We start from the raw sequence: 72,089 nt of genomic DNA on the forward strand, positions 1-72,089 counted from the left end.
TACCTCCCGATATTCGGTATTTTGATGATTATTGCGACATTATTCAACGGAATTGTTTCAAATTTGGTATTTGAAGTTCGTAATGGATACTACAGCCTATACCAGAAAATTGTCTGTGCCTGTCCACGTCTTCGTATAGCTCCCATATAACGGTACCTCCCGATATTCGATGTTTTGATGATTTTAGCTACATTGTTACCGATTTTTTTTAAGTTTCGCATTTGAATATTGCAATGGCTTATGACAAACGCTACCTATGTAGGTCCATGTCGACGTATAGACCCTAATATAACAACTACATTCGGCATTTTTTAAATATTAAGAGAATTTTTAACGGACGATTTAGACTCCTCTTATGAACAAATATTCATTGACAATGGAAGAGATGTGTTCTACTAAGAAATTCCGAAATTATAAGTTACACATTTTCTGTAAGTTTTTCAAAATCAGTGGCGGGAAATGTGTGGCGTTCACTCATTTCTAGATGAGGGCATATTTTATAGTCGAAGAGAGCTGTTTTCTCCCATGCAGTAAAATGTTATTATTTCTCTGATTACAACAAACTTTCGATAGAACTTATGAAAGCTCTCTCTCTCGCTCAGTCTATCTTTATTTTTATCGTTGCAACAAATTTTAGTTTCCGCTGAACATTCATTAAATACGTTTGCTGCGTAGTTTCGCTATTTGCCTGGCACTATTTAATTGATCCAATGAGTAATCAAGAACAAAGTGATCATCAATCTCAAGCGCCAGTCGCCCCAACTCCGCCGCCGTTGCCATCGTGGATAGAACCGTCCGCCTTTGAAACAGTTTTTCGTGAAGTATGTCCGGAGTTTAAACAAATCAAAGATTTCAAGGCAATACCTGCCTTGGGAGCTGGAGAAAATTATGCCACTGTAATGTTGCGTTTGAACGCCGATGTGGAATTGAAGGGTGAGAATTAGGTCATTTGGAAAAATTCTAAATCTCTTATTACAAAATATTGGGTTGGGGTTCAATAAAAAATGATTAAAAATATTAGAAAAAAAACAAAGGAAGTGGGAAATTTTTGATATTCTTATATTCATGGTACACACATATTTTTCAAAAGAAAAAATAGACCAAATTAAAGATGTTTGAAAATAAAAGAAAATACGAAACGTGCGTGAATAGTTAAAATAAATGTTGCCATTACTTGGTAAAGACCTCTTTTGCTTTTTACTCGCTCTCGAAATTTTGCTGAGTAATGCCACATCTCTTTTTAAAAACATTTTTTTTTTTCGATACAACCTAATACCGCTAATTTCAAATTGTTATCACATCGCCATGACTATTGTTAATTATTATCGAAACATAGCCCAACGTTAGTAAATTTATTTCGATTTGTTTATCTCGTACATAGTGCAAGTTGGAGACAATTTGTTGGTGTTTATTGTAGATTAGGATTGGGAAAATTCAAAGAACACAAGTAAAAACCATTAAGTTCGGCCGGACCAAACTTTTAATACCCTTCACCTTTGGATAAAGAAAACATTCTTAAATTATCTGAATTCAAATGTATTTCACTATAAACTAATAATACCAGTAAGACCTTTTGGATAATACCAAATATTGGTGGGTATCGTTATATGTCTGCTATAGGTAAACGTGGACATAAATATTCAATGTTCTGCCACCGGAGCTAAAACCCATTTCGAACTACAAATACCAATTTTTAGACAAATCCGTAAAAAAATGTGGCAAAAATCATCAAAACACCGAATATCGGGAGATACCTTTATACGGGAGTCATACAAAAACGTGGACATACAAGGTGTGATAAAAAACTACAACAAAGTCAAACTCCAAAATTTGTAATTTTTTTTTAACTTTATTGAATGAAAGCAAAATATGTCGGAATAGCATCAAACTTTAGAATAAATTTAGATTGGTTCGAATTGGTCACCTTTGGCACGAATTATGGCCTTTAAACGGACAATGAAAGCGTCACACGCTGCCCATATGTTACTCTGTGGTATTTTGGCCCATTCCTGGCAAAGCGTTTGCTTGAGGTCTGTGACACTTTGATATTTTTTAGTGCCAATCTTGCTTTCCAAAATATGCCAGACACAATAGTCCAACGGATTGGTATCCGGAGCTTTTGGTGGCCATTGTGCGTTGGAAATGAAGAGAGGAACCTCATTTTGTAACCATCCTTGGGTGGCGCAAGGCTTTAATACACTTCCAGAATATTTTCGCGATAATATTCGGCACTTATTCTGATGCCACGGTCGATTAATACGAGCGGAGAGCGACCATTGGCTGTTATGGCGGCCCACTCCATCACCATGGCCGGCGCTTGAGTTCTTGTGGCCAACCGAAGGTTCACATTTTCAGCTGACCTCTTTGGCAAGTAAACACGATCATTTTGTTTGTTTACAAAATGCTGGACAACGAATGTTTTCTCATGGGAGAAAACCAAATTCGACCAAGCGAAGCAACTCTTTAGCTCTTTTGAGTGTATTTCCTTTCTGTTGTGGTGTAAGTTCTTGCACTTTTTGGAATTTCAATGGCTTTATCCCGAGCTCATTTTTCAATATTTGCCGAATGGAATATTGCGATATGTTCAGCTCATTAGCCATTTTTCGGCCACTGCGACGCGGGTTTCGATCAAGTGGCTTCTTTACTTTTCGAACCATTTCGGCTGATATTGCTGTTTTCTTCCGTCCACATCCTTGACGTCGGGCTACGCTACCAGTATCACGGTAACGAACGATGGCACGAGACACAAATGCTTTATTCACATTTAAATGCTGGAGTGCTCTAACGATAGCCACTTGTGGTTTTCCAGCCAAATATAAAGAAATAACACTATCACGCTTAAATTCCATCAGGAATAACTTTTTTTCTGGAAAATTCTCACCAAAATGCTATTGTACGCTTGTACGGGTCTACGACAAATATTTAGGAATGTTACAAAAGGAATGACGAAGTTAATATACCCTTCCTTTCAAGGTGGAGGGTATAAAAGTTCGACGATAACAAGAAACAATAAAACATAATCAACCAAAGCTTAAAAAATATGATTTCAAAACGACTTCTAGGTGATAGAATCCCACACAATGAGTGCAGGCCTTGATGTGGCAGCTAAATTAAAATGTGCCCTAAAATTTCAAAAATTATAATTTAATAAATAAATGATGCATTTACAAACTCGTCAGACAATCGATTTCTTATTTTTCTTACAAAGACATTTGGGCATTCATTTTCAACTGATGTGGGACTCAGAGCTCAGAATTGCTCATTTTTACTCGCTATTGAAACATACTCGCCATAGGGAGTTTAAGAAATAAGAGTGTGTGTCGAAATAGAGCAAACAGGGCTGGAGTTTAATCTAGGAATAAAATTGAGTAGAATAAATTATTTTGTTTGCGGATTTTATGTGTACGTGTGTTTAGTTGGAAACTGGGTTTGATGTAGCTATGGACTGTGATTTGTGAACAAAAGCAATAAATTGATAATATGCTTTGTTGTTATAGATCGGTTAAAATGGTCTTCAAGGATTTGATTGAGAAAATACTCATGCCAACAAATAAAATATAGGTTTGTCAAAAACGAGAGGAAACATCCTCAAGGTCGAGCCGGGGCCCTTTGGAAGAAATCCGTTTCAGGACATTTGGAGTCGATCTAGGGATGTCCGTCCGTCTGGCTGGCTGGTGTATATAACTATACAATAACTGTCGAAGAGTGTATCCGATTTGACCCAAACATGGTACACCTTAATATGCATTACTGTAGAACTGAGATCCAGTTCAGAAAAAACAATATCAGCCCACTTCACCACAAAATGTCAAAATTTTAACATTTCACATTTTTCTCAGTTCCAAGTCAAATACGAAAATGGACAACATCGGTTCACTCCTTGCAAAGGGTCAACATTTTGAAAAATTATATCTCTCGTAAAATGCGAAAAAGCATCCGATTGTCATCAAATTCCACATATCCCAATATTTCAACAAAAACAATATCTGGTGTGTTGATGGAATATATAGGACCACTCATTCTGGTACCTCACCCGCACCTGGCCAAAATTTGGAAGAACCCCAACTCCCATAAAATCCGAAATAAGCATCCGATTTATTCTTAGCTTCACACATTCCAATATTTCCACTAACACAAGATCTGGCGTTAAGATGGAATATATCGGTTCACCCTTTCTGGTACCTTACCCACAAAGGGTTCAACCTTAAAAAAGAGGGTATATTAACTTTGTCATTCCGTTTGTAACATTCCTAAATATTCGTCGTAGACCTCATAAAGTATATATATATATATATATATATATATATATATATATATATATATATATATATGATCAGCACAAAATTTTAAATTGATTTAACGATGTCCGTCTATCTGTCTGTCCGTCCGTCTGTCTGTTGAAATCACGATACAGCCCATATTGTTTGACGTAAACCAGAATTTGGCAGAACAACTTGTATTGTGTCTAGGATGGTTGGTATTGAAAAAGGGACACATCGGTTAACGTTTTGGTAAAGCTCCATATAACGGTACCTCCCGATATTCGGTATGTTGATAGTTTTAGCCACATATTTCCCCCAATTTGTCTAAAAATTGATATTTGTAGTTCGTTATGGGTTCTAGCTCTAGTGGAAGAACATTGTACATATAGGTCCACGTTTTCGTATATCTCCCATATAACGGTACCTCCCGATATTCGGATTCGGTTTTAACCACATTCTTCCACGGATTTGTCTAAAAATTGGTATTTGTAGTTAATTATGGGTTTAAGCTCTGGTGGAGGAACATTGTATATATGGGTCCACGTTTTCGTATAGTCCCCATATAACGGTACCTCCCGATATTTGGCATTTTGATGGTTTTAACAACATTGTTCGAGGTATTTGTAGTTCGTAATGGATTCTACCTCCGGCGGCAGAACATTGAATATCTAGGCCCACGTTTTTCTACAGCGCACATATTACGGTTCCATCGGAAATCTGTCTGATCTTTGTGCGGAAATCTGCCTGATCTATCTCTAATTTTAAGACCACGACCTGCCATATTTTTTTATTATTCCCGACTGCTATAACCACTTTTGTCAAAAGTTATTGAATTGGGAATTTTCAACCTAAACTTTATTAACCCTGTTTTTCAATTTGGTATGATTATTTTTAATATCTTTATTTCCTCTCTTTTCAGATGGTTCATCGAAAAACATATCCTTTATGATGAAAACCGCCCATGACAGTGAAATCTTCCGTCAAATGATGCAAATTCACGATGTGTTCGTAACCGAATCGGAAATCTATCGTGAAGTGATTCCCGAATTTGAGCAAATGTATCGCGAAGTTGGTCTCGAGGTGACATTTGGTGCCAAATCCTATAGTTTGGATGTTCAGAGTCCCTACATTCTATTGGAAGATTTAAGTCCGAGAGGATTTAAAAATGAAAATCGTCTGGAGGGCTTAGATATGGAACACACAAAGGCGGTGCTCAATAAATTGGCCCAATGGCATGCTGCCAGTGCGGTACGTGTTGCCAACAAGGGTCCGTATAAACCCGAACTGTGTATGGGTTTCCTCAAAGAATCTGCCCGCGAAATGATGCGCTCCATGTTCGAGGGTTTGTGGTCCATATTCATTGAGTGTGCCAAGTCATATGAGGGCATTGACGAATATCTCGGTGCAATGATTGCTGCCAAAGATAAGTTTATGGAAGAGTTCCTCCGTCTGGCCGAAGAAGAGAAACGTGATTTCTGTGTCCTAAATCACGGTGATTGTTGGGCAAATAATGTCATGTTCCAACACGATGCCTTTGGCAAAATCAAAGAAACTTATTTGGTAGATTTTCAAACACCCAGATATGGTACACCGGCTCAAGATTTATACTACTTTTTGATATCCTCCACGAAATATGAATTGAAGACAAAACAGTTTGATTATTTTGTGAAATACTATCACGATCGTCTGGTGGAATATTTGAAGCTATTGAATTATTCCAAGAAAATAATAAGTCTGAAGGATTTGCACATCCTGCTGTATAAATACGGAATGTGGGGTAAGTTGTGGAAAGTGAGGAGTATTGAAGTGAATCGAAGTATTTGTAAAATGTGATTTCATTTCATTTCCCTCATGAGGGAAAATATTTGTCCTTCATACGACAACATATTGGTCTCCTTTGAGAAGATCTTCTTCTTTGATGAGAAAATATATTATTCTTCTATGAAAAGGTCTATGAATTTATGAGCAGACCTTATTAATCAATGATAAGTCTTAAAAATTCTATTGGTCTGGAATTTGCCTAACGGAGATATTTAACAAGTAAAAAAACATTAAGTTCGGCCGGGCCAAACTTTTAATACCCTCCACCTTAGGGTAAAGGAAACATTAGAGCCCATTATGACCAACATATACCAACTTTTAGTCTTATTCATGGGAAAATGTGCCAAAAATCATCAAAATACCGAATATCGGGAAATACGGCTATATGGGGCTATACAAAAACGTGGACCTATATATACAGTGTTTCGCCAAAAGAGCTAGAATCCATTAAGACCAACAAATACCAATTTCTAGACAAATCCGCGAAGAAATATGGCAAAAACCGTTATATGGGGGCTACACCAAAACCTGGACCTATAATTACAATGATTCGCCACACGAACTGGGACCCATTATGACCTACAACTACCAATTTTCAGAAAAGTTCGTGAAAAAGTGTGTCAAAAATCATCAAAATACGGAATATCGGGAGGTACCGTTATATGGGGGCTATACCAAATCGTGGACCCGTACATGCAATGTTACGCCACCGGAGCTGGAACCCTTAATGACCAACAAATACCAATTTTTAGACAAATCCATGAAAAAATTTGGCAAAAATAATCAAAATATCGAATTATGGCAGGTACCTTTATATAGGGGCTATACCAAAACGTGGATCTATACATGGAATGCTTTGCCACACGAACTGGCACTCGTTATGACCTACAAATAACAATTTTCAGACAAATCCGAGAAAAAATGTGGCATAAATCATCAAAATACCGAATATCGGGAGGTACCATTATATAGGGACTAGGATCCCAAAACGTGAGCCGATATATTTTCAATACCAACCATCCTAGACACAATACAAATGGCTCTGCTAAATTTTGGCGCTCTACGTAAATTATTGTGGGCTATATCCTGATTTCAAAAGACAGACAGGCAGACGGAAAGACAGACGGACATCGTTAAATCTTTATGGGGTCTGCGACGAATATTTAAGATTGTTACAACGGAATGACAAAGTTAATATACCCTCCTTTCCAAGGTGGAGGGTATAAAAAGGACTTCTATCTTCCATAAGAGGAAATATTTGTACTCTATATGACAAAATACTGGCCTCCTATAAGGAGATCTTCTATAAGAGAGTATATTAGTCTTGTATGAAAAGACCTATCGGAGATGTATTAGAATAGCAAATGGTCTTCCACCGAAAGACCTATTGAGTCGACATCTATGAGAAGATTCATTGATTCCATAATTGACACATCGATTCTCCTATATGAGAAGACCTATTGTTCTCCTATGAGAAGACAAATAAGACTTCTGTGAGAAGAAGACTTATTGGTCTTCTTATTGGTGAGAATAATTATTGGTCTTCCAGAAGAAGGCCTATTGGTCTTATATTAGTCTTCTTTGAGAAATCTATTGGACCTTTTTCGAAAATGTCAATTGGTTTTCTATGAAAGGTTTTATTTGTGTTCTAGGAATGGTCTTCGATGAAAAGAAATGTTGGTCTATAGAAGATATTTGAAATATCCTCGTTCTATTAAAAACCTTGGATTTCTGCACCATACATTATCTCTCAGGTCCTTCTCAACCAAAAACCTCTCCGATGGTCTTCTCAGAACCACGATGGACACATTTTTCCACTTCATCCCTTTTAATCGTAATTAATTTGTTATTATCTTAATTTCCTTTCAGGCTATGCCACCATGTCCGGAGTCATGGCTGCTGTTCTCTTGGATCCCACTGAAGACATTCCGGCCGATAGCTTTTTCGCTGAATCCGATGCTGGCATAAAATTCAAAATGCAAATGTATTCTGGATCTCGGTATCGTAAACACTGTGAAATGTTATTGCCCTGGCTATATAATCGCGGTGCCTTTTAAGATTTTTTTGCGCAATGGCAGCGTGTCAGTATTGAGTGTTTCCATTATAAAGCAGATAATAAATATAAATTATTTTAATAATTTTTATTTTAGTTGTTATTTGTGTTCTTTTTTTGTAAGATGTGCATACATTCTAATCTAATGTTTTGCAGAAAATGAGTATCAATTGTTACCCCCTCCCAATTTTCTTGTACATACATACATGTATGCATATTTATATTAATTATTGTGAAGCATTCCAAAGCTATTGGATAATAAAAATATATGAATGTTTGATGTAATGAATATAAAATATGTGTTTATATTTCGCCTTTGTCGGATTGTTTGTTTGGCAGTTTTAAGTGGATTGTGAATATTTTGTTAAAGAATACAATTGTTTGGTCCATAATTTATTTAAATTGTTATTAGTTTACTAACAATTAATTTGAATTTCCTTTGGAATTGTTAATAATTTTTTAGAGATGCATATTTTTATTTAGAAATTAATGTTGAGCGAGAATGAATATGATAATTCTAGCTCACCACCACCATGCTATAAATGAATGAAATTAATAGACAAATGTTTTTTTTCAAAGATCAAGCATCAAATTGAATGGGTTCACAGGAAAACATTGGGAGGTGTATGGGATATTCCCATAAAAAGATAATATAGACAAACTGCTTTCATATTACTGATAGGTTTAAAATAAACAAGTAAGAAGGCAGTAAGTTCGGCCGGGCAGAACTTTGAATACCATCCACCATTTGGAGCGAATTTAAAAATTTTCAAAAAATTCGCCAAAAATTCTGTTAAAATCTTAGAAATACCCAATATATAGCCGTTATTCGTGAATAATGTAGCTAAAATCATGAAAATACCAAATATATGCAGGTACTGATATATGGGGCTTGTACGAAGGCCTGGACCTGCATAGAGAATCTTCTGTCATAGACTGTAGTTCCAAACTCTAAATACGAAATTTGAAACAACTCCGTTGAATAATGTCGCTAAAATTATCAAAATACCGAATATTGGGATGTACCATAGCTATAGGTATCCCATAATATGGCTATACGAAGACGTGGGCCTGCATGAGAAATGTTGCTAAAATCATCAAAATACTGAATATAGGGGGGTACCGTTGTAATGGTGAATAAACGATGTCATGGACCTATATAGACAATAAACTTCCAGGGAATGAAGTACTCAGAAGGAAATCCTTTTGTGGATTTTCAGACAACTTTATTGAAAAATGTGGCTACATTAATCGAAATACCGAACATCGGGGGTACTGTTGTAAGGGGTTATACGATATCGTGGACTTACATGGATAATTCTCTTCCGAGGTATAAAGTACCCACAAGGAACTCCTTGTGTGGATTTTCAGACAATTCCATTGAAAAAAGTGGGTAAAATCATCAAAATACTGAATATCGGGGGGTACCGTTATATGGGGGCTATACGATATCGTGGACTTATATAGAAAATTCTCTCTCAGGGGGTGAAGTACAAGGGACTCCTTGTGTATAATTTCAGACAATTCCATTGAAAAATGTGGCTAAAATAATAAAAATATCGAATATCGGGGGCGTACCGTTATATGGGGGCTATACGATATAGCTGACCGAACTTGACCTGCCTGCAGACAAAAGACAAATCTGTGCAAAATGTTAGCTTCATATCTTAATTCGTTTTGACTCTAGCGTGATTACAACAGACGGACGGACGGACGGAAGGACGGACATGACTAAATCATCTTAGAATTTTACGCTGATCATTATTATTTTGATGAGTTACAAATGGAATGATGCACTTAATATACCCTCCATACTATGTATGGTAGAGGGTATAAAAATTATCAAATTGTGCATTTTGAGTACTTAACAAGTAAAAAAGCAGTAAGTTCGGCCGGGCCGAACTTTGAATACCCTCCACCATTTGGAACGAATTAGAAAATTTTCAAAAAATAAAATCCATTAAAAACTCTGTTAAAATCTTTAAAATATCTAATATCGGAAGGATGGGATGTATGGGAGGATATACGATCTTGTGGACTTATATAGACAATTACCTTTCAGGAGTGCTCACAAAGAACTCCTTGTGTGGATTTTCGTACAATACCATAGGAAAATATGGCAAAAATCATCAATACACCGAATATCAGGGGGTACCGTTATATGGAGGATATCCGATATCGTTAACCTATATATGTCAGGGAGTAAACTGCTCACAAAGAACCTCTTGTGTACAATTTCAGACAATTCCGTTTAAAAATGTAACTAAAATCATCAAAATACCGAATATCGGGGGTACCGTTATATAGGGGGCTAACGATATCGTAGACCTATATAGATAATTCTCTTCCAAGGGATAAAGTACTTCAGTCAAATCCATTGAAAAATGTGACTGAAACCATCAATATACCGAATATTGGGGGTACCGTTATATAGGGGCTATACGATATCGTGGACCTATATCGATAATTCTCTTCCAAGGGATAATTTACCCACAAGGAACTCCTTGTGTGGATTATCAAACGATTCCGTTGAAAAATGTGGCTAAAATCATCAAAATACCGAATATCGGGGGTACCGTTATATGGGGGCTATATGATATCGTGGACTTATATAGAAAATTATCTTCCAAGGGATAATTTTCCCACAAGGAACTCCTTGTTGGATTATCAGACAATTCCGTTAAAAAAATGTGGTTAAAATCATCAAAATACCGAATATCGGGGTTACCGTTATATGGGGGCTATACGATATCGTGGACCTATATAGATAATTCTCTTCCGAGGTATAAAGTACCCACAAGGAACTGTGTGGATTTTCAGACCATTCCATTAGAAAATGTGGCTAAAATCTTCAAAATACCGAATATCGGGGGGTACCGTAATATGGGGGGCTATTCGATATCGTGGACCGATATAGCCCATCTTCGAACTTGACCTGCCTGCAGACAAAAGAGGGATCTGTACAAAATTTTAGCTTCCTATCTTAATTCGTTTAGACTGTAGCGTTATTACAACAGACGGACATGGCTAAATCGACTTAGAATTTTACGCTGATCAAGAATATATATACTTTGTTGGGTCTAAAATGATTATTTCGATGAGTTACAAACGGAATGACGAACTTAATACACCCTCCACACTATGTTTGGTGAAGGGCACAAAAATCCTAATACGAACTGTTGGAGTTAATATAACACTTTAAGATTGATTTTTCGCTGACGAAGTAGCGAGCACTTGCTAGTTGTATATATATTTTATATATTATATATCCTTGAGAAAAAATTGAAAAGTTGAATGTATGTTGAATGTATGTATATTCAATTGTTTTCTTTTGCGCCATTCATTAATTTGATATTAATGGAAAATACAATACTGGCAGTTAGCGACAAGTTAGTATTAATACTTTGGTCGATACGATAACATTATGTGTCGCCTGTTTTAAACAAAAGATACTAAATGATAAGTATGGGCAGAAGAGGGCACTATTGAATTATATTATTTTTTATGAATTTAGGGGATTTAATGATTTTGAAACAAGAATTTGATCGAAAAAAATCAACTTAAAATGTCGATAATCTTCTCTAAATATATAATATATATATTTATAGCTAAATATTGAATGAGGCCCCTATTCGTCTCATCAAATGGAACACTACTTGTTGATTGTAGCTTAATTTTGTCAACCAGATAATCTGTCACCTCCAAATTATTTGCAACCTCCTCAGACTTCTATAATATAATCTATTAAAGATGTCTTATTGGCAATTTATAGTTTCCTACGAACTATTTCCGATAGGCGACACACCCCTTAAATGTAGTTTGATCTCTCTATGTGTTAGGTTTTATGACAAGTGCTGAAATTTAAATTGATTAAACGTCACAAAAAACAATTGAATACATTTTCTAATCAACTGAAAAAAGCAACAACAAAACACATGACCAGAGCTATCTGTGTACGCACCGTGACTGCCAGCACTGTGACATGTAGCAATTTTTTATGGATTTCATTGGCCATAATTTGCAAATGAATAATGACTTGACAAAAATAAATAAAATTCATTGGAACGAATATCTGAGCTATGAATTCTATGAAAATTTGTAAACGATAGTAGTTTTTTTTTCTTCTAACAGATATTCGTTATGGAAATTTGTACATACCGACAGAATGTGTCGATGAGTGGCAGACAGACAGACTTACATATCACGTGAGTATGAAATTTGTATGAATATGCTTACGTATGTTTTTGTGTTTGAAGGCATGTAAATATGTTTTTTATGTAAATATATAATTGTGAACAGAAAACTTGTTATGGGATTCACCGAGAATTCACTTATGCCGGCGTTAATTTTTTGCTGCCTGCCTAATGACGTTTCTGTTTGAGATTCCATAACATTATTTTGATTTAAAATACATAAATATTCAAAATACGTGTATAAATATTTATGTCCATATTTTGTTGTTGCAAAATGGTCAGGCTTATAAATAAAAAAATTGAAAACGATGATTGACTAATTGAGAAAATGTTTGAAACAAAATTTTGAATTGAAGTTTTGATTACACTGAGCAACACAAAAGATTATCCGCGATTTCAATGTTTACCTCACAAAGTAGCCTAAATAGAGGCAGCAAGGTCGTTCAGAGCCTCCCAATTAAAAAGAAGTATAAAGGGAGATTTTGGTTTGGTTTGGGAACGTGTTAAATTAACAATAAACAAGTAAAGTGGTATCAGTCGGTTTGGCCGACAGAGTTATACCCCCAGCCTTGAGTTATGATTATTCAAAATGTTGACAATAAAAGGCAAATCGGACGAAGATATATATGGGAGCTATATCTAAATCTTTACCGATTACCTCCAATTTCAATAGGGTTCGTCCTTGGCCAAACAAATGTTGTTTGGAAAATTTCGTCTCAATCGGATAATAAATGGGACCTGCATTTTGTTCACAAGAATACATGGACAGACGGACGGACGGACGGACGGACTGACATGCATAAATCAACTCAGAAAGTTATTCTATGCAGATCATCAAAAGGAACTATGGGTCTATCTCGTTTCCTTTTGCCTGTTACAAACAAATGAACAAAGATATAATACCCTGACCACCTTGTGATGTAGGGTATAAATACTGGTATGTGCAATATTTGAAGGAAATCGAACATTTATATCCAATTTTATTCGAAATCATAAATTTCGATAAATCTCATATTCACATGAGATTTCTGGTAAAGTGGAATATTTAGCTATAGCAAGTTGTAAAGAATCGCCGACTTGTTATAACAGCTTTAAGTATTGGAAGTTGTGTCCCTTTGTGTGTAAGGAACCAGAATGGTTCCTCCTATCGCAAGGTCTGTTGTGAAGGTGACATATTAGGCACATATACGTCTCCTTCTCCTTGCGTTAGCAAAAATATTTGGATGTGTGAAATTTGAAGAGAGTTTGATGATTATTTCACCATCTTTGAGTCTTTTGTTTTTAAAAATCTTGAACCCTATGTAGGGGATGTAGCAGAAGAAATGGTCCGATCTATACCATCTTTACACCAGACCTAAGGTTACTAAAAATATTGTGATGTGTGTAGTTTGAAGAGAACCGGATGCTTATTTTGAATTTTAAGATCGTTTTGGTTATTCAAAACTCCGACCCCTTGTTGGGGAGTTACCAGAAGGAATGGTCTGATCTCTACCGCCTTTATAACAGATCCTGTATTGATAGAAATATTCAGATGTGCCAAGTATAAATGGAATCGGATTAATTTCCCATTTTACGAGCTTAATGAATATTCAAAATTTCGACCTTTTGTGGGGCAGGTACAAGAAGGAGCGGACCGATATATTTCATCTTAACACCAGATCTTGGGTTAATAAAACTATTGGTTTGTATGAATTTTGAAGACAATCGGACTCTTACATCACATTTTATAAGAGTTGTAATTATTCAAAATGTTGACTTTTTTGTGTGGGAGTTACTTGATGGAGTGGATCGATATTGTCCATTTTCGCAGCTGACCCAGCGCTGACGCAAATATTTGGATGTGCAAAGTTGGAGCAAAATCGAATTATCCTTTCTCTTTCTGTGCAAAAAAATATATTTTTTTGAAAATTTCGACCTTTTGTTGGGGATGTACTAGAAGGAGTGCACCGATATTGCCCATCTCCGAACTCGATCTAAGGTTGACAAAAATATTACGATGTACCACGTTTGGACCAAATCGAATACTCCCTTCGAGAGTTATCGTGCGCACTAACCAGACAGACGGGCGGACATAACTAGATCGACTCCAGATGTTCTGAAACGGATTTGGTCCAAAGAGACCTAGGGTCTAAAACCGTTATTTCGACTAGGCACGTTTTGTCCGTATCAAATGATATATACCCTGTCTAGCCATATGGCTGAGGGTATAAAAAGTTAACTTAAAATTACACTCTACACCACACTGTTGTCAGGGTAATAAGTCATTGGATTTCGGCACATACAAACGAATTCAGTCCAGAATAAAGTGTAAAAATTTGGTAAAAGTTCTGATATACCTACCATAAATATATTTCATCCGATTGGTTTTAAAATCCCTCACATTCGTAATATGACATTTGGTACCAGTTATCTTATAGAGCTCGGAAATACCTAGCGCTCCCATCCGTTATATGAAGGTTAATATTAAGGATGTGCAATGAATGGCCCAATATAGCCCAATTCCGGTACTTACATATGACTTATCTAAGTATTACGATGTGCCAATTTTGAACTATAGATGGGATAATATTGTCCCCAGTCTCATATAAATATTACAATTAGCCAAGTTTGAACAAAATCGGATATTCCCAACACCCAATTCGAGATTTAAATTTGTTCACAAAAATTTAAACGTAGATCGATATTGTTCATCTCCGTACGGGATATGAAAAAATGTTATTATTACAGACAGACAGATGCATTGGGGACAGACTATATATGACTCCAAATGTCCTTATACGAATTTCATTCAAAAAGACCTCTGTTACTACAATGAGGCACATTTTACCCATATCCAATGATATTTACAATCCGTGTTTATATAGGCATAATATGTAGAGTATTTATGTAAACCTCTATAAAAAACCACAACCACCATGCATCCATAGTGTAAAAGCGACAATTTTTGTCGAGTCCCACATGTTGTTTCGTTTCTAAAGGTACAACAATTAATAAATCCAATCTGGTTTTGTTATGCCTAATATTAAGAAAAATAAACAAAAAAAAACAAATAATAGATAATAGAAGACTGTTTTCATCTAAAAACAATTAAGAGAACTGGTAGCTATGCGTGTTTGACAAAACATTCGAAATTCTCTTAGGCAATTTAAAAGCTTCAATAGAAAACTAGCCGGCAAGTGGGCTTCAGATATTCTGGATGTCACTCACTGATCATCTGTGATCGTCGCAACCCCCTGCTCAGTAGTTGAATAAACTTTCTAAGTTCAAGTATGACTGGTGACGCGAACACTTCTATACCAAAATGGATCAATGCGAATCTTTTCGAAAGTGTGCTCAAGAAAACCATTAAAGGGTATCGGTGTATACGGAAATTCGAGGTTTATCCAGGATCCGGAACGGGCGAAAATTATGCTACGGTTATGCTGAAAGTGCAAATTGAAGCGGAATTAGATGGTAAGATAAAAAGTAAACAAGTCGTGAGCCTCATATGTAAAGAAAAAGAGAGAGAGAGAGAGTTTTAAATTGCTTGTTGTTGTTTTAGAGAAAAATAATAACCTGAAAGTCTGACAAATTTTTATAATTTCCAGTATTTAGTAATAATAGTTTGATATTAAAAAACTGGTTTAAAAAGTAAATAATTTTGTATGAAAATATTATTTTGTATACATTCATAAACAATTAAATCTCAAGTACTTATCGTTACTGGTTGGGAACATGTTTTTTTTTTTTCAATAAAATAATTGTCATAGATGGTGTTAAGAAGAGAGTGATTCAGCGAGTAAACCGCACGCCAAAGATAAGCGAAAGAGTAAATATTGGTCACTATTTAAATTAGAAATGTTCTAACTCCTAGAACAGCGGTGCTCATGAAGAAATATCTCTTTTCAGTCAAATTTCTCTTTGTTTATTTAAATCAAGAACAGAACAGTGTTAAGTCATTATTTATACAAATATTTTTTATCCATTTGCTTTATAAATTATTTTGGCAAACATTCGTATTTAAAAACAATTAAATAGAACCGTAAAATATAAAGGAAAACAGAATTTTAATTTTCTCTTAAATTATCTCTTTTTTCTGTTCATGTTCTAGAACACGGTTTTGAGCACCACTGCTCCTAGAACAAAAGAACTTCAGTTGGCATTTAATTTTCTTTTGTTTGAACCGAACATTATTTTATTTATTATATCCTACAGCGCTACAAAGACCTAGAAATGCAGACTAGACAAAATATATAAATCCTCCTCCTATGAAAGGGACATATTAATAAAGTAAACAAGCAGCTACATTCCCAATATCAATCCAAATATTTTTATCAGTTCTAGGTCACGTGCGAAAAGGGTTAATATTCATCAAGTACCTCTCTCCACAAAGGGTAAAATTGTTAAATAATCATTCTGATACGCAAAATCAGCATCCGATTACTTTCAAGCTCGGCACTTATCAACATTGCTATCAACACAAGATCTAATGTGAAAAAGGGGTATATCGCTTCACTCCTCCTGGTGGCACGCCCACAAAGTGGGCCAATTTTTGAATAACAGAACGAAAGAATAAAATGCGAAATAAGCATCCGATTCGATTTAATTTTCACATGTCCAAATATTTTTTAATACCTGGTGTAGTGATGAAAGATATCTGCCCACCTCTTCCGGTACCTTCCCCACAACGGGACACTTTTTGGAATATTTATATTTCTCATAAGTTAGGTGTAGGTTAGTGTAGGTCCACGTCTTCGTATAACCCCCATATAACGATAACTCCCGATATTCGGTATTTTGATGATTTTGGCGACATTATTCACCGGAATTGTTTCAAATGTGGTGTTTGAAGTTTGTAATGGATACTACAGCCTAAGACAGAAAATTGCCTGTGCTGATCCACGTTTTCGTATAGCCCCCATATAACGGTACCTCCTGATATTTAGTATTTTGATGATTTTAGCTACATTATTCACCGATTTTGAGTTTCGCATTTGAATATTGTAATGGCTTATGACAAGAGTTACGTATGCAGGTCCATGTCGTCGTATAGACCCTAATATAACAGCTACATTTGGTATTTTTAAGATTTTAACAGAAACAATAAAATCTGTTAACATTGTTTTTGAGAATTGCCAAATTCGTTCCAAATGGTGGAGGGTATTCAAAGTCCAGCCAGGCCGATCTTGCAGCTTTTTTACTTGTTTAACTCTACTTTCATAACCTGCTTGATTTTGCCCGTAATTATTGAAAAAAATTGCATTTTATCGCACAGTGTAATAATACGAAGATTATTTTGGTCGAACTCTCAAGCACCAGTAACCATGGGGGTATTTTTAGTTCTTAAAAAAAAAGTATGTTATTATCGGAATACGGACGTGAGTTGCTGCATGTCTCTAAAGAATGGGATGATATTAAGCTTCACCTGAGCCTCTCCGTCAATCATTTATTTTTCCCAAAAAATTATACTTTTCCTTATAAGAGTGTGTCACACAAGTTCTTTGCATTGTCCGTAATATACGTAGTGGATGGTCATACTACATACATTTCTCCTATTTGCCTCCTGAGGATGCGTGCGACAAATTCCCTTATATGATTGAGCCCGAAAAACCCTCCTTTTTCAATGATCCCTCCAATTTCTATTCCAGATGGCTCCGCACAATCAACGTCTTTCATGCTGAAAACGAATCACGAAAATGAGGAGATACGAAAAATACTTAATGCCGACAATATGTTTGCTTTGGAAAAAAGTGTATATGAACAAATTGTACCTGCTTTCGAGAAGCTATATGCCGATGCTGGAATTATAATTAAATTTGGTCCAACATGCTACGACTTGCCCACAGAAGAATCGCACATACTTTTGGAAAATCTAACACCCAAAGGATTTAAAAACATCAATCGACTGGAAGGTCTCAATAAACAGCACATGGAAATGGTTCTACGTAGATTGGCCATGTGGCATGCCGCATCGGCGGTATATGCCCAAGAAAATGGTGACTACGATGATAAATATCGTTACGGGTTTTTTCGTGAAGAAGCTAAAGCAATGATCGAGTCGATGCATAATAGTTTGCATTCTCTGCTGATGAGTTGTCTTCACAAGTATTCGAATAGTGAAATATATGCCGATGAGTTGGTGAGTCAATTGAAATAAATGTAATTTTTAAAGGTCCCATGAGACCATAATTTAGAAACCAATTTTAAGAAAATGACCAACTATATGTGTTTAAAAATGTAGAGCCCAGAAAGTGATTCTAGGGGCCGATCAGAGCATCCTGGTTTACAGATCAGCATTCGTGTATATTAAAAGAATATAATATTGTGAAATTTTTCCAACCCCCTACAGAGCTATAAAAAAAGCCTCAACAGAGCTAGAATCGTGATTTGTTTGTTTTTTTAAAGTCTCATAAGAGCTATATTCATGATTTTAAGAAATAGCTATCTTCGAGGATTTTTAAAAGATATATTTTTAAAGACAGTTTTAAAAGCCCTAACGTAGCTGTACTCCTGAGTTTTTGGCTCCAACCCAAAGATTTTTAAGAAATATTTAGATCGCCCCTACAGAACTATAATCGTGTATTTTTACGACATATATTTTTATAGACTCAGCAGAGTCTATATTAGAATATATGGAATATCAAGAACAATAGCGGAACGACGTGTTTTCTCACTTTGAAACTAGGGTAAGCCAGGGTCGTCATTTATACGAAACACATTATACGGCGATCGGATTCAAAACAGCAGACAAATAAAAAATGGTGAGTCCTCCATTCGTAACGTTGTTGTCGATGTTGGCAATGATGTTAAATGGACGGCAGATTTTTAATAAAGAGAACGTTGAATATGCACACTCCGCAAATTTTAGAATAAAGGGAACGGGAAGGGAAGAAACCTTATTCAACTCTAATGACGTCACAGAATACTCTTAGAAGTAAAGGGAATGTTGGAAACCCCAGAGACCGAACACTCTCCACAAATGTTAAACCAAAGGAACGTTAGAAATCCCACTCAACTTCATCGAAAGACTAGCTACAGCCACTATTGCCAAGGGAATGTTATAAACCCCACTTAGCTCTTCACTATATGTACTACACAATATTTACAGAAGATGCTACACCCGCTACTGCGGTACGTAATAAACGGGGACATTTATTGTTAGTAAACCACCAGGTTACCTATAATTGGCCCGAGTTAACCTTTGCACATCTGTTTCGTGTACGAGCCGAATGCAACTCTCTCTTGGAAACTTGGAGCGCTATCCATTAGAAATTAACCTATTCGGCTAAAGTCGATGGACTCATATGCTATCCTATCGACAGGTAAATTACTGGTTTCATCTTCTCACTGGAACCAAACAGGACATAACAATTCGACTCTCCGTTTGGGTGGAAAATAACCCAAACCCAATAGGAAAGGCACATGAAATTAGTTGTACTATTATCTGTTTGAAAATAAGTAATCTTACTTTTAGCAGTAACCCTTCAGTAACGTAGGTAGGCCCCTATAAACTTGATTTTTCTAAGTATAAAGTCAATAGGCTTAACAAATCGAAAGTTGCTATATCATGCCCATATATATTTTGCCCTCCAATTTCAAGATGAGGCGAATATTGCCTGGAGCTATGTGGAGCTATTACCCTTGAAGGTGATCTGGTCTCATTTGTCTATGTCTCATTTGTCACATTTTTCAAGTATGGCCTCGAACAATTTTGAATTTGCCATTTTCTTATATTAAAATGTACAACATGCTTTAATATAGACACACCCTAAAAGTTTAAAAAAGGCTAAAACAAAATGAACTTAAAATCTTAAATCTACATAAACTTAAACTATATACAAACTATATTATTAGTGAGCTCTATTGTAGACATGCTCAGAGTCGGCGTCAAATTTGTGATACTTACGTAGAGCATTCTTCCTTCTTTGTTTTTATTTTTATAGGGGACTTCCTCTTGGTATTCCAGGTATTGTTTTCATTCCTAAACATGATGCCAAGATACTTCTTCCCATATCATTATTCTTTCCATTTGAGCCGAAGAATGAATAGATTGTTATGAACCGTTTAACATCTGGCCATAGTCCTCCTCGCACCCGGAATAGCCTAATTTCTTTAGCTTTTGACAGCACATAGTCCACGTGACTGCAACTATCGAATATTTCGTAGTCTCTATTTGTTGATGTTGTTATGGATCGTATTTATGTATGCGTTAAATCTTCTTTTCACTGTGCTTCCGGCGCGATCTCATAGCACCAAAAAATGTCATCGGCGTATATAATCAGTAAACCTTCTTCAGGCGGTCCAAGAATGTCGCTAACAAATATGTTGAACAAGACCTGTCCAAGCAGCGACCCCTGCTGAACACCCGCTTTTAACAGTCGTTGATTAGACAGTTTGTCAACAACTCAAACCCGAACTGTCCAGTCCTGGAGGAAACATGCATTTGGCATACAACGTCACTTTGCGATACAGTATCAAAGGCTTTGGCGAAGTCCACAACAATTGTTATTCCCATTTTGGACTTAAAACCATCCGTGACGTATATGGTAAAGGCTCCTAGTTCATGAATAGTAGAGTGTTTTGCTCTATATTCGAAATGACATTCCTTTAATATCCTCCTCTCTTCGGTGATCCCGTTGATTTGGCGCAGTAGGAAATGTTCAAACAGCTTTCCAAAGGGCGATAACAGAAAAAATCCGTCTATAGCTCCCCCTCAGCGTGGCATCTACTCTTAGCTTCGAAATTGGTACCATTGATGCCCCCTTCAGGCTATTGGGAATAGTTGTTAAATAATATTGCGCGGAAAATGACGATGCCTTTACCAGACTTCTATACAGCAATGCCGGGGACCTTGCCGATGCAACATGTCTCATCCGGTCTCCTTCTTATTATAGTGGATCCGACCATGTCTGGATCAACAAATCCCATTTGCTTTGAGCGAACGTGATTTTCACTGCTGTGTTGACCTTGTCTAGTATTTCTTCGAACTGATGCATATCCTGTATATTGCCTTCCAGAATCTCATCTTCTTGTGTGTTATCCGAGGTAATCCCTCCATCACTGTTTATAGTTTATTTTATAGGCAGACGGAATGATAGACCAGCGGCCCTCTTGAACTTCCCATATGTTTTCGAATTCACCTCAATGTTCTCCAAGTAGCCCTTGAAGCTATCTTTTTTGTAAATAGTAGTCAATTGTTTGATTATTATGCTTAGGTTCATTATAGATTAAATGATCAAGATCTTCTATGCGTCAAACAACTCTAAGATACCTCCTTTTTATACTATGCTGTGCATTCCGAAGCCGTATATTTTCTTTAGACGGAGTAATTTAATTTAAGTCAGCTATTCGCCGATAGGTGAATTCGATTGTAGTTTTTGATGTTGTTATTACTCATTATCACTAGGGGGCAGTCCGTTATATTCAAGTACTGTAGTACCTCACCTTCACCATTTTATAAATAATATATGCATCTTTATAAAATGTTATTTTGTAGCCAAAAAAATCCTCGAATTTTGCTCATTTCATTATAATTATATTTATATATTTCACTGTCCCAGCAGATTTTAATTATTTTAATATCTAATCTCTTTTCTAACACCTAACACCTATTCTCTTTTCTCCGTAGTTTTCAATTGAATTTGATATTTTACTAATGTTTTGTCGGCTTTCTCTCTCTCAGGATGCTTTTCAGCCGAAATATCTCGAAGATCTATATCGCACCATTGAAATCGATCCCAACGAGTTTAATGTCTTAAATCATGGTGATTGTTGGTCAAATAATATTATGTTCCAATACAACAATGAGGGTAATATTCAGGAAACCTATTTGATAGATTATCAACTGCCCAAATATGGCAGTCCTGCTCTGGATTTATACTACTTCATTTTATCATCCGCCCACTATGATGTAAAATTAAGTGAATTTGATTATTTCATAAAATTATATCATGATATACTCTATGAAAATCTAAAATTATTGAAATATCGGAAGAAACTGCCAACACTGAGAGATATTCATGCCATACTCATCCGCCATGGCGTCTGGGGTGTTTTTACGGCAAAGGGGATTATGGCCGCTGTACTTGTGGATCCCATTAAAGATGCCAACTTTGAGTATTTCTTTGGTGACGGCGAAAAGGCTGTGGCTTTTAAAATGGCCATGTATTCCAACGACCGGTATCGCAAACATATGGAAGCTGTAATGCCATGGCTTAAATATCGTGGAGCATTTGACCTTAGTTAGTAATTGTGTTTCCATAAAAGTCTTAATTTTTGTACTTTTTATGAAAAAATGAATAAACTAAGTTAAAAAAAAAAAAAAACAAAGACCAGTGGCAATGAAATATTTATCTCCTTAGTTTTTTATTAGAGAAGGTTTAATCTTTGATGGAGAAAAATGTTATTCGTCGAAAGCTATGTCCATCCCCTTTGCCTGGAGGGTACGCTCGAAGGAAGTATTCGATTTGGTCCAAACTTCCTATTAAAGTAGATCTATATTTAATAGGACAATATTGGTTCACTCTTTCTGACGTTTCCGACACAAATTGTCAGTTAATGGTATATCTCATAGAAAGAGAAGGCAATATACGACTTTGTAAAATTTCTACACATCGAAATATTTATATCAGACCTTACCCGTAATGGCTCAATAATCTGAAAAATCACAAGTCACCTAAAATGTGATATGACTGTCCGATTTTCTTCAAATTTCGCACAATCCAATATCTTTACAAACCTCTCGTCCTGGTCACTGCTCACAAACAGTCACTTTTGTAAAACTCCGAACAGATTCCGTGATTTCGATTTTCACTCGAACAATATTTGTACTTTGAAGAAATTTTTGTAAAAGTTTTAAGCAAAAACGCAGGTGAGAAAGTGCTTGGGCACCTATTTCGATTTCAAACTGAAATTACTCCATGGAAAGTTTACGCGATCTCCTCAACTGTCGCTGGATGTAAAACTTCTTATCAACAGAAAAAATTATCCGGCCCATAATAACTTACTCCCTTGCCATTTGACCTGATACATCTTCGGCTCAACGGGAAAAAAGGATCTTGGCATTGTGTTTAGGAATGAGGCCAACACTTGATGAGAATGGAATATACTGACGACCGTCCAAGAGCAACATCTTTAACTCCAAAGATCTCAGCCGGATAGACATCATGATGATGAATAGGAAAGTGGAACAATTCCTGGACTACCAGGAAATCTCCACCACACAAAGAAGGAAGCATTTGCTACCCGCAGCTCTACTAAAATTACGCGACGAAGGAGGGCACGCCGACTCTGGGCCTGTGTACAACACAGATCAATAATAATGTACAGTGTGAGATAAAAAACTGCAACAAAGTCAAACGCCATAATTTTTTAATTTTTTTTTTTTTTTTAATTTTATTGAATGAAAGCAAAACATGTCGGAAATAGCATCAAATTTTAGAATAAATTTAGATTTATTCGAATTTGTCACCTTTGGCACGAAACACACGCTGTCCGAATGTTGCTCTGCGGTATTTTGGCCCATTCCCGGCGAAGCGCTTGTTTGAGGTGATCGACACTTTGGTATTTTTTTAGTGCCAACCCTGTTTCCAAAATACTCCAGACACAATAGTCAAACGGATTGGTATCCGGAGATTTTGGTGGACATTGTGCGATAGAAATGAAGCGAGGATCATTTGCAATCATCCTCAGGTGGCGCGTGCTGAGTGCAATGGTGCTGAGTCCTGTTGAAATGTCCAAGGTCTGCGGCCAAAATGTTTGCGTGCCCAAGGCTTCAATACACACTCCAGCATATTTTCACGATAACGTTTGGCATTTATTCTGATGCCATGGTCGATTAATACGAGCAGAGAGCGACCATCGGCTGTTATGGCAGCTCACACCATCACCATGGCCGGCGCTTGAGTTCTGGTGCCCATCCGAAGGTGCACATTTTCAGCTTGCAAGCAGCTAGACAATGAATGTTTTCTCATCGGAGAGAAACAAATTCGGCAGTTCACCACTCTCGGCCAGCGAAGCAACTCTTTATAACTTTTGAGTTTATTTTCTTTCTGCTGCGGTGTAAGTTCTTGCACTTTTTTGAATTTCAATGGTTTTACCCCGAGCTCATTTTTCAATATTTGCCGAATGAGATATTGCCATGTGTTAAACTCACAAGCCATTTTTCGGCCACTGCGACGAGGGTTTCGAACCATTACTGCTGATGTTGCTGTTTTCTGCCGACTTCCTTGACGTCAAGCTACGCTATCAATATCACGGAAACCAGTGATGGTACGAGACACAAAAGAGTTATTCACATTTAAATGCTGGAGTTCTCTAACGATAGCTACTTGTGGTTTTCAAATATTAAAAAATCAGACTATCATGCTTAAATTCCATCACCAATAACTTTTTTTATTTTCTCACGAAATGCTTTTGTACGCTTGTGAACAATATAAGGAACTACCACTGGAATAATTTTAACGGCTGTCGGACGAGCGGCTTAGAAATGATAGCAGTCTGAAGATGGTTGCTGTTTTTTCATCTCATCCTGTATACAGAGCGGTACCGCCCACTTATAGCATTTTAAAGAATTCAACTGTATTCAAAAACCGATTTCACTTGCATTTGCAACTTTACTTGGAACTCTTTTGAATGTTGAAATCGGGTAATTTAATTTTTATAACTTTTTATTTTTTCTCATGGCGGAGGAGATTAGGCCGAGGAAATTTAACTCTGTTCATACTTGTCCCGTGTGTTAAGATCAATTTAATTGTTTTTTTTCAAAATTATCAAACATCCCAAAAATTATGTGTGTATCCAAAAATATCTATTTAAAAACTCCAATTAAAATAATCAAATTTTGAAAATTTCTACCGTCATTAAGAACACATCAAGAGAAACTACAGCACGGTTATGTGTGAATGTGTGTGTGCGTCGCTGCTCATTAATAATTCTCTCCCGAAAATTCAAAGCTCAAACGAAAGCACAGCGAGCAACCTGTCGACACAACATAGCTGCTACTGAGTATCGCCGTGATCATCAGAAGCTCAGCTAGCCAGCCAGTCAGTAGTTAAATAAACTTTGTTACGTTAAGTATAGTTTTGAAAATGGCGGGTCACGCAAGCGGCAGTGCTACAGATACTATTCCGAAATGGATCAAAGCAAACCTTTTCGAAGATGTACTAAAGAAAACCGTAAAAGGTTTCAAAAACATTAAAAAGTTCGAAGTCAAACCAGCTGCGGGAGCTGGAGAAAATTATGCCACGGTTATGTTAAGAATAGAAATCGAATCGGAATTAGATGGTAAGGCCACAGACAAGTGAAAAAAGAGTGAATCAAAAATTTCAATTTAAAAGTTTTCCAAAATAAAAACGACGCTTAATGAAAACTAACAATAGAAAGTGTCATGAATTAGCATTTCGTGATAAATTATTGAAAAAAACACATTGAAAAAAGTATTAAGAAAAGATATTATGAAATCTTTATTGGTATTGTGTCAAAACTAGTGAAAACAAGTTTTAGTTCAAAAATTAATTTAAATAAATTATGTGAGAAAACAAATATACATAGACGTTTTGAATAACACATTGAAATGCATTGCCCAGGTGATTAATTATGTTAAACAATGCTGACAGTAGTTCATACTGTTTTCAAGAATTCTGAGTATGGGTGGTAAAGGGTTATTTTTATGAGATATTGGAATGTTTTTCCAAAACAAAACAAAAAAACAAGTAAGCAAAGGCTATAGTCGTGCGGGGCCGACCATGTGATACCCTACAACACTACAATATGTTAGAAGCCCCCTTATGTCCAAATCCATTTTGGAAGATTTCGCTTTTGAAATTATGTCACCAGGAACATTTGCCCAATGTTTACGTACACCGTCGTGCATTTAGTTGTGTGGTCCATTTTACAGCTAAATATAATCCAATGGTCATCCAAAAGGCTAGACTTCTTCTTTGTCTTTAACTCTCTTCTCAGACGTGTCGATTGGCTTCAATTGTGTAATCAGATTTTTTTCTACTTTTGGTTCAATTGAACCCCGAAATATTTCGCGAAAGTAAGGGGCCCCTCTGTATCTCCAATTTAGAGTAATCTATATGATAGAGTAATCTGTATGATATGCTTATCTACGATATTTGGCCATATTCGTCAACGAAATCAGCACAAAAAAGCCAGAAGTTCGCCTTTTGTGTATTTCGGATATTGCCTGTAAGTAATGTTGGTAATTTTCCACACAAAAGTAGTGGTCCATTCTACCCGCTGTCCTTAACTCTAACTTCATGCGAGATTTCGTGTCCATTAGTGTCTATTTGTGACCTTTATAACAGCTGCAAAATCAGGAACATTTTTAGTTGTTGATCCATTTTAACCCCTCGATATATTGCGGACATCTTTGAAAATAATAGGCCTAGCCCTTCTGAGCCTAATCCTACCCTTGTGAAAATTTTTGTGATGATCAGACAATAAATGCAATCCGTATATAATAACCCCAACCTGTGTTGTAAGGTGAAAAAAATATATATTACAAAATAAACACTTCAATATTATAAGTCGAATGAAAAAAATTGCATGCAATAAAAATATGAAAAAATAGAAAAAATGTCACAAAATACTACAAAATCAATATTAACATCATTGTTGGCATCTTTTTATGGTTTTTTTTCAGATTCTATTCTTTTATGTCAAGAAGGCATTCCGAATTCATAAAATTTGTCAAAATCAGTCCAGCCATTCTTGAGATATAAGCATTCTAGCTAACATCCCCTTCCTTTGTATATATACTTTGTATAAATTCCGCTATATATATCCGATATATTAACTTACCCGATGACCATCAAAATCTGTAGAGCAACTGCAAACTCAGGAAATTTTTCAATTTTTGGTGCATTTCAACCCCTAAATATTATGAGATCATCTCCAAAAGCAATAGGATTCTATGCTGGCCCTAGCTCCACCTCCATTCTAAATTTCGTGAAGATCGGGCCATAATTGCGACCTGTAGAGTGATTACAAATTAACATATAGAGACGGACGGACGGACATGCATAGCTAGATCGACTCAGCTCGGTGAGATAAGAAGGTCCATATATACTTTCCTATGTGGGAAACCAATATTTCGAGGCGTTACATAATTTTTGGCCCAATAAAACTTATAATACCCCCAACACATAGTGTTGTAGGGTATAAAAACATGAAATACAGGGTGAGACGAAAAAACTGCAACCAATTTCAGACTGCTGTCCTTTCTAAGCCACTCGTCCGACAGCTGTTAAAATTATTCCAGTGACAGCTCATTATATTTTTTACAAGCGTACAAAAGCATTTTGGTGAGAATTTTTCAGGAAAAAAGTTATTCGTCATGGAATTCAAGCGTGATAGTGTGATTCCTTTATATTTGGCTGGAAAACCACAATTGGCTATCGTTAGAGTACCCCAGCATTTAAATAAATCTTTTGTGTCTCGTACCATCGCTCGTTATCGTGATACTGGTAGCGTAGCCCGATGTCAAGGAAGTGGACGGAAGAAAACAACATCAGCATAAATGGTTCGAAATGTAAAGAAGCGACTTGATCGAAACCCACGTTGCAGTGGCCGAAAAATGGCTCGTGAGCTGAACATATATATTCCATTCGGCAAATATTGAAAAATGAGCTCGGGGTAAAGCCATTGAAATTCCAAAAAGTGCAAGAATTTACACCGCAACAGAAAGAAAAGAGCTAAAGAGTGCATTCACTTGGCAAAAGTTGTGAACTGCCGAATTTGGTTTTTTCTCTCTCCGATGAGAAAACATTCGTTGTCCTGCAGTTTGTAAACAAACATAATGATCGTGTTCATTTGCCAAAGAGGTCAGCTAAAAATGTGCACCTTCAGTTGGCCAACAGAACTCAAGCGCCGACCATGGTGATGGTGTTGGCCGCCATAACAGCCGATGGTCGCTCTCCACTCGTATTAATCGACTGTGGCATCAGAACAAATGCCGAATATTATCGAGAAAATATTCTGGAGGGTGTATTAAAGCCTTGGGCACGCAAACATTTTGGCCGCAGATCTTGGACATTCCAACAGGACTCCGCACTGACGCACTCAGCACGCGCCACCCAAGAATGGTTACAAAATGAGGTTACTCGCTTCATTTCCAGCGCACAATGGCTACCAAAATCTCCGGATACCAATCCGTTGGACTATTGTGTCTGGAGAACTCGTATTTTGGAAAGCAAGGTTGGCACTAAAAAATACTAAAGTATCCATCACCTCAAGCAAGCGCTTCACCGGGAATGGACCGAAATACCGCAGAGCAACATTCGGGCAGCGTGTGAAGGTTTCATTGGTCGTTTGAAGACCATAATTCGTGCCAAAGGTGACCAATTCAAACAAACCTAATGATGCTATTTCTGACATTTTTGCTTTCATTCAATAAAATTTAAAAAAAAAAAATAAAAATTATGGCGTTTGACTTTGTTGCAGTTTTTTATCTCACCCTGTATATTTATTCATAATCAGCATAAAATTCTAAGATTCAAATCATCGGGAGACCAGCCCTATACCTTCACCCAATACCAAATTTAGTACCATTTGTTAGTTTTCGTACAAATACTGTACTTATTTCCAAACTACCGCCAAATCGCAAACACAGATACCATCAGTAATCTAAATATCAAATTTAAAAATTTTATCTCCATCCCTTCACTTAATACCAAATATAGTACATTCGGTACTTTTCGAACAATTATAGTATTCATTTCCAAAACCACCTCCATATCTTAACCAAAAACACCAACAATGGCATATCTTTTTAAATTTTCGGGATTCCAGCTCTATCCATTCTCCCAGTTCTCAATTTTGTAAAATTTTGTTCTTTTCGTGCAATTCTGGTATACATTTTCGAAAACACCTCCACATGTCCAAGCTACACATAAACAGATACCCTAATACCAAATTGTACCACTATTGTACTATTTAGTACATTTCGCACCTTTCCAAAAACCACATCTTTATCACAAACCTACCAGCAAAAGGGACCCTAATACAAAATTTCAGCTTTATCCGCCCACGCTGAACCATATTTAGTACCATTTAGTTCAGTTTATCCACTTAGTACACATTTTCAAAACCACCGTCATGAATCTAGCTCTTTTCGTTGACATAATATGAAATGGTAACATTTTAGAATTTTTGTACCACTTTAGAACTTTTCGTAACCTTAAAGTTCGAATTTCCAAAAACCCTTTGGTATATCTATCCTGCACTCAATCAGTGACTCTTACTTCAAATTTTAGAACTAGAGCTCATTCCGTTTGTCCAATACAAATCATTAAATTTTTAGTACATTTTGGTACGAAAGCAATATCACACGCCTACACACTAAGACCGACCCTCGTTCAAGACTTACCCTCGTGCAATTTCAAGATTCTAGCTTGAGCCGTTTCATTTCGGTACCAGTTATTTCCCTACTATTTCATTTCATGGTCCGATTTTACCCCTCTGCGAACTCGACCTATTCCATTTAGTTGTTCTAGGCCGAATATTTCATCTTTTGTAGAGTAGATTTCCTTCCTTACTAAATAAGGACTTTGGATGCATTTGAACATGACATTTTGCTGCAAAATCCAGTCTCTATCAAAACCAGAATTTTATCCTATCTAAATCTTACAATCCCCTTTTATATATCTTTCAGATGGTTCCGTTAAGCCAATATCCTACATGATGAAAACCAATCACGACAGTGATATGGTGCGTGAAATGTTAAAAGCTCACGACATGTTCGACGTGGAGAAGAGTATGTATGAAACGATTGTGCCTGCCTTTGAAAAGCTCTATGCCGATGCTGGTGTGGAAATAACATTTGGTCCGAACTGTTACGAATTGCCCACCGAAGAGTCGTATATTTTGTTGGAAAATCTAACGCCAAAAGGATTTAAAAATGTCAATCGTCTGGAGGGTCTCAATATGGAACATATGCAGAAAGTTCTACGTAAATTGGCCATGTGGCATGCTGCATCGGCGGTTTATGCCGAACAGAATGGTGGCTATGAAGATAAATATCGTTATGGATTTTTCCGTGAAGAATCCAAACCAATGATGAAATCCATGCACGACAATATGCATGCGTTGTTCATGAGCTGTCTCAAGAAGTATTCGAATCATGAGTTGTACTATGAGGAAATGGTAAGTCAGGGAAATGAGTAGGATGTGGGAAAAGTAGAAAGTATACAAACAATTATATTCAATTTTTATTTTCTTTCATTTCATTTAGGAAAATCTCCACTCCGAATTTCTCGATGAACTCTACAAAACTGTGAAAATCGATCCCAATGACTTCAATGTCCTAAATCATGGCGATTGTTGGGCCAACAACATTATGTTCCAGCACAATGAGTTGGGTGAAGTTCAGGAAACCTATCTGATAGATTACCAGCTACCCAAATATGGTAGCCCCGCCCAGGATCTCTACTATTTTATTTTATCCTCAGCCAGTTTTGATTTGAAATTAAGTAAATTTGATTATTTCATACAATTCTATCATGAAAATCTCTGTGCAAATTTGAAATTGTTGAAATATGGCAAGAAATTGCCATCGCTGAGAGATATTCACATAACCCTCTATAGACGTGGCATTTGGGGTCTGTTCACATCGACCGGAGTTATGGCTGCCGTGCTGTTGGATCCCAGCAAAGATGCCAACTTGGAACATTTCCTCGGTGACAGTGACAAGGCGGTTGCCTTCAAAATGGCCATGTACTCGAATGAACGTTATCGCAAACACATGGAGGTGATAATGCCATGGCTGAAATATCGTGGAGCATTTGATCTTAGTTGATTTTCGAATATTGTCTTAATTTATGTAGACTATTTATTTGGTTGTATTACGTGTGTATTACTTAAATAAATGTTGATGTTAGTTACATTTTTCTGGTAAAAAGATTTTATTTTAATGTAACCAAGTAAAGAAGGATTTATCACTGCCTCACCATTTGCAACAAATTCCCAAAAATTCCATATAATTGTGACTAAAACCATCCAAATATAGGTAGATACCACTATATTGTGGATATACAAAAATGTGAACCATTATACACAATTCTCTGTCAAGATCGAACCGTTCACAAAATGGAGATCGTGTACAGCTGTGCTTAAAAAATTGGAGATTATTACAACTTACAATAATATTCCTATCGAGTCTCGAGCCAAAATAAATATAAAGAAGATATTTCAAAAAATTTTAACAGACACCAAATTTTAAAAATAATCTCTTAAAACCCAAGGCTTTTAGCCAAGATGTTCTCTAATTATTCATAAAAAAATTAAGACATTTTTTCATAAGATCCTTGAAATCATTCCTAAAATCCTTGAAAATCATTCCTAAAAACTTACAGTTTTTTGTTGCATGCATAGTTTTCGAAAAACATTCTTAAAAAATCCTCAATTTTTGCCCTGTACTAAGTGTTCGAACTGTACCACAAGGTACTCGTTTTGAAACAGTTTAGTTTAGGGTGAACGGATGACGCTGGACTTATGAAAATTTGTATAGGGTCCCTGTTGCTAACGTACTAAATAGTACCAAAATTTGTAAAATTTGGTATTTGATAAACAGATAGTACTTCAAATATAAAATTTTGTATTAGGGTCGCTGTTCATGTGTAGCCTGGGCATATGCAGGTGGTTTCGGCAATGTGTACTATAAATGTACGAAAAGTACTGAATGGTGTTATAATTAGTAGTTGTGTGAAGGGATAGAGATACAATTTTGAAATTTTATATTTAGATCTGTCGGTGGATTTGGAAGTGTGTACTATAATTGTTCGAAAAGTTCTGAGGAGTACTATATTTGGCATTGGGTGAAGGGATAGAAATAAAATTCTAAAATTTAATATTAAGATTACTGATGATATCTCTATTTGAATTTTTAGGAGGTTTTGATTTGTGCTATAATTGTTCGAAGAGTACTAATTAGTTCTAAATTTGGTATTGAGCTGGAATCCTTAAATTTTACATTGAGGCCCCTATTGTTATCTCGGAGTGAGATATGGAGGTGTCTTGGAAATGTTCACTTTAATTGTATAAAAAGGACTAAGTTTGGTATTGAGTGGAGGAATGGAGCCAAAATCCTGAAATTTGATATAGATGTTACTGTTTGTGTCTTTTGTTAAAATATGGTTTTTTTTGGAAATGTGTAAATGGTACGCCAAGTACTTAATAAATCATTTATATAAAATCCTGAAATTTTATATAGATATCACTGCTGATATCTGTGGTTAAGATATGGAGGTTTTTCGGAAATGTGTACTATAATTGAACGAAAAGTACTAAATGGTACTAAATTTGGTATTGGGTGAAGGGATAGAGATTAAATTCTTAATTTTGGTAGTACTAAATTGCGGAATTGGGGAAGGAAGAGAGATGAAATTCGGACATTTGATATAGATGTCACTGTTGGTGTTTAAAGTTGAGAGAAGGAGCTGTTTTGGGAAATGTGTACTATAATTGTTCGTAAAGTACTAAGTGGCACTAAATTGGGTACTGGATGAAGGGGTAGAGCTGGAATCCTTAAATTTTTACATTGAGGCCCCTGTTGTTATCTCGGAGTGAGATATGGAGGTGTCTTGGAAATGTGTACTATAATTGAGCGAAAAGTAATAAATTTCGTATTAAGTGAAGGGTCCGAGCTGGAATCCTAACTGACTGACTACGACCACGTTTAAGACTAGTTTTAACCATATATTGAACAAGTTAAAAAGTAGTAAATTCGGCCGGGCCTCCTCCATTTGGAACGAATTTAGAAATTTTCAAAAAATAATATCCGTTAAAAACTCTGTTAAAATCTTAAAAATACCGAATAAAGCTGTTATATTGGGGTCTATACGACGTGGACCTACATAGGCATTGTTTGTTATAAGCCATTACCATATTCAATTCGAAACTTGAAATAAACGGTGAATAATGTAGCTAAAATCATAAAAATACCGAATATCGGGAGGTACCGTTATATGGGGCCTATACGGAGACCTGAACCTGCATATACAATTTTCTGTCACAGGCTGTAGCATCCATTACAAACTTCAAATTCGACATTTCAAACAATTTCGGTGAGTATTGTACCTAAAATCGTCAAAATACCGAATATTGGGAGGTACTGATGTGGGGCCTATACGAAGACCTGAACCTGCATAGACAATTTTCTGTCTTGAAATGTTGTATCCATTACGAACTTCAAATACCAAATTTGGAACAATTCCGGTGAATAATGTCGCTAAAATCATCAAAATACCGAATATCGGGAGGTACCATTATATGGGGGCTATACGTGAACCAGCACAGACAATTTTCTGTCTTAGGCTGTTATATCCATTACGAACTTCAAATACCAAATTTGGAACAATTCCGGTGAATAATGTCGCTAAAATCATCAAAATACCGAATATCGGAAGGTACCATTATATGGGGGCTAAACGATGGCGTGGACCAGCACAGACAATTTTCTGTCTTAGGCTGTTGTATCCATTACGAACTTCAAATACAAAATTTGGAACAATTCCGGTGAATAATGTCGCTAAAATCATGGAAATACCGAATATCGGCAGGTGCCATTATATGGGGGCTATACCAAAGCGTGGACCTACATGGCCCATTTTCAATATCAAAAGTCCTGCAGACATAATATACATTTGAGTTAGATTTTATCAATCTAATTCAATTCGTTCGGAAGCTAGAGTGATTTCCGCAGACGGAGGGACATCGCTAAATCAACATAGAATTTTATGCTGATCAAGAATAAATATAATTTGTGGGGTCTAAAATGTATATTTCGAGGTGTTGCAAACGGTATGACAAACTTAATATACCCTCCATACAATGGTGGAGGGTATAAAAATGGCCGATGGACAGCGATTATAATCCCAGATATAAAAGAATGGACAAGGCGAAAGCATGGATACATAAACTAGTACATAACATATGATTTCCGTACATTGTTCTTTACGTAAATATTTATTTAATCATGTCAAAAACAATTCCCCGTTCTGCTTGTATGAAGGAGCAGACAATGTAGATGACACAGACAATACTCTCTTCTCAAGCAGTCGTTGAGAAAACTTCCGATCAGAAGTGCAAACAGCTCATATAAAAATTATTTAATCATAACAAAACTGAAATACAATGTCCAATTTCTGCGAGCAATAATTAAAAATTAAATAGAAGGACTTAGGCAACCCTTTAAGATCTCGTAACGAATAGCGGAGCATGGACAAAGTAACACAAAAGTGGTGCCGGTGTGATCGCAAGTCCAAAAGGTTCGTATGTGGGTTTTTAGTCGGTACAATCGAATCCAAATCCAATGAGCACATTTTGGTCGTATTGAATGCTAGATAATAATCTTTTACAAATGAAAAGTAGAGCGTATATCAGCCATCTTCTATATTTTCCGTAATTTTTAGTAAAAAAATGTTTCTAATATTATTTTATTTAAAACTATACCACTACCCCTCCTAGTCATGCTGACTTAATAATATGATGGTATTTCACATTTAACATGAATTGATTAATTGGCAACGGTGTATTCTATATACCCCAATTGTACCCAATTTTATAGAGTTTCAATAAATAGATAATTGCTTACTCAGCAAATTTTCCCAAATATTATCGATACAAGCAATGTATAGGCCACACGTCTCCAGGGAAATAATCTTTATGTACAGATAAGTATGTACAACATACGTGGTATGCTTATCTTGACCCCACTTTGTGATATCTGCCGATAGACTGAGCACGTACATAAGTATGTTGTGATTTTGGACAGGCATTTCATTTCCTATCTAAAATAATTGTTGATAGCGAAATTTTAGTATTTATTTCGTAATTCTGCACGGAATTTTCGAACATTTAAAATCAATTAGTGTTATGGTTTACCTAATAGCGATCCGTTAATAACAATAGCCAGTTCTTAGATAAACAACATAGAGTTCGGTAGATTTTATAGAAATGGCGGATGAAAATAATGTGAAGACCAGTGCCCCAATACCCTCGTGGATTCAAGAATCTTTATTTGAAAATGTTTTAAAAGAAAATGTTCCAGAATTTCGCTGCATTAAAAAATTCGAAGTTAACCCTGGCTCAGCGGCGGGTGAAAATTATGCCACAGTTATTCTCCGAGTAAATGTTGATGTTGAATTGCAAGGTAAACGGTTGTAATTTTGAAAACAGGTGAAACAAGAAAAAAATAAGTAAAAAAGCATGCAACCATTTGGAAGTGAATTGCAAAATGTAAAAAAAGTCCATTGACAAACATGCCTCTAAGATTATCAAATTATCTGCCAGAGTAGGCCCATTGCGAACTCCAAATACCGATTTGGACATAATTCCATTAAAAATGTCGATAAAATCGTGTAAATACCGAATGTCGGGAGGTACAATTTTATCCGAGCTATACGAAGTCGTGGACCTGTATAAGAAATTTTCTGTCACAAACTCGACACTTTAAATAATTCTGTTGAAAAATGTGACACAAATCATCAAAATACCAAATTATTGGAGGTTACTGTACCTATGGTAACTATGGAGAATATATTATTCTTGGTATAGACAGTTCTATGCAAAGATGTTTCCAAACTACCATACAAAGTACCCATTTACTGCAGTCGAGCACCCTGAAAACGATAGGGCGAAGCGAATAGTACAGTTTATGATGAGTGATGTTGTAAATGAATTCCGGAACAAGAAGTTCAAACTTCGTAGAGTGAAGCAGGGAATTTTCCAAGGTGGAATGATACCTCTTTCTCTAGACGATATTGAGATCGTAACGTACGATCATGGCGTCGGGCCCCGGTGTTGATGACATACATGTAATGATGATGTATGAACATCTATATCCCGGAGCTTGGCGACTACTTCCACACTCTTTACAACATGGTCTGCGGAGATGAAAACAGAGCTGAATGTGCAGGTCGGAGGAAGTATAATTTAGACCACGAAGTTCCCCAAGATCCTACGGATCACATTCAACAGCAGGTTAAAGTCGTTCGCGCAAGCCAGCGATAAAATTATCATAGTCCGACAAAATAATTCTAGTCGACCGTACATGAATGCGGACATGGAAACCCTGTTGACCTCTTACAATGCGATAGGTTGGTCTGTAGTCAATTATGCGACCTCCGAGTGGTCTGCCAATATAAGTGGTACGCAGTAGAAGAACATCCAGACCTGCCAGAATGCTGCCCCAAGAACAGCGACAGGGCGCCTTCTTATGCCATCAGTGGCCCATCTGTAAGAGGTGGCGAAGATCTTTCCCATACTTCAGCGTAACCATATGCTTTCGTTGCAGTACCAGCTTGGGTGTTATCGTGGAAGTCACTCAAACCATCATATGCTGGATAAAACTCCCCCCAATCCAGCGTGTCATGAAGGACCTACACGATCTAGAGAGGGAGGTGCAGTGCTACAATAGGGGCTCAAGATCACAATACTCTGCACCTTTTTAATTGCCCTGCTAAACCTATCACTCTCATTCCAGAAGATCTCAGGTGACAACCTACGAAAGTATACGAATATGGGAATCTAGAGTTAGAATCGGACTAACAGAAGTCAAACAAAACTTGCGAAGCTTTTACAACAACAACCAATTTACAACAAATTTGGTTCAAAGTTATGAGATGGAGGTCCAGTGCTACAATAGTCGCTCTATATCACAATACTCTACACCTTTTTAACTGCCCTGCCAAACCTATCCCACTCACTCCAGAAGATCTCTGGTTACAACCTACGAAAGTATACCAATTTGGAAATCTAGAGTTAGAACGAGACTAGCAGAAATCAAACAAAACATGCGAAACTTTTACAACAACAGCAAATTCGGTTTAAACTTGTGACAAAAACGACCAACACACAATAAATTTGCCAGTACAGTTATTTGAGATTATACAAAAAAGTGGACCTCTATTGCCCATTTTAAATATCAAAAATCCTGCACACCTAAAATAAATCTGACTGACATTTCTCCAACCTTCCTAATTTTGTTTGGAAACTAGAGTGATTTTTATAGACGGCCAGGCGAACGGACATGGTTAAATTGGCGTATAATTTAATGCTGGTCAAGAAAATATTCATACTTTGTGGTATCTGAAATTTATATTTCGAGATATTCCAAGCCGACTGATAAACTTAATATACCTTCCATACTATGACGGAGGGTATACACAAAGTAGCTAGTACCAATTTGGAAAATGAGACTACCTCTTTAATTCTGTCATGATTTCCAACAACATGATATCCGAGGTAATGACGGGATATTTTGCTCTGATCTATCATATAAATGCATTGCGTACAACCGTACCCAAAATCTCGACATACCCAAAAAATGTATACGCCCGTATTACCAAAAACACCATGACCATATATAAGTTTTGTTTACGATTTTTTACCTTTCATACTGTGCTTCCAATCACAACAAGTGTTTTGACAACTTATCTTGATAATCAGCTACAAATAGAGTACCTACTAATTGTACCATGGAAACAGCCACAGATTCATAATTGTTCATAAGACAAGAAGTGTATCTATTAATACTGGACGGCATGCTGGCGTCACTCGTTTTCTTATTCTTTGCACCGCAGGCTGTTTTCTGCTCGATTCCGCGTGTCCAGCGTTGGGGCTCAGATCTCTGAACCATACAGAAGAATACTGTTTATAACTTTCATTACCATTTTCTGGGAGAGGATTCTCTATGTGTGCCATCAATCCGCTGATGGATGAGATGTTATTTTGGCAGCCTTCGTTGTTTCACACTCGATCAATTTAAAGAAAGTGAGTTTGGTGTCTAACCTCATCCCTAATTATTGAATGCATGATTCCGGAGAATTAAGTTATGACCTTGTCAGAAGTAGATCTGCAGTTTTTTGCATAGCCAGTTCTAGGCCGTGGGAGTGCAGTCAGGCCTTTGTACATATTATTGGTTGTCGCAATTTTCATTGTGCCTCTTTGGTGGTTCTTGTTTGATTACTGCTGCGTGTCATCTGGCATCTGTATTTGTAGGATTTTATCGTATGTCGCATTCCAAAGGCGTGGTCCCAGTATATATCCTTGAGCAGCTCCCTAGCTGATTTGCAACTTTCGTATACCCTGCATTGTCTCATATATCAATATGCGGTTTCGAAGATAGTCTCTTATCATGTTCATTACATACGTCGGGTTATTGAACATTTTATCAAGCGTTCCTAGGCCGCCAGCCCATCGCAAACTAATAAATGAATTTTTACATTTAGCGTTAAAAAATAATTGGTCTTGAGTAGTGGTTTCCCTGTTATGCAGCTTCAAAGGAGCTTACCACTTAATTTAGGACACCCATTGTGGACGTACCGGGGCGGAAACCGAACTGTCGCCTGGAGAGTCCTCCTGCGAAGCAAATTGCATCTCCGAGTCTTGGTTTTAACGGTTTAGTTGTTCAAACATATTATCTGTTGTATCTAACATACCCAGCAGCTTTTGTATTTTAATTTTAGTAACACATCTGTTAGGGATAGTGATATTTGTTTTATACCTACGGCTGCTATTCCGTCCTGTCCAAGTGTCTTTCTATTTTTATACCCTCCACCTTGGAAAGGAGGGTATATTAACTTTGTCATTTCGTTTGTAACATCCTTAAATATTCGTCGCATACCCCATAAAGTACATATATTCATAATCAGTATAAAATTCTAAGTCGATTTAACAATGTCCGTCTGTCTGTCTGTTGAAATCACGATACAGCCCACATTATTTGACGTAGAGCGCCAAAATTTAGCAGAGCAATTTGTTTTGTGTCTAGGATGGTTGGTTATGAAAATGTCGGTCCACGTTTTGGAATAGTCCCCATATAACGGTACCTCCCGATATTCGGTATTTTGATGATTTATGCCACATTTTTTCACGGATTTGTCTGAAAATTGGTATTTATAGGTCATAACGGGTCCCAGTTCGTATGGCGAGACATTGTATGTAGAGGTCCACGCTTTGGTATAGTCCCCATATAAAGGTACCTCCCGATATTCGGTATTTTGATTATTTTTGCCACATCTTTTCACGGATTTGTCTAAAACTTGATATTTGTTGGTCATAATGAGTTCCAGCTCCGGTGGCGAAACATTGTATGTATAGGTCCACGTTTTGGTATAGTCCCCATATAACAGTACCTCCCGATATTAGTTATTTTGATGATTTTTGACACATTTTTTCACGAGTTTCTCTGAAAATTGGTAGTTGTAGGTCATAATGGGTCCCAGTTCGTATGGCGAATCATTGTAATTATAGGTCCACGTTTTGGTATAGTCCCCATATAACGGTAACTCCCGATATTCGGTAGTTTCATGATTTTTACCACATTTTTTCATGGATTTGTCTGGAAATTGGTATTTGTAGGTCATAATGGGTTCTATCTCCTTTAGCGAAACATTGCATGTATAGGTCCACGATTTTGTATAGGACCCATATAGCCGTATTTCCCGATATTCGGTATTTTGATGATTTTTGGATCATTGTCCCATGAATATATCTAATAATTGGTATATGTGAGTCATAATAGGCTCACATGTTTCCTTTGCCCTAAGGTTGAGGGTATTAAAAGTTTGGCCCTGCCGAACTTAATGTTTTTTTATTTGTTAAGATTCGTTTATCTTTCCGACTGAGCGTTATATTCATGAGGCATCACATAATCATATAAAAGATCCTGCACCTTCGGTAAAAAATAAATCTCTTCCAAAAGTGTGTCACACTCCTACAAAGTCAGAATTGTGCTGGATTTATGAGAAAATGCAGCTCTATTCGTGGCAAATCGTCATTAGGCAGTTTATAGCGTTTCATTTCTTTTCGACCAATAACTTTGCACATAGACGAACCTCGCAGCATCAGCCGTCAATTGATAATTCACATGGATTCGGGACTGCAATTCAACTCCAATAACATCTTTTGCTGTTATTAAATTAGAACGGTGTTATTTTTCCACAACCATAACCCTTGTTAATACTGAATTGAACTTGGCAAGTGCAAACTTACCTTTGGTAAAATTACAGCAGGTTATGACTCAAAGACTACATATTTTTTCTACTTCTCTACTAATATATTTCAATCTATGCGGAAGGTCATTTATGATAACATTGGATCTATGGATACGTCTATGCAATACATTTTTTTTTTGCCTTTCCTGTCATCCAATTTATGCTGAAAATCTTTAACAGAAGTAGCTTCATAATTGCAAACATCAACATCGTTCATCACAAATCGGAGATTCTTTTCCACGTTATCTACTCTATTACGGCAGAATGTAACCTGTTTACGCAAAGAATCCATAAACTCAAAGCGGAAAGAACAATAGCCGTTTGAAAATCTTCCATTTGTATTTCTGCATCTATCTATGAATGTTTTTCTTCATCTCTGAGGCCAAGGACACAAACCACGTCTGTATCTCACAACTATCATTTAGCTTTCAAATTTGTTCGTAATGGATACTACAGCCTACGACAGAAGATTGTTTGTGCAGGTCCACGTCTTTGTATAGCCCCCATATAACGGTACCCCCCCGATATTCGGTATTTTGATGATTTTAGCGACATTATTCACCGGAATTGTTTCAAATTTGGTATTTGAAGTTTGTAATGGATACTACAGCCTAAGACAGAAAATTGTCTGTGCAGGTCAACGTCTTCGCATAGCCCCCATATAACGGTACCTTTCTATATTCGGTAGTTTTATGATATTAGCTACGGTATAATGTTGTTAAACTTTTCAGAAAACCACAAAGTGGCTGAGGCCGTTGTATAGGGACCACACCACAACGGGAACCTCTATACACAATTTTATACTTCATAGATTGTCACGTACCAAATCTTCTTAAATACCAAATTGGAAACAGTTTCGTGGGTAAATGTGACTAGAATTACCAAAAGACCGAATATTGGTCGGTATCGTTATATATGCGTAATAGGAAAACGTGGACCTAAATATTCAATTTTCTGCCACAGGAGCTAGAACCCATTATGAACTAAAAATACCAATTTTTAGACAAATCCGTGGAAAAATGTGGCAGAAACCATCAAAATACCGAATATCGGGATGTACCGTTATATGAGGTTATACCAAAACGTGGACTTAACATACAATGTTTTGCCACACGAGCTAGAACCCATTATGACCTACAAATAACAATTTTTAAACAAATCCGTTAAGAAATGTGGCAAACGTCAACAAAATAGCGAATATTGAAAGGTACCGTTATATGGAGACTATACCGATATATCTCATTTTCAATACCAACCATCCTAGACACAATACAAATTGTTCTGCTAAATTTACATTTTAATTGTTCTGCTAAATCCAATAATATCGTGATTTCAACAGACAGACAGGCAGACTTAGAATTCTATGCTGATTATAAATATATATACTTTATGGGGTCTACGATGAGTATTTAAGGATGTTACAAACGGAATGACAAAGTTAATTTACCCTCCATTTCAAGGTGGAGGGTATAAAAACAAGTTAAAAAATATAGGTCGGGTTTGCCGACTCCTGGTATGATTATTTACATTTTTGGCCCTCTATACCGTAGGTTTCTAAAGAATGGGGAATGGGTAAATAAATATGATATAAATATTGCGACGTGCCAGGTTTGTATTTCCTTCACTTTATATGAAATATGTGTTAATTTTTAGAAAATATTAAAATGTGCGTAGGTTGCCAAATAAAGTGGACAGAAGTATTCCATTTTCATACTTCAGCCAATACAGATAAAAATATTGGTATGGGAAAAATTACAAGAAAATCGAATATTTATATTCAATTTTATGCGAAATCATAAATTCCATATTCATATCAGGTTTCTGGTTGAGAGAAATATTTAGATATAAAGAATCGCTGATTTGTTTCGCAAATTATAACAGATAAAATATTGAAAATTGTGACCCTTTGTGAGTGAGCTACCAAGACGGGTTCGCAAATATATATCATCTTCATAACAAATCTTGAGTTAGCAAAAATGAAATTTGAAGAGAGTTGGGTACTTATTTCGCTTTCTTTGAGCGTTTTGTTTTTCAAAATCTGGATCCCCATGTGGGGAAGGTACAAAAAGAAATGGTCCGACCTGTACCATCTTTATAACAAGTCGTGTGTTGATGTAAATATTGAGATGTACTAAGTCTGAATGGAATCGCGTTTTATGAGCTTCATGGATACTCAAAATTTTGACCCTTTGGGGGGGAGATACCTAAAGAAGTGGACCGATATATCCTAATTTTACACCAGACCTTGGGTTAATAAAAATATTTTGATGTATTTAATTTGAAGACAACCGAAAGCTTATTTCGGATTTTATGATCGTTTTGGTTGTTAAAAATGTTGACCCTTTGTGGGGAAGGTACCAGAAGGAGTGGAGCTACATATTACATGTTCACATCAGACCTTGGTTTAATGAAAATAGTGTGATCTGTAGTTGTCCGATATTGGCCATCTCTAAACTCAATCTATACCTGATAATAATATTACGAAATGCCAAGTTTGGACCAAATCGGATACTCCCTTATCGTGCGCACCAGCCAACCAGACAGACAGACGGACAAATCGGGTCTAAAATCGTTATTTCGATGAAACACGTTTTTTGCCGTATAAAATGATATATATTCTCTCTATCCATATGCTGAGAGTATAAAAATGAGTATCATCTACACTTTAATAATCAGGTCCCAAACGTTCACGATTAGAACAGTAACCCCTAGTTCATATCTGCACATTGGGCTACGAAAACAGCTATTGAAAGTTGACCTAATCACTCATTTATTAATTTTTATGAAAATTATATTAACAACCCTTTTCCGTCTCTTACAGATGGTTCCACAAAATCCCTATCGTATATGCTGAAAACCGATCATGACAACGACATGTTGAAAGAAATGATGGGTTCGCATGATATGTTTGCCATTGAAAAGGGCATGTATGACGATATAGTTCCAGCTTTTGAAAAACTTTACGCTGATGCTGGTGTGACAGTGAGATTTGGACCCAACAGCTATGTTCTGCCCACCGAAAAACCCTATATCTTACTGGAAAATTTAAGTCCTCGTGGTTTTAAAAATGCCAATCGTTTGGAGGGTTTAGATCAGCAACATGTCGAGTGTGTTCTCACCAAACTGGCACAATGGCATGCAGCCTCGGCGGTTTATGTTCAGAAGAATGGTCCCTTCGATGAAAAATACCGCGATGGTTTCTACAAGGAGGAGTTCAAGCCAATGATGAAAATAATGAATGACCAAATGACGCATATTTTCCATGAGGCAGCAAAAACATATGCGAATTATGAGGAATATGCAGACTATTTGGTAAGTCTGAAAAAAATCTTTACTACAAAAGATGAGATCATCTAAAAAGTGTTTTTTTTCGAATGTAGGTACCCGCCGAAGATCCTATAGACATGATGTTTCGTCTGGCCAAAACAAACCCCAGTGAATTTAATGTCCTCAACCATGGCGATTGCTGGAGCAACAATGTCATGTTCCAATACGATGCCTTTGGCGCCATTAAAGATACCTACTTAATTGATTATCAGCTACCCCGTTATGGTACACCTGCCCAGGATCTGTACTATTTCCTCATATCTTCAGCGAAATATGAAGTGAAATTGAAGAAATTTGATTATTTCATAAAATTCTATTACGACGTTTTGTGTGAACACTTGAAGGTGTTGAAGTATTCGAAACCAATTCCAAAGTTGCGTGATATCCATATAATGCTATACAAATATGGTCTTTTCGGATTCCAAACAGCTGTTGGCGTAATGGGTGTGGTTTTGTTGGATCCAACTGATAAGGCGAGCATAGCGAACTTTATTGGGGATGATGGTGATGCTGCAGCATTTAAGAAGCTGATGTTTACCAACGATCGTTACAGGAGACACATTGAGGCCGTCTTACCATGGCTCAACAATCGCGGTGCCTTTAGATTTTAGTTAAAAAATGTAATATTTCTTTTACAATAATGAATTTATGTTTTCGGTAGCAATTTGGCCCTGTGGGCTGCATTTAAATAAATAAAATTTAATACTTTTTAATAGAACAACAAATACTGACAATTTTTATTGTTATTATACCCTCCGCCATATATTGTATGGATGGCATATTGAGATTTTCATTCCTTCATCGAAAAGAAAAAATCATTTAAGACCCTATAAAGTATATATATTTTCGCTCAGAGCAAAATTCTGGGATTATTTAAACATGTCCGGTATCGAGCAATCTGCGAGTTCAATAAGATTGAAAATGGCACATATAAGTCCACTACAGCCTCCATATAATGGCGAGGGCTGATTTAATGTATTTTGACGGCATTGACCGTATTTTCAGCGTCCCACAAAAAATTCAAATAATTTAGAGGTTGGAAACATTTATTCCGGAACAGTTTAGAAGGCGTCTGCCGATATTCCGTCTAATATATACTCTCAGTATTTGACCATACACAGGGTGATATAAAAAAACTGCAACAAAGTTAAAAGCCATAATTTTTAATTTTTTTTTTAATTTTATTGAATGAAAGCAAAAAATGTCGGAAATAGCTTTACATTTTAGAATAAGTTTAGATTTGTTCGAATTTGTCACCTTTGGCATGAATTATGGCCTTCAAACGGCCTATCAACCGTCACACGCTGCCCGAATGTTGCCCATTTTCGGTGAAGCGCTTGCTTGAGGTAATAGACACTTTGGTATTTTTTAGTGCCAACCTTGCTTTCCAAAATACTCCAGACACAATAGTCCAACGGATAGGTATCCGGAGATTTTGGTGGTCATTGTGCGCTGGAAATGAAGCGAGGAGCCTCATTTTGTAACCATTCTTGAGTGGCGCGTACTGAGTGCGATGCTGCTGAGTCTTGTTGGAATGTCCAAGGTCTACGGGCAAAATGTTTGTGTTCCCAAGGCTTTAATACACCCTTCAGAATATTTTCACGATATTCGGCATTTATTCTGATGCCATGGTCGGTTAATACGAACGGAGAGCGACCATCGGCTGTTATGGCCGCCCATACCAACACCCTGGCCGGCGCTTGAGTTCTGGTGGAGAACCGAAGGTGCACATGTTCAGCTGACCTCTTTGGAAGTAAACACGATCATTTTGTTTGTTTACAAACTGTTCTTTTGGATATGATCGCATAATATATAGGGGTTGAAATGGACCAAATACTGAAAAATTTCTTGATTTTACAAGTGTTCTACAGGTCGCAATTATAGACCAATCGACGCGGAAGTTAGCATGGGGCTAGAGCTCAGGACTGGGCAGAAGCCTTCCAATTTTGATGGTCATCGGGTAATATTTAGTGGTTGAAATAGACCATAGCATTTGTGATAAATAAAAGTAAAATTTTCCATTAAACCACGAATATTTTCAATGCCGGCGAAATCACAAATAAACGAACAGGTCAATTCTGACCGTTACGTAGATGCCAATAGTAAAAATATCGGATATATAGCGAAATATATACAATGTATGTGTACAATGGAAGGGGATGTTAGCTAGAAGGCTTATATCTCAAGAATGGCTGGACCGATTTTGACAAATTTTGTAAATTTAGAATGCTCTTTTGGTATAAAAGTATAAAATCTAAAAAATTGCATAAAAAGATACCAATAATGATGTTAATATAAATGTTGTAGTATTTTGTGACATTTTTTTATTTTTTCATATTTTTTATCGCATGCGATTTTTTCAATTTGACTTATAATATTGAAGTGTATATTTTGTAATATTTTTTCACTTTACAACACAGGTTGGGGTTATTATTATATACATATTGCAATTATCGTCCGATCCTGACGAAAATTTTCACAAGGGTAGGATAAGGCTCAGAAGGGCTAGGTCTATCGTTTTCAAAGATGTCCACAATATATTTAGAGGTTGAAATGGACCAACCATTAAAAATATTCCTGATTTTGCAGTTGTTATAAAGGTAACAAATAGAAACCAAAGGACACCAAATCTTGCATGAAGTTGGAATTTAAAACAGCGGGTAGAATGGACCACTACTTTTGTTTGAAAAAATACCAACATTACTTACAGGCGATATTCGAAATACACAAAAGGCGAACTTCTGGCTTTTTTATGCAATTTCGTTGACGAATATAGCCAAATATCGTAGACAAGCAAATCATATATTTTTTCTACTTCTCTACTAATATATTTCAATCTATGCGGAAGGTCATTTATGATAACATTGGATCTATGGATACGTCTATGCAATACATTTTTTTTTTGCCTTTCCTGTCATCCAATTTATGCTGAAAATCTTTAACAGAAGTAGCTTCATAATTGCAAACATCAACATCGTTCATCACAAATCGGAGATTCTTTTCCACGTTATCTACTCTATTACGGCAGAATGTAACCTGTTTACGCAAAGAATCCATAAACTCAAAGCGGAAAGAACAATAGCCGTTTGAAAATCTTCCATTTGTATTTCTGCATCTATCTATGAATGTTTTTCTTCATCTCTGAGGCCAAGGACACAAACCACGTCTGTATCTCACAACTATCATTTAGCTTTCAAATTTGTTCGTAATGGATACTACAGCCTACGACAGAAGATTGTTTGTGCAGGTCCACGTCTTTGTATAGCCCCCATATAACGGTACCCCCCCGATATTCGGTATTTTGATGATTTTAGCGACATTATTCACCGGAATTGTTTCAAATTTGGTATTTGAAGTTTGTAATGGATACTACAGCCTAAGACAGAAAATTGTCTGTGCAGGTCAACGTCTTCGCATAGCCCCCATATAACGGTACCTTTCTATATTCGGTAGTTTTATGATATTAGCTACGGTATAATGTTGTTAAACTTTTCAGAAAACCACAAAGTGGCTGAAGCCGTTGTATAGTGACCACACCACAACGGGAACCTCTATAGACAATTTTATACTTCATAGATTGTCACGTACCAAATCTTCTTAAATACCAAATTGGAAACAGTTTCGTGGGTAAATGTGACTAGAATTACCAAAAGACCGAATATTGGTCGGTATCGTTATATATGCGTAATAGGAAAACGTGGACCTAAATATTCAATTTTCTGCCACAGGAGCTAGAACCCATTATGAACTAAAAATACCAATTTTTAGACAAATCCGTGGAAAAATGTGGCAGAAACCATCAAAATACCGAATATCGGGATGTACCGTTATATGAGGTTATACCAAAACGTGGACTTAACATACAATGTTTTGCCACACGAGCTAGAACCCATTATGACCTACAAATAACAATTTTTAAACAAATCCGTTAAGAAATGTGGCAAACGTCAACAAAATAGCGAATATTGAAAGGTACCGTTATATGGAGACTATACCGATATATCTCATTTTCAATACCAACCATCCTAGACACAATACAAATTGTTCTGCTAAATTTACATTTTAATTGTTCTGCTAAATCCAATAATATCGTGATTTCAACAGACAGACAGGCAGACTTAGAATTCTATGCTGATTATAAATATATATACTTTATGGGGTCTACGATGAGTATTTAAGGATGTTACAAACGGAATGACAAAGTTAATTTACCCTCCATTTCAAGGTGGAGGGTATAAAAACAAGTTAAAAAATATAGGTCGGGTTTGCCGACTCCTGGTATGATTATTTACATTTTTGGCCCTCTATACCGTAGGTTTCTAAAGAATGGGGAATGGGTAAATAAATATGATATAAATATTGCGACGTGCCAGGTTTGTATTTCCTTCACTTTATATGAAATATGTGTTAATTTTTAGAAAATATTAAAATGTGCGTAGGTTGCCAAATAAAGTGGACAGAAGTATTCCATTTTCATACTTCAGCCAATACAGATAAAAATATTGGTATGGGAAAAATTACAAGAAAATCGAATATTTATATTCAATTTTATGCGAAATCATAAATTCCATATTCATATCAGGTTTCTGGTTGAGAGAAATATTTAGATATAAAGAATCGCTGATTTGTTTCGCAAATTATAACAGATAAAATATTGAAAATTGTGACCCTTTGTGAGTGAGCTACCAAGACGGGTTCGCAAATATATATCATCTTCATAACAAATCTTGAGTTAGCAAAAATGAAATTTGAAGAGAGTTGGGTACTTATTTCGCTTTCTTTGAGCGTTTTGTTTTTCAAAATCTGGATCCCCATGTGGGGAAGGTACAAAAAGAAATGGTCCGACCTGTACCATCTTTATAACAAGTCGTGTGTTGATGTAAATATTGAGATGTACTAAGTCTGAATGGAATCGCGTTTTATGAGCTTCATGGATACTCAAAATTTTGACCCTTTGGGGGGGAGATACCTAAAGAAGTGGACCGATATATCCTAATTTTACACCAGACCTTGGGTTAATAAAAATATTTTGATGTATTTAATTTGAAGACAACCGAAAGCTTATTTCGGATTTTATGATCGTTTTGGTTGTTAAAAATGTTGACCCTTTGTGGGGAAGGTACCTGAAGGAGTGGAGCTACATATTACATGTTCACATCAGACCTTGGTTTAATGAAAATAGTGTGATCTGTAGTTGTCCGATATTGGCCATCTCTAAACTCAATCTATACCTGATAATAATATTACGAAATGCCAAGTTTGGACCAAATCGGATACTCCCTTATCGTGCGCACCAGCCAACCAGACAGACAGACGGACAAATCGGGTCTAAAATCGTTATTTCGATGAAACACGTTTTTTGCCGTATAAAATGATATATATTCTCTCTATCCATATGCTGAGAGTATAAAAATGAGTATCATCTACACTTTAATAATCAGGTCCCAAACGTTCACGATTAGAACAGTAACCCCTAGTTCATATCTGCACATTGGGCTACGAAAACAGCTATTGAAAGTTGACCTAATCACTCATTTATTAATTTTTATGAAAATTATATTAACAACCCTTTTCCGTCTCTTACAGATGGTTCCACAAAATCCCTATCGTATATGCTGAAAACCGATCATGACAACGACATGTTGAAAGAAATGATGGGTTCGCATGATATGTTTGCCATTGAAAAGGGCATGTATGACGATATAGTTCCAGCTTTTGAAAAACTTTACGCTGATGCTGGTGTGACAGTGAGATTTGGACCCAACAGCTATGTTCTGCCCACCGAAAAACCCTATATCTTACTGGAAAATTTAAGTCCTCGTGGTTTTAAAAATGCCAATCGTTTGGAGGGTTTAGATCAGCAACATGTCGAGTGTGTTCTCACCAAACTGGCACAATGGCATGCAGCCTCGGCGGTTTATGTTCAGAAGAATGGTCCCTTCGATGAAAAATACCGCGATGGTTTCTACAAGGAGGAGTTCAAGCCAATGATGAAAATAATGAATGACCAAATGACGCATATTTTCCATGAGGCAGCAAAAACATATGCGAATTATGAGGAATATGCAGACTATTTGGTAAGTCTGAAAAAAATCTTTACTACAAAAGATGAGATCATCTAAAAAGTGTTTTTTTTCGAATGTAGGTACCCGCCGAAGATCCTATAGACATGATGTTTCGTCTGGCCAAAACAAACCCCAGTGAATTTAATGTCCTCAACCATGGCGATTGCTGGAGCAACAATGTCATGTTCCAATACGATGCCTTTGGCGCCATTAAAGATACCTACTTAATTGATTATCAGCTACCCCGTTATGGTACACCTGCCCAGGATCTGTACTATTTCCTCATATCTTCAGCGAAATATGAAGTGAAATTGAAGAAATTTGATTATTTCATAAAATTCTATTACGACGTTTTGTGTGAACACTTGAAGGTGTTGAAGTATTCGAAACCAATTCCAAAGTTGCGTGATATCCATATAATGCTATACAAATATGGTCTTTTCGGATTCCAAACAGCTGTTGGCGTAATGGGTGTGGTTTTGTTGGATCCAACTGATAAGGCGAGCATAGCGAACTTTATTGGGGATGATGGTGATGCTGCAGCATTTAAGAAGCTGATGTTTACCAACGATCGTTACAGGAGACACATTGAGGCCGTCTTACCATGGCTCAACAATCGCGGTGCCTTTAGATTTTAGTTAAAAAATGTAATATTTCTTTTACAATAATGAATTTATGTTTTCGGTAGCAATTTGGCCCTGTGGGCTGCATTTAAATAAATAAAATTTAATACTTTTTAATAGAACAACAAATACTGACAATTTTTATTGTTATTATACCCTCCGCCATATATTGTATGGATGGCATATTGAGATTTTCATTCCTTCATCGAAAAGAAAAAATCATTTAAGACCCTATAAAGTATATATATTTTCGCTCAGAGCAAAATTCTGGGATTATTTAAACATGTCCGGTATCGAGCAATCTGCGAGTTCAATAAGATTGAAAATGGCACATATAAGTCCACTACAGCCTCCATATAATGGCGAGGGCTGATTTAATGTATTTTGACGGCATTGACCGTATTTTCAGCGTCCCACAAAAAATTCAAATAATTTAGAGGTTGGAAACATTTATTCCGGAACAGTTTAGAAGGCGTCTGCCGATATTCCGTCTAATATATACTCTCAGTATTTGACCATACACAGGGTGATATAAAAAAACTGCAACAAAGTTAAAAGCCATAATTTTTAATTTTTTTTTAATTTTATTGAATGAAAGCAAAAAATGTCGGAAATAGCTTTACATTTTAGAATAAGTTTAGATTTGTTCGAATTTGTCACCTTTGGCATGAATTATGGCCTTCAAACGGCCTATCAACCGTCACACGCTGCCCGAATGTTGCCCATTTTCGGTGAAGCGCTTGCTTGAGGTAATAGACACTTTGGTATTTTTTAGTGCCAACCTTGCTTTCCAAAATACTCCAGACACAATAGTCCAACGGATAGGTATCCGGAGATTTTGGTGGTCATTGTGCGCTGGAAATGAAGCGAGGAGCCTCATTTTGTAACCATTCTTGAGTGGCGCGTACTGAGTGCGATGCTGCTGAGTCTTGTTGGAATGTCCAAGGTCTACGGGCAAAATGTTTGTGTTCCCAAGGCTTTAATACACCCTTCAGAATATTTTCACGATATTCGGCATTTATTCTGATGCCATGGTCGGTTAATACGAACGGAGAGCGACCATCGGCTGTTATGGCCGCCCATACCAACACCCTGGCCGGCGCTTGAGTTCTGGTGGAGAATCGAAGGTGCACATGTTCAGCTGACCTCTTTGGCAAGTAAACACGATCATTTTGTTTGTTTACAAACTGTTCTTTTGGATATGATCGCATAATATATAGGGGTTGAAATGGACCAAATACTGAAAAATTTCTTGATTTTACAAGTGTTCTACAGGTCGCAATTATAGACCAATCGACGCGGAAGTTAGCATGGGGCTAGAGCTCAGGACTGGGCAGAAGCCTTCCAATTTTGATGGTCATCGGGTAATATTTAGTGGTTGAAATAGACCATAGCATTTGTGATAAATAAAAGTAAAATTTTCCATTAAACCACGAATATTTTCAATGCCGGCGAAATCACAAATAAACGAACAGGTCAATTCTGACCGTTACGTAGATGCCAATAGTAAAAATATCGGATATATAGCGAAATATATACAATGTATGTGTACAATGGAAGGGGATGTTAGCTAGAAGGCTTATATCTCAAGAATGGCTGGACCGATTTTGACAAATTTTGTAAATTTAGAATGCTCTTTTGGTATAAAAGTATAAAATCTAAAAAATTGCATAAAAAGATACCAATAATGATGTTAAAATGTTGTAGTATTTTGTGACATTTTTTTATTTTTTCATATTTTTTATCGCATGCGATTTTTTCAATTTGACTTATAATATTGAAGTGTATATTTTGTAATATTTTTTCACTTTACAACACAGGTTGGGGTTATTATTATATACATATTGCAATTATCGTCCGATCCTGACGAAAATTTTCACAAGGGTAGGATTAGGCTCAGAAGGGCTAGGTCTATCGTTTTCAAAGATGTCCACAATATATTTAGAGGTTGAAATGGACCAACCATTAAAAATATTCCTGATTTTGCAGTTGTTATAAAGGTAACAAATAGAAACCAAAGGACACCAAATCTTGCATGAAGTTGGAATTTAAAACAGCGGGTAGAATGGACCACTACTTTTGTTTGAAAAAATACCAACATTACTTACAGGCGATATTCGAAATACACAAAAGGCGAACTTCTGGCTTTTTTATGCAATTTCGTTGACGAATATAGCCAAATATCGTAGACAAGCAAATCATATAGATGAGGTTAGAGGTTCAATGAACCAAAAACAAAAAAAAAATCTGATCACACAATTGAAGCCAATCGAGACGCCTGAAAAGAGAGTTAAGCACGGGGAATAATTCTAGCATTTTGGATGACTATTGGATCATATTTAGCCGTAAAATGGACCACAAAAACTAACAGCACGACGGAGTGCATAAATATTGGGTAAATGTCCCTGGTCAAAATGCTAAGGGTAATATCTGGGCAGTGCTCCGTGACATAATTTCAAAAGTGAAATCTTCCAAAATGGGTTTGGATATGAGGGGGCTTCTAACTTATTGTAGTGTTGTAGGGTATCACATGGTCGGCCCCGCACGACTATAGCCTTTGCTTACTTGTTTTATTTTATTTTTATTATTTTTTTAAATTACTCATGTTTTAAATTACTGTTTTAAATTACTCATTATTTTAAACTTACTGGTAATGCAAAAGGTAATTCGTTTTCATGACCTTGTAATGTGTTTTTTGAGCACACGTGGCTCCCAATTTTTTTGCTCGGTTCGGACAACATGTCATTATTGTTATCAAATACCATACAAAATTAATTACTTGACCGAACAAGGTTGAAATCACATGTTTACCAGCGAAGATATCCAAAATAATCGATATTTCTGATAAAAAAAAATTGACTGCAATATTTCATAATAGCTAACTGAAGAGTTCAACAAACATTCACATTGGGAATTCACAGAAATAGAATATTGATAAGAATGCTGGCAAGAGTAATTTCAATATTCTATGGACAATATCGTGGTGTCAAACTGAACCATATACAAATGTGTTTGATACTAAGTGTAATTAATTATTTAACTCTAATATATTTCCGAAATTATCGTTTGCTAAAAATAAATGTTGAAATGCATAAAAATATTGTAGATTTAAATGTGGAGGAGTATTTAATGGAAACCCATAGTAACAAATATAGGCTCAACTTTATGGAGAAAAGATATGAAGCCAAACATACACACATCGCAATACCTATTTCGTCTATCAATACTATTCATAAATCGAAATAATGAAATATGAAACTACAAAGTATTCGTTTTTATCTTTTGGGCGAAAAACAATGATATTGGTCATAATATTTGTGTAATCCAACATTTCTTCATTACATTTTTATTTTAATAATTTTGCGGCATATTAAATGAATAGGCGTAAATATTCTTTTCAAAATGTTGTTTTAGAAGAACGCAAACAATACTGAACCAAATTACAGTCATTATAAATTCGTATTATTTTAAATATTGACATCGTAGCCAATGATAAGGAAACGTTATTAATTGTTGAAAGAATTAAAAAATAATTTTATATCATTTATGGGTGTAATTAAAAAATTCCCCCAACAAGTGACTCACAATGCACAGTGTTTCCCAACAAATGGTGCTACAGCATATTTGCTGCTATCTACATTATGTCTTAAAACTACAACTGAAATTATGCCCGGAAAATAGAATTATTAAAAACCGATAAGGAAAGGCCAAAAGTCGGGCGAGGCAGACTATATGATACCCTATACCACTATGTGTATTTAATAGAGCTCCCGTAACAAAAAAATGTATATTGGGAATTTATGTCAAGTAGATCATACCAACTATGAACCTGCGTATCATGGCTTTAGAGTAGTCAAATCTTGGGAACTATATTAAACTCGGAATCGATGTTCAACAAATTTGACGGATGCTTTTGTACCTCTAGTACCAAATAACAGCATATATAGTGCATGATACGCACTTCGATAAGGATTATATGAAAAAATATTTATCGGAGCAATAGATATTCCGGACCGAGTTTCAACAAATGGTAAAATTCAGTTGCATATGAAACCAGTAAAGAAAGTCCTAAAGTCGGGCGGGCCGATTTTTTGATACCCTACACCACTTTGCTAATTTAGTACAGCTCCGCATAACAATTAAAAGTTTTTATGGAAGAATTCAATCATACACGATATGATTATAATTATATTTTAAAGTTCAAAGGACTAAATATGCCGAAGCATTTGTATATTTTAAATTCGGACTTGTATTGCCCATTTGGTGCACAATTAATTTGAAATCGGATAAAGATATATATGGAAGCTATATCCAAATCGGAACCGATCTTGATAAAATTTGGCAAACATATTTCTGAGCGGTATTTGATATATTTCCCTGAATATCTTTGTTACGGAGTGCATATTACGGTTGTGGGTAACAAATACAACAAATCGGATGAACAATATATATGAGAGCTATAGCTATATCTGAACCGATCTTCACCAAATTTGGCATACTAGCTTCTAGACTTAATTCAGTCGCATGTGCCAAATTCCATCCCAGTTGGGCAAATATTAGACGTTTGGTGCACAATAAAAGGTAAATCGGACGAAGTTATATATGGGAGCTATATCCAAATCTGACCGATCTCGATAAAATTTAGCAAAGGTATTTCTGAGCTGCATTTGATATATTTCCTCAAATATTGTTGTTACAGAGTGCATATTACGGCTGCGGAGGACAAAAATAACAAATCGGATGAACAATATGTATGGGAGCTATAGCTATATCTGAACCGATTTCGATCAAATGTGGCATACCTATTTTCAGGCCTAATTTGGTTGTATGTGCTAAATTCCATACTATTCGGGCTGATATTACACGTTTGGTGCACAATAAAAGGCAAATCGGGCGAAGATATATGTGGGAGCTATATCTAATTTTTTACCGATTATCTCCAATCTCCAAATCTATTCAGTTTGGCTGACATTACATATATGACTAGCTGAGCCCGGTGCGCTTCGCTACCCCTTTTCATTTTATATGTGTTCAAAATTTTATTTACGAATATATGTTGGATAAAAAGAACAAATTTGAAAATTAAAAAAAATATATTGCACTACTTTAATGCGTTAATAAACAAAACCAATAGAAAAGCAGTAACATGACATGCATACACGAAGGGTTTGTCCTTCGGATTTATTTTTTTCATAGCAAATACCAAGCGTGCAGGAAACTGCAATTTTTTGAAGTTGAGTGACATTTCTATTGCAATTAGTGAATTCGAGGTAGCAACATACTTCCCCGTAATAAGCGTATTTCAAATTAACTATTGTGTTGTTTTTTAGTGTTAGCCTAAGGCGTTGTGGGTCAATGGTTCTTAATAAAATCATATCCCAATCTGATCCGATGTAAATATAATTTAAAAAAATTAACTTTTACACCAAATTCCGCCACAACTTTCATATTTCATTGAAATTGGTGCATCAAATATGTGAAATCGGCCGAGAATATATATATATGGGAGCTATATCCAAGTATTAACTAATTTCCAATTAATTTATCACATTTATAACCAAATTCCGACACATATTCTGAATTTCATTGGAATCGGTCATATATATCGTGTTTCGTACATAACATGTATGAAGTCGGCCGAAATATATATGTTAGCTATACCAAAACCTCAAACGATTTCAATTTAATTTGGCAATTTTTTCTGGTGCCAGATTTCGTCTCTCTCGCTTTGGGTGCATCAAATATGTGAAATCGGCCGAAAATGTATATGGGAGCTATATCCAAATCTGAACCGATTTAAATATAATTTGATAAATTTATTTTCGGATCAAATCCCGTTAAACATTCCAAGTTTCATTGGTATCGAACATTCATATCGTGTTTGAGGCATCAAATGAACGAAATCGGTCGAATATATATATGGGAGCTATATTCAAATCTGAACCGATTTCAATATAAATTGAGAAATCAATTTTTTAGATAAAATCCATCACACGTTTCAAATTTCATTGAAATTTGGGATACATAGCATGTATGGTGCATCAAATGCTTGAAATCGGCCGAAAATATATATGGGAGCTATATCCAAATCTGAACCGATATCAATATAATTTGACAAATTTATTTTTGTTCCAAATTCCGTTACGCATTCCAAATTTGGAGATTGTATCTGTAATCGATCAAAAGATATGTGCATACAAAATCAAAATTTTTGGGAGGTACCTCCGATACTGATGCTATATCTCCACGTCCAAGTGGAATTTCAAAAATGTATATAGCCTATGTTACTTTCAGGCGATGTTGCAGTATACATGTAAATTTTCAGGAAAATCTGTTCAGCGGTTTTCGAGTCCATAAATTACAAACAAACAAACAAACAAACATACAAACATTTTCCTCTTTTATAGATATAGAAGAAGAAGATGAGCAATAACCGTGAAGTCAGATAAAGATGTATATCGAAGCTATATGGAAATCTGAACCGATCTCGATAAAATTTGCCAGAGGTATTTTCGAGCTGTATCTGATGTCCGGAATCAAATACGATTGTTGTAGAGTGCATATTGCGCACGTGAGGGAGTTTAAATCCGAATCGGTTGAAAGATATATGTAGGGGCTCTAGCTATATCTGAACCGATTTTCACAAAATTTAAAATATACTTATTTCTAGGATGAATTCAGTCGGAATTGCCAAAATTCAATCCATTTGAGATGACAATAAACGTGAAATCGTTTAATGATATGTATGGGAGCTATATCCAAATTTGATCCGATCACGATAAAATTTGACAGAGGTATTTCTAGACTGTATTTGATATCCGATACCAAATATCATTCTTGTGTGTGCATACAAGGAATGTGAGGGGCTTAAACACCAAATCGGATGATACATGCATATGGGAGCTATATCTATATCTGACTTATTTTCACCCAATTTGATGTATCTAGACTGGACTGATATTGGCCATTCGGTGCACAATAAACACGAAATCTGTCATAGATTTATATAGAAGCTATATCTAAATCTGATCTGATTATCACCAATTTCAAGAGGGTTCGTCCTTGGGCCAAACAAATAATTTTTGGAAAATTTCATCTCAATCGGATAATAAATGCGGCCTGTATTTTGTTCACAAAAAACATCGATAGATGGACGGACGGACATACGGACTTACAGGCATAAATCGATTCAGAAAGTGATTCTATGAAGATCCTCAAAATTAACTATGGGTTTATCTCGCTTCCTTCTCCATGTTACAAACAAATGCACAAAGACACAATACGCTTACCACTATGTGGAAACCTGAATCCTGAATAATCGATCGCTAAGAAAACTAGCGACCATTCTATAGGATTGACTGTCAAAGCCAACAGATTGGATTTTTTATGAAATTTTATGAAATTGTCATTGCGATATCTAGGGAGATGGCTCTAGTTCCGTACTTCCTGTAGAAGCCTTAGCCAACAAAGCAACTAAAAGCCGTTAAGACATGGGTCGTGGATAGACCAGACCTAAAGCCAAGCCGACATTCCCGTAAAATCCTTATCGCTTCTACGATTCTTGACTGATTATCCTCCTACTCACTCGTATTTATAGGTCCTCATCTTTTAACGAAATGGCAACCGCGTTCGTTCATCAATGAACGTTCACAACAAACCAAAGCATATAAACAACAAAGAGCACAGAAATTATAAATACGAGTGAGTGAGAGAACGATTAATGACACTACAATGAAAACTATAAACTAAGTTGGTCGCTCTCCGCTCGTATTAATCGACTGTGGCAATAGAATAATGGAGGTTGTATTAAAGAGATTTCTCTCAATAGAATAATGGAGGTTGTATTAATGAGATTCCACGCTTAATTTCCAGCGCACAATTGCCACCAAAACCTCCGGATACCAATCCGTTGGACTATTGTGTCTGGAGTATTTTGAAAAGCAAGTTTGGCACTTACAAATACCAAAGTGTCGCAGAGCTACATTCAAGCAACGTTTCATTGGCCGTTTGAAGGCCATAATTCGTGCCAATGGTGACCAATTCGAACAAATCTAAACTTATTCTAAAATTTGATGCTATTTCCAACATTTTTTCATTCATTCATGTGCAGATCCACGTCTTCGTATAGCCCATATAACGGTACCTGCCGATATTCGGTACTTTGAATAACTACATTATTCACCGGAATTGTTTCAAATTTGAAATTCTTAGTTGAAACTGCACCCTATGACAGGAGATTGTCTGTGCAGGTTTAAGTCCTTCGTATAGCCCCCATATAACGGTACCTATTTTTATACCCTACACCACATAGTGGTCAGATATAGTTATAGCTCCCATATATATTGGTCATCCGATTTGTTGTATTTGTTACCCACAGACGTAATATGCACTCCGTAACAACGATATTCAGGGAAATATATCAAATGCGGCTCAGAAATACCTTTGCTAAATTTTATCGAGATCGGTTCAGATTTGGATATAGCTCCCATATATATCTTTATCTGAGTTCAATTTAATTTTGCACCAAATGGGCAATACAAGTCCGAATTTAAAAGATACAAATGCTTCGACATATTTAGTCCTTTGAAATTTAAATTACAATTATAATCATAGCGTGTATGATTAAATTTTCCTATCAAATCTTTTAATTTTTATGTGGAGTTCTACAAAATTAGCAAAGTGGTGTAGGGTATCATAAAGTCGGCCCCGCCCGACTTTAAGACTTTCTTTACGGTTTTTTTTTTTTTTTTTTATTTTGATGATATTAGCGACATTATACAAAGGAATTGTTTGAAATTTCGTACGTAAAGGTCTTAATGGGTACTATAGCGTGTGTCAGGTCCTCGCACGGTTGATTTGCTTGTGAAATGTCTCCAAACGAATTTTGTTCATTTCTTAGACGACTAAAATTCGAAAATCTATAGAATTTTCTGACTTTATTGAAAATTAGCTGTTTGTGGATAATGCGAAAATGATAACAATTTCCAGGCAATAAATTATGTTTTTAATTATTGTTTAGGTATTAAGCACTCAACATTATTCAATAACGTCAAGCAACTATGTTATTTTCATTCAATTTTCTCTCATTCATTTGTATGTTTCACTACAACATATTTTATTTCCTGTCGAGACCACTGTGTTCCCCCGTGTGTTCCAGTATTATCGCTAATCGTTTAAACATGACTGCTATGCGAACTTTATGTTACAATTCTTTCACCTCCGTCCACACCAATTCCGTCAACTGACGTAAAATCCAAAGGTGTGACAGAAATGCAATCAATCTTCTCTACTCATTTCATTTGATTTGATTTCATTTCAGCAATTAGCAAATGTTTTGGTCTTCTCCACGGCCCTCACAGTTTGATTTGGTAAGTTCTTTTGTAAAGAACCTAGGAACTGGTGGAATAGGCGTATCGGGCGAAAGTTCAAAATCGATAAAAAAGTTCAGTTACGTGTTTTCATCTGTGAAGTGGTGTTACAAAGTAATTACAAGTACTATATAATTATCATTTTTTTAAAAATAGAAAAAAGTAATTTTCCCTATTGCGGTCGTTGTTGTTGTTAATTACCAGTTGCTGAGAAAGATAATTGCATCTAATGATTCCGGTCATCAGCGACTATAAATAATTTCAAAAATAAAAGTATAAAAGATACAATGCAAACTCAATGTCAAAATGAATACAACAGTGTTATTAGCCAATAATAGCTGGGATATAAATGTTTAGAACGTGTTTTGTTTATATTTATTATTTAATAAAGTTTTTTATTTAACTTCAAGTAATTTTGTCATTTATTACTCCTAATAAGTGAAATTAGCTTAAAACAATAAAATTGTTTAACGCAAATTTATTTTTGATCAAAATCACAAAAATTACTTAAAAACATCATCAACTCCAAAAATTGTACGCAGAACTATATTCACTACAAGCGCCCACGTGATTCTATTTACCGCAATGTCGCTAAGTTATGGAATGTTCACACAAATAGATTGCGAAAATATGTCCTACACCAATGAACAATATTGATTATGGAATGCTCGACAATTTCACATACAATTTTCTATGGCTCTATCAATCAGACTTAAAAATCTGAAATTAAACATATCCGAATAAAAAAATAATTTTTAAGCTCTAGTTATACCCTCAGTCATATGGCTAGAGAGGGTATATATCATTTGATACGGCCAAAACGTGCCTCATCAAAATAACGGTTTTAGACGCTAGGTCTCTTTGGACCAAATACGTTTCAGGATATTTGGAGTCGATCTTGCGATGTCCGTCCATTCGTCTGTCTGTGCGCACAATTCGATTTGGCTCAAACTTGGAACATCGTAATATTATTATCAAACTTAGATCAAGTTCGGAGATGCCAAATGACAAAAGGTCAACATTTTCCAAAAAAATATTTTTCGGTACAGAAAGAGAAAAGGTAATCCGATTTTGCTCCAATTTTGCAAATCCTAATATTTATATCAGTGCTATGTCAGAGTCGAAGATGGAAAATATCGAGGCACTCTATCAAGTACTTCCCCCACAAAGTGTCAAAATTTTTCAAATCCATTCAGACTTGGTACATCTCACATATGTACCTCCCCCACAAAGGGTTCAAGATTTTAAAAAACAAAACGCTCACAGAAAGCGAAATAAGCATCCAACTCTCTTCAAATTTCACACACACAAACATTTTTTGTGAAGATATCAAGATATTTTGTGAAGATGATATTTATCTGCAAACCCGTCTTCTGGTTCCTCACCCACAAAGGGTGACAATTTTCAATAAATTTATATGCCATAACTTGTGAAACAATCAGCGGTTCCTTACAACTTTCTATATCTAAAGATTTCTCTCAACCAAGAACCTGTGATGAATATGGAAAATCGGCAAAACTTACTGATACACTTTTACTTGTTTTTTTTTACCGTCTACCTTGGAAAGGAGGATATATTAAGTTTGTCATTCCGTTTGTAACATCCCTAAATATTCGCCGTAGACCCTGTAAAGTACATTAATTCATAATGAGCATAAAATTCTAAATTCGATTTAACGATGTCCGTCTGTCTGTTGAAATCACGATACAGCCCACATTATTTGACGTAGAGCGTCAAAATTTAGCAGAACAATTTGTATTGTGTCTAGGATGGTTGGTATTGAAAATGAGATATATCAGTCCACGTTTTGATATAGTCCTCATTTGATGATTTTCGCCACATTTTTTCAAAGATTTGTCTAAAAACTGGTATTTGTTGGTCATAATGGGTTCTGGCAGCGGTGGCGAAACATTGTATGTATAGGTCCACGTTATGGTACATTTCTTCACGAATTTGTCTAAAAATTGGTATTTGTGTGTCCTTATGTGTTCTAGCTCCGTTGGCGAAACATTGTATGTATAGGTTCACGTTTTTGTATAGCCCCATATAGCGGTACCTCCCGATATTCTATATATTGATGATTTTTGCCACACAATACCCACTTTAGTACCATTTAGTACTTTTCGAACGATTATAGTACACATTTCCAATATCACCTCCATATTTTAACCACAGACATCAACAGTGACATCTTTATCAAATTTCAGGTTTTCAGCTTATTTCTTCGCCCAATTCCAAATTTAGTATTATTTAGTACTTTTCGCGCAAGTATAGTACACATATTTGCAAAATCAACTCCATATCTCAATCCCATATACCAACAGAGATCTCAATATCAAATTTCGCGATTCCACCTCTATCCCTTCACCCAATACCCACTTCTGTACCTCTAAGTACTTTTTGGATAATTGTACTACACATGAACAGCGATCCTAATTCGTCCTAATTCGTCCGAAATCCGTCCCAAGACATTTCCAGTCTAACCAGTTTGTGGACTCGAAAACTCTCAAAAGTAGGAATGCGACTTTGTCCATACTTTGCTTATCGTACTATGTTTATAAAACTTAGATATTGATCTAAACTTTAAACATAAGATTCCTATTTTAATAGCCATAGGCTTGGAAATATATCCATTGGCAGCAATTAGGACTTTTCATCAAGCTCTTTGCTGGGATTATTTTTTATCTGTTATATATTGTTATATATAGTCATTAACTTCTGTTTGCGTCCAATTGCAATCATGCACTCCTACGATTATCAAATTTATTTAACAAATAAATTCATTCTGTTGTTATCGATTTTGTTTTGTTAACAATTCTCCTGAACTGCACTTCAAATGAAATTTAATAAAAAAATAACGGTTCACTTTGTAGATTCAGAATGGCAACAAGTGAGAATGGTCAGACGATCGACAGCGATCTTCCCTCATGGCTGGACAAGGTAACGTTGAACAAAGCGATTGAACAGCAAATTGGAGAGTTCAAAAAACTTACAAAATTCACCATAGAAAATGACACAAAACAGGGTGAAAATTACTCCTCGCTCATTATTCGCATTAAGGCCGATGCGGAAATGGAAGGTGAGTTCAAGAAATTAAAAAAAATTGATACAAACTGTCACTTACTTTGGCATTTGGAAAAAAATACGAAGGATAAATAAAATGTTTGTACATAGACGAGGATAAAAAGGTGTTAAAGCAGGATGTCGACCTTTGACCCCCGAAATTCTAATATTTAACACATTGTAAATGCAGCGATTCTTCTACGGCCCCAAAAACCTACATTTCGGTTATATCTCTCCCATTTTTGGGTTTCATTTAATGAACTATGTTTTCTCTACAGATGGCACCACAAAATCCGCAACATTCTTCCTAAAAGCCCATCATGTCAATGAAATGATGTCCAGCATTTTGGAGAGACTACGCCTATTCCCCAAAGAAGAAGAGTTGTATCACAAAATACTACCCAAATTTGAAAAGTTATATGCCGAGGCTGGTAAAACGGTGCAATTTGCTCCCAAAGCCTACACTTTTGATCGTGATCATGGCATGGAATATGTCCTGTTGGAGGATTTGCAAGCGAAACAATTTAAAAATGCCAATCGCCTAGAGGGTCTCGATATGGATCACATGAAAGAGGTTCTCAAGAAAATTGCCGAATTCCATGCTGCCTCGGCATGTTATGTCGAACATTATGGGACGTTTGGAGAAGATTTCACTGTGGGAATTTTCAATACCAAAAATAAGGATTTGTTAAAGGAGTTCAATGCTTCGGGAGCATTTTTGAATCAATTGAAGAAATGGAAAAATTGCCAGCAATATTATGAGAAGTTGGTAAGAGGAGGAATAAATTTATAAAGAAAATCCGAACTCAGTCTCTTTCTCTCTTTCTCTCTCTCTCTCTCTTCCTCTCGTTTACAGATGAACTCCGATGAATATCTGGTTGATCGCCTGCTGGAAGATCAACGTGTAGACAATCGCCAATTTAATGTCCTAAATCATGGCGATTTGTGGACCAACAATATCATGTTCCAATACGATGCCTTTGGCAAAATCAAACAAACTCTCTTCGTGGATTTCCAAGTTGCCAAATATGGTTCACCCGCCAATGATCTGTTCTATGTTATCCTCTCTTCGGCCAAGAAAGACATTAAAACCGCTCAATTCGATTATATGGTTCGATTCTATTATGATAATTTAGTGGAGAATTTGAAATTGCTGCAATATCATCGTCCCCTGCCCAAACTGACAGCAATTCATGCAGCTCTGCTAAGGAATGGTCTGGCGGGTATGTTTTATTTTTGTCGCATTGAACTCTACGCTTTTTAGATGTAATTTGTTTAAAATCTTAGATTTTGAATTGCAATTAGAGTATTCTGTTTTTAATTTGAAACATTTTAAATGTAATTCGAACGGGCGGAGATAATGTTGGGCTTTTTACTGATGAGATTGGACGCTCGAAGAGTACAAGTTATACAAGAAGTTACCTCTCAACGCTCACGAGTACTTCTGATTGAAAAAAAGTAAAAACGTTCGGCCGGGCCGAACTTTGACTACCGTCCACCATTTGGAATGATTTTTGTAATTTTCATAAAAATAAAATCCTTTAAAAATGCTGTCAAAACCTTAAAAATGCCGAATGTAGCCGTTATATTAGGGTCTATACATGGGGAGGTACTATACCAAAACGTGGACCTGCACAGACAATATTCTGTCATAGGCTATAGGCTATTACGAACATCAAATACCAAGTTTGAAAGAATTCCGGTGAATAATGCCGCTAAAATCAACAAAGTATCGAATATCGAGAGGTTCCGTTATATGGGGGCTATACGAAGACGTGGACAAGCACAGACAATTTTCTGTCTTAGGCTGTAGTATTTATTACGAACTTCAAATAATTACGAGTTTCAACCAATTTCGAATAAAGAAAGTCGCATATGCCGATGACATAGTGGTGCTGATTAGAGATAGATTTCTAGCAACTATTTCCGACCTAATAATACAATTGTCTGGTTGGGTCCTTGACCCGGCATAGACTGAACTTGTGCTATTAAAACCCAAAATAAATCAATTTTCCCTGCCAGTACCGGATGGAGTTGCGCTGAATCATTTCTCGTGTAAAGAGCGTCACCGTGTTGTATTCCTAGAGAAGACTTTGGGCTTGGTGTTCTCGTGGGTTGGCATGCGATTGATCCAGGATCAAAATTAACCACCATGCAGGTTCCTTACTGACAATAGGAGTTCTCTACAGTACTTCCCAATTTGCATTGAATGTGTTGCTAAGGTGGATATTTTAGCTCAATTTACAGACTATGGGAAGGTGAAGAATTTCACCGTTCACGCATTGATCATGTACGAATCCATACCAATATGTCGGAATATCCTAGGTGAAGTAAATACAATAAGTAATTACATATCAACCTTTTTCAACTTCAACTGACGTTACAATAACTAATAGGAACGTCTGGACTGGTGGCGAACCTCCCTAGGACGGTGTGGCCATGTACACAGACGGGGGAGAAATTGACCAGTGCTGGCGTATTCTGTTATTTAGAAACGATGGCAGCGTGTTTCAGGCGGAAATTTTTACAATCAAAAAAGTAGCCGAAAAAGAACTCCGCAATAGCATAAAAGGACCAGCGACTATATATGTCGATAGTCAGGCGGCCCTATCAAGTCCAGTGCTATTAAATGAAGAGACACTCTTGACTCCAAGAAAGCCCTCATTTAAATGCGTGATTGCATTAAGCTTTGTTGTATTCCAGGTAATAGCAACAGAGTGAGGTATGAGGAGACTAATGATTTAAAGTGAGAACGCCCTAATACGTCGGTTTGGTTATTGTTATATTGATAATATTAAAGCTCTTAAAAGTGTACCTTTATACTAGAGACCACGGCCATTGTGATTGTTTAAACGTCAGTGAGACGATTATCCCGATAGCTATCCAGTGTTGTAGCAGATAACCGCCACCTCGGTGACAATAAAATAAAATGCACATTTCATTTAACTGCAAATATTCAAAAATAACAACATTCTAACCCTTGAATTTTATTGAAACTAAATTTGAATCATTATTTTAAACCATTTTTCTGTTCTCTAACTTTCCAGCTTATATGGTCGCTTCAAAAGTGTTGCCCATTGTCATGTTGGAGAAAACCAGTGATGCCAAATTGGAAAATTATCTAATTGATGAATCGAAATTGAAGGCTGATATGTACGGAAATCATAAATACTGCCAGGCAATGATGGAACTTTTGCCGTGGCTAGATAATCGCGGTTTGCTGGACTGGAAGTGAAAATTGCGATGATTTTTTTCAAAGAGATTCGCTATTTGTTATTGTTGTTTGTGTTTATTATAAACTTTGTATGTATTTTACAAATACCTTAAACGAATAAATATGTTGAAAACTCGGTGGGGCCAAACTACAACAAGAAACTCCTAGGCTTAAAAATAAGTTAAAACGGGCATTCATTCGAAGGTAAAAGGAAAGGCATATATGGAGAAGAATTTGTTAACAGGGCCGCCATCATGGTACAATGAATATAAGGTAAAGTGAAAAATTATGGCAAACAGTATGGATAGTGCTGTCAGAATTACTGTCAATACAAATGTAATGAAATGTTTAGTTTGTTTGATTATTTAGAAAGATATCAAAAAATGCGAACAGTATATGAATATTTACACCCTACCACACTATATATTGGGGGTATTATAAGTTAGATTGGGCCAAACATTACGTAACACCTCGAAATATTGGTCACCGACATAGGAAACTATATATGGATCTTCCTATCTCGCCGAGTTGAGTCGATCTAGCTATGTATGTCCGTTCATCTGTCCATGATTCTTTGAAATCACTCTAGAGGTCGCAATTAAATCCCGAAACTTCCAAAATTGAAAATGGATGTGGGGTTAGGGTCAAAATAGAAGCCTATTATTTTTGATGATGATCGAAAAATGTTTATGGATTGAAATGGACCAAAAAAGGAAAAATGCCTGATTTTGCTGTTGCTCTACTGGCCACAATTATAAACCAAAAACCTCCCAAATTGGAAGGTAATCGAACAATATTTAGCGGGTAAAATGAACTTCAACTTTTATATAAAACAAGTAAAAAAACATTAAGTTCGGCCGGGCCAAACTTTTAATACCCTCCACCTTAGGGTAAAGGAAACATTAGAAGAAATGTGGCAAAAACCATTAAAATGCCGAATATCGGGAGGTACCGTTATATGGGGGCTCTACCAAATCGTGGACCTACACATGGAAGGTTCCGCCAACGGAGCTAGAACCCATTATGACCTACAAATACCAATTTTCAGACAAATACGTGAAAAAAGGGGCAAAAATCATCAAATTACCGAATATCGGGAGGTACCGTTATATGGGGGCTATACCAAAACGTGGACCTATAATTACAATGACTCGCCACTCGAACTGGGACCTATTATGATCGACAACTACCAAATTTTCAGTGAAATTCGTGAAAAAATCAGTCAAAAATCATCAAAATACCGAATATTGGGAGCTACCGTTATATGGGGACTATACCAAAACGTGGACCTATACATACAATGTTTCGCCACACGAACTAGGACCCATTATGACTCATAAATACTAATTTTTACACAAATCAGTGAAAAAATGTTGCAAAAACCAAAAAACAAATCAGTGAAAAAATGTTGCAAAAACCATCAAAATACCGAATATCGGGAGGTACCGTTATACCAAATCATGGACCCATACATGCAATGTTTCGCCACCGGAGCTGGAACTCATTATGACCAACAAATACCAATTTTTAGACAAATCCGTTAAAAACTGTGGCAAAAATAATCAAAATATCGAAGGTACCATTATATGAAGGCTATACCAAAACGTGGACCTATACATGCTATGTTTTGCCACACATACATGGACCCGTTATGACCCACAAATACCAATTTTCAGACAAATCCGTGAAAAAATGTGGCATAAATCATCAAAATACCGAATATCGGGAGGTACCGTTATATGGGGACTATACCAGAACGTGGACCGATATATCTCATTTTCAATACCAACCATCCTAGACACAATACCAATTGCTCTGCTAAATTTTGGCGCTCTACGTCAAATAATGTGGGCTGTATCGTGATTTCAACAGACAGACAGACAGACGGACATCGTTAAATCGACTTAGAATTTTATGCTGATTATGAATATATATACTTTATGGGGTCTACGACGAATATTTAAAGATGTTACAAACGGAATGACAAAGTTAATATACCCTCCTTTCCAAGGTGGAGGGTATAAAAATACGAAAATTTCCACTAAACCGCGTATATTTTTAGTCCCGGCCAAATCACAAAAGCATTAAAAGGACATTTCGGACCATTACAGTGATGCTGATAGCCAAGACATCGGATATATAGCAAAATAGGTACAATATATATATATGTAAAATAAATAGATCTTAGTTATTCTGTTTATAAGTCAAGAATCACTGAACTGACCTTCACAATTCTCATTAATTCGGAATGGTCTCTTGTCAGAAAGGGATAAAATCTAGGAAAATCGCCTAAAAATATGACAATGAACCAGTAAGGGAAGGTCAAAAGTCGGGCGGGGCCGACTATATGATACCCTACACTACTATGCATATTTAGTAGAGCTCTCGTAAAAAAAGGTTTATATTGGGCAATTCTGGGCTCTATGAGATATTTGGTACAAAATATCATTATTGCAGGTGCACATTCCGAAAGTGGGAGATTTAAACACCAAATCGGATGAAACATATGTATGGAAGCTAAAGCTATATCTGAACCGTTTTTTACCAAATTTGATGCATTTGCTTCTAGCCTAGTCGAATGTATCATTCAGGTCGTTTGAGCTGAAATTGGGCATTTGGTGCTCAATATATAGGAGCTATATCAATAGAGAAGAGATGTTGGTAAAATTTAAAGCAGCTATTTCTGGGCTGTATCTGATATCTGTTGCCAAATATCACGGCTGTGGAGTGCATATTGGGAATGTGAGGGACTTAAAGACCAAATCGGATGAAGCATATATATGGGAGCTTTAGCTATATCTGGACCGATTTTCACTAAATATTATGTACTTTCTTCTAGGCCAAATATGGTCGGATGGGCCAAAATTCAGGCCATTTTGGCTGATATTGGACATTTGGTGCATAATTAATCCGAAATCGAATGAAGATATATATATGGGAGATATATCCAAATATGAACCGATTTTGATCAAATTAAAAACAACTATTTTTGTGCTGTATCCGATATCTGGTACCAAATATCATTCCTGTGAAGTACATGTAACGAATTTAAGGGATTTAAACACCATATTGGATGAAACATATATATGGGAGCTATAACTGTATCTAAACCGATTTTCTCCAAATTTTATGTACTTGCTTCTAGACTGAATTCGGTCGGATGTACCAAAATTCAGGTCATAATGGAGAACTAACCCGAAATCGGTGGATGATGAATATGGAGCTATATCTATATTTGAACCGATTCTCACCAACTTGGACCAAAGAAATATTGTTTGGAAATTTTCATCTCAATCTCCATGTTACAAACAAATGCACAAAGACATAATACCTTTACCACTATGTGGTGTAGGGTATAAAAATCGACTCAGATAATTATTCTAGGGACATCGTCATATTAACTATTTGTTTATCTTCTTACAAAAAGTGTACAATATTATTAATTTAATATTTTATTATTTCTTGATCTTAAAAATGTAATGTACGTACTTTTGTACTTAAGTGAACACAAAAGCCATTAAAAAATAAATTTATTTTTCTTTATTGATTGAAGCGACATTTCTGCAAACTTTTGCTTTAAAAAATTGTATAGAACAGGTTATTGTTACTATAGTGATTGGTATTTTAAACAATGGCTTTTAGAGGGAATACAAATGAAACGGATTTGACACAGACGATTAAAGTGTTGGTATTCCAAATTATGATATTTTAAACAAAGATCCATTGTATTTCAATATAAGTTGTACGAATAAAGAAAAATCGGTGTAGTAAAATGATGCAAAAAAGCAGGTCACAATTGAAAACCAATCGACACGAAATTTAGCAAAAGAAGAGAGTTAAGGACAGGAAAGAAGTATTGCATTTTGGATGACCACTGGATTTAATATGGCTGTAAAATGACAACAATTTTCGTGTGAAATTGTTTTGAAGTGCGTAAATATTGGACAAATGCCCCCGTTCAAAAACCTAAGGGCAGGGCTCTATGGCATTATAACAACTTTTAAACGAATTTATCATTCTAAACAACATATTAATTCAAAAGAATAAAAGTACGTTTACACTCACTAAATGGAGTGGATTTAAATTGTCAATTCTATCAAATGAAATGGACTCTCAAATCCAGTGTGGTTCATTGGCCTATGTCTATATGTCAAGACCCCAAAATCTTTTGACAATATATTTTTTTTAATAAAAACCTGTCCATTATCAATGATAATCGATACGTAATTTCTCACAGATATTCGTTCCACCCTGATACACGACGAAAGTAAATTTGTATTATTAAATATAAATTAAGCAGAAAAATGTGCGGCCATGTTTACACTACTCGTACCAATCAATGTCAAAGTCCATCATCACGACAGAGAGAATTTATCAACGGAAACATTTCAAATAAAACGAACAACAATAGCAACAACTTTATTGTTAGTAATTTACAAAAAACCGGTTGAGGTTCACATTAAAAAAATGGTAGTAAAATAGGGTTAACAACACTTGACGCAATCGGTCGCATAATACGAACCACAAATACATCATTATTATTTTAAAAACACCAACAACAACAAATGTGCCATGATAAACAAATAATTTATAGTATTATTATCTTGAATTTTAATATCTTAAGGACAGTGGGCGAATATTTTCTATAGGTGAGAATTCAAGAAAGGTTTAACAGACCAAGAGACCAATTTGTGGTCTTTAGAAACAACCAATTGTTAGACTTAGACTTCAGTTTTTTCTATAAACAAGTAAAAAAACATTAAGTTCGGCCGGGCCAAACTTTTAATACCCTCCACCTTAGGGTAAAAGAAACATTAGAAGAAATGTGGCAAAAACCATTAAAATGCCGATTATGGGGAGGTACCGTTATATGGGGGCTATACCAAAACGTGGACCTATAATTACAATGTTTCGCCACCGGAGCTGGAACCCATTATGACCAACAAATACCGATTTTCAGACAAATCCGTGAAAAAATGTGGTAAAAAAAACTAAAATACTAAATATCGGGAGGTACTTTTATATGGGGGCTATACCACAACGTGGACCTATACATGCAATGTTTTGCCACACGCTCAGGGACCCGCTATGACCTACAAATACCAATTTTAAGACAAATCCGTGAAAAAATGTGGCATAAATCATCAAAATACCGAATATCGGGAGGTACCGTTATATGGGGACTATACCAAATTATGGACCCATACATGCAATGTTCCGCCACCGAAGCTGGAAACCATTATGACCCACAAATACCAATTTTTAGACAAATCGGTGAAAAATGTGGTAAAAAAAAACTAAAATACTAAATATCGGGAGGTACCTTTATATGGGGGCTATACCACAACGTGGACTTATACATGCAATGTTTTGACACACGCTCAGGGACCCGCTATGACCTACAAATACCAATTTTAAGACAAATCCGTGAAAAAATGTGGCATAAATCATCAAAATACCGAATATCGGGAGGTACCGTTATATGGGGACTATACCAGAACGTGGACCGATATATCTCATTTTCAATACCAACCATCCTAGACACAATGCAAATAGCTCTGCTAAATTTTGGAGCTCTACGTCAAATAATGTGGGCTGTATCGTGATTTCAACAGACAGACGGACAGACAGACAGATAGACGGACAGACAGACAGACGGACATCGTTAAATCGACTTAGAATTTTATGCTGATTATGAATATATATACTTTATGGGGTCTAAAACGAATATTTAGGGATGTTACAAACGGAATGACAAAGTTAATATACCCTCCTTTCCAAGGTGGAGGGTATAAAAATTATTTTTTTCCATCTAAATTTGTTCGAATGTACTTTGGCCCCAGAAGTCGGAAATCGCTCGATATGTAAAGCCGATCTCTGTTAATAACGGAAAAACTATTTCACATCTCATTGATCTCACAATACTCAATGTCATTCATCAATTGAAATCGTTTAGCTTTGATATCGGTTTGCCCCTCATGCATGCATGTACAATCCCAATTAACGACGAACATATTCATTTAGCTTCATCAATGATAATTCTTTGTTTATTAAACAATTAATTATTTGTTGTTACACAACCATATTCAAGCATGTAAAATTGTTTGCTAACCCATAAAT

The 72,089-nt window shown here is 36.0% G+C and overlaps 5 protein-coding genes across 6 annotated transcripts; all 5 read left to right on the top strand.

Moving 5' to 3' along the window:
• Nucleotides 1–622: 622 nt before the first annotated feature.
• Nucleotides 623–8,383, top strand: LOC101901779 (Ecdysteroid kinase). The gene is made up of 3 exons (XM_005175275.4): nucleotides 623–933; nucleotides 5,182–6,039; nucleotides 7,953–8,383. Exons 1-3 carry the CDS (start codon nucleotides 711–713, stop codon nucleotides 8,138–8,140), a joined length of 1,269 nt encoding a protein of 422 aa, XP_005175332.2. The 5' UTR covers nucleotides 623–710; the 3' UTR covers nucleotides 8,141–8,383.
• Nucleotides 8,384–15,583: 7,200 nt separating this feature from the next.
• Nucleotides 15,584–31,197, top strand: LOC101887314 (uncharacterized). Its single transcript, XM_059126472.1, has 6 exons — nucleotides 15,584–15,782; nucleotides 17,957–18,447; nucleotides 21,991–22,549; nucleotides 25,365–25,592; nucleotides 29,968–30,458; nucleotides 30,547–31,197. Exons 1-6 carry the CDS (start codon nucleotides 15,599–15,601, stop codon nucleotides 31,108–31,110), a joined length of 2,517 nt encoding a protein of 838 aa, XP_058982455.1. The 5' UTR covers nucleotides 15,584–15,598; the 3' UTR covers nucleotides 31,111–31,197.
• A 4,024-nt stretch (nucleotides 31,198–35,221) lies between these two features.
• Nucleotides 35,222–44,350, top strand: LOC101892852 (uncharacterized). Its single transcript, XM_020036784.2, has 3 exons — nucleotides 35,222–35,463; nucleotides 43,131–43,621; nucleotides 43,690–44,350. The coding sequence occupies exons 1-3, from the start codon at nucleotides 35,268–35,270 to the stop codon at nucleotides 44,245–44,247; spliced, it is 1,245 nt and encodes a 414-aa protein (XP_019892343.2). The 5' UTR covers nucleotides 35,222–35,267; the 3' UTR covers nucleotides 44,248–44,350.
• A 4,854-nt stretch (nucleotides 44,351–49,204) lies between these two features.
• On the top strand, nucleotides 49,205–50,442 carry LOC131804110 (uncharacterized). The gene is made up of 2 exons (XM_059126489.1): nucleotides 49,205–49,713; nucleotides 49,782–50,442. The coding sequence occupies exons 1-2, from the start codon at nucleotides 49,249–49,251 to the stop codon at nucleotides 50,337–50,339; spliced, it is 1,023 nt and encodes a 340-aa protein (XP_058982472.1). The 5' UTR covers nucleotides 49,205–49,248; the 3' UTR covers nucleotides 50,340–50,442.
• A 9,014-nt stretch (nucleotides 50,443–59,456) lies between these two features.
• On the top strand, nucleotides 59,457–66,128 carry LOC101891991 (uncharacterized). Of its 2 annotated transcripts, none has more exons than XM_059126532.1 (5): nucleotides 59,457–59,692; nucleotides 62,566–62,771; nucleotides 63,034–63,524; nucleotides 63,612–63,978; nucleotides 65,803–66,128. In XM_059126532.1, exons 2-5 carry the CDS (start codon nucleotides 62,573–62,575, stop codon nucleotides 65,988–65,990), a joined length of 1,245 nt encoding a protein of 414 aa, XP_058982515.1. In that variant the 5' UTR covers nucleotides 59,457–59,692; nucleotides 62,566–62,572; the 3' UTR covers nucleotides 65,991–66,128. The 2 variants fall into 2 exon arrangements, with proteins under 2 accessions (XP_058982515.1, XP_005183709.3); XM_005183652.4 differs by having other exon boundaries at nucleotides 59,683–59,806.
• The last annotated feature ends 5,961 nt before the right edge of the window (nucleotides 66,129–72,089 follow it).

The sequence above is a fragment of the Musca domestica genome, unplaced genomic scaffold, assembly GCF_030504385.1.
Source record: "Musca domestica strain aabys unplaced genomic scaffold, Musca_domestica.polishedcontigs.V.1.1 39, whole genome shotgun sequence".
NCBI lineage: Eukaryota > Metazoa > Arthropoda > Insecta > Diptera > Muscidae > Musca > Musca domestica.

Excerpts from the sequence above, each read along its gene's own strand:
- LOC101901779 (XM_005175275.4), top strand. The coding sequence starts at position 711 with ATGAGTAATCAAGAACAAAGTGATCATCAATCTCAAGCGCCAGTCGCC. Across the intron at positions 934-5,181 it reads CGCCGATGTGGAATTGAAGG|ATGGTTCATCGAAAAACATA; the intron begins GTGAGAATTAGG and ends CTCTCTTTTCAG. Across the intron at positions 6,040-7,952 it reads GTATAAATACGGAATGTGGG|GCTATGCCACCATGTCCGGA; the intron begins GTAAGTTGTGGA and ends ATTTCCTTTCAG.
- LOC101887314 (XM_059126472.1), top strand. The coding sequence starts at position 15,599 with ATGACTGGTGACGCGAACACTTCTATACCAAAATGGATCAATGCGAAT. Across the intron at positions 15,783-17,956 it reads AATTGAAGCGGAATTAGATG|ATGGCTCCGCACAATCAACG; the intron begins GTAAGATAAAAA and ends TTTCTATTCCAG. Across the intron at positions 22,550-25,364 it reads TCGTGGAGCATTTGACCTTA|TAAACTTTGTTACGTTAAGT; the intron begins GTTAGTAATTGT and ends TCAGTAGTTAAA.
- LOC131804110 (XM_059126489.1), top strand. The coding sequence starts at position 49,249 with ATGCTGAAAACCGATCATGACAACGACATGTTGAAAGAAATGATGGGT. Across the intron at positions 49,714-49,781 it reads AGGAATATGCAGACTATTTG|GTACCCGCCGAAGATCCTAT; the intron begins GTAAGTCTGAAA and ends TTTCGAATGTAG.
- LOC101891991 (XM_059126532.1), top strand. The coding sequence starts at position 62,573 with ATGGCAACAAGTGAGAATGGTCAGACGATCGACAGCGATCTTCCCTCA. Across the intron at positions 63,525-63,611 it reads AGCAATATTATGAGAAGTTG|ATGAACTCCGATGAATATCT; the intron begins GTAAGAGGAGGA and ends TCTCGTTTACAG. Across the intron at positions 63,979-65,802 it reads GCTAAGGAATGGTCTGGCGG|CTTATATGGTCGCTTCAAAA; the intron begins GTATGTTTTATT and ends CTAACTTTCCAG.
- LOC101892852 (XM_020036784.2), top strand. The coding sequence starts at position 35,268 with ATGGCGGATGAAAATAATGTGAAGACCAGTGCCCCAATACCCTCGTGG. Across the intron at positions 35,464-43,130 it reads TGTTGATGTTGAATTGCAAG|ATGGTTCCACAAAATCCCTA; the intron begins GTAAACGGTTGT and ends CGTCTCTTACAG. Across the intron at positions 43,622-43,689 it reads AGGAATATGCAGACTATTTG|GTACCCGCCGAAGATCCTAT; the intron begins GTAAGTCTGAAA and ends TTTCGAATGTAG.